Below are 72089 nucleotides of genomic sequence, written 5' to 3' on the forward strand. Positions count from 1 at the left end.
TATTGGAAAAATCAGAGCGATCAAAGAAATAACTACATATAATAATTTCAGAAGGGTTTCTGAAAGAATCTCAGTGGATTTTCAAAATGTCCTCTAGCACCACAACTAATTCTAATATATACAACTCAATACTTAATTATAAATTGCGTTGAGCTGAGTGTACGCCATCCAGTTTGGGAGCGGATTGACGGCAGGGTTGCCATTATGCCAGATTAATCTGGCATTGCAAGACTTTTAATCAGTGAAAAGACAAAAAGACAAACTGCTCAATTTGCCAGACTTTTTCAAATCCAGCCAGATTTTATAGCAGTAAATAAAATATTTAGGGATATTCTGATAAACATAATTGTGATGCTTAAAAGCACATACAACAGTGTAGAAACCAACTAATAGAAATACTCGTACTGCAGACACAACATATTATTTTTTTCTTCACTTTTTTCATTTATGATATCTCGGCATGGAAATCTCTTATTTTTTGTTAACACTCTCGCTCATTTACAAATTGACGATAACTAGTTTAAATTATGCCCAGAACAACTCCAGTTGAGCGAGGTTCTCATTAAAAAATCAAATTAAGATTCAAGACAAACGTATGGCGAAACTTCCTCTCGAGTTCTTCCAATCATAAGAATCTGAGTGCCAGAATCTGAATCAAATATAAAGAACTTATTTCATAAATACTAGAATTTTTGCCAATGCAGTAAGACGCATTTAAAAAAGGTTAAGCAAAAATTCCAGTGATGTTAATACTAAATTGCTGATTGAAGTGAATTTAAATCAATCATTAATTCACTTTTTTATATTCTATTAATCATTTGCTACCGTCAAAATTTGGATCAACTAGCATTTCTGCACGATTGTGGCTGCCAGATTTTGCAAGACTTTTCATTTTGAATTTGCCAGACATTTTCCAAAATGTAGTGGCAACCCTGGTGCTGTGCGTTCACGAATTCTCTCTGCTCTTGGAAGTTTTCTTAAGGTGAAACAGTTTGGAATCAATTTTTAAGATTGCACTGGAACTTCAAAGGCACAAATCTCGCGAAGAAAGCATCCAACAACAGTAAAGCTTTGTGCACTAGCAGAAAGCTTAAAATAAGAAGATCAGAAACGTTTGCCAACTATTTCGTCAGTTTAGTGCCTTTGAAAACGTGAGTAGGGGCACAAGTCGGCCATTGTGACGGCCATCTTTGGATTCCGAGATGTTTCACCTTAAAAACTACCTAAAGCAATAAAACAGTACTTTTCAGTGCTACACAAACAGTACTTTTCAGTGCTAAAATTAAGAACGGTACTTTTCAGTGCTACTAAAACAGTACTTTTCAGTACTATTTTTTCTACTATTGATCCCTTTACGATCCTTGTTTGGACCCGTGCCTTCGATTTTTCGTTGGACCCGTTGGCGAAAGCTAGCGGTGGTAATCCTTCTTGGACACCATCTAGGGAAAAAACCTCTCGAAGGTCACGTCTTTCTCGTTTATTAACTAAACATGGTATCAACAACTAACAAAAGGAAGGGTGAATCTCTGAATTCACTTCTTCTTTCCAAAAAAGTGGGTTTTAAAACTGTCACTACACGTGGCAAGAATGGAAGAAAGGACGCTTCCCCGGAATGCGAAGTTTCTTCCAAGGTGAAATGAATAATTGTATCTAAATGAGCAATCAGTTCGATGCTCTAGACAAATTTTCCGAACACCAAATCGAAGCAGCCTCTAGCCCAGGCTCTTTGATTCAAGTGAGGAAGCAAAGAGTGCCGCCTATCGTGGCCAGTTGTTCCGAATTTGGAGGATTTAGGCAGGAGATCTTGAACTCCATTAGGGGAATCAAGGTTTCCTTCCAAATCGCAAAGAAAGGAGACTGTCGCGTTTTGCCGGAAACTCTTAAAGATCGCGAACTTCTTCTCAGACATCTTGAAGAAAAGAAGCACAAATTTTTTACTTATGACGACAAAACTGAACGTTTGTTCAAAGTCGTCTTGAAAGGTCTCTCAAGTGACTATAAGTCACCTGAAGAGATCAAAAATGGAATAAATGATTTACTTGGATTTTCCCCAGTCCAAGTAATCATTATGGAAAAGAGAACCCAATCTGGCATTATTCGGAAAGGGCTTTCTCAAGAATATTATTTAGTTCACTTTAACAAAAAAGAACTAAATAATATTAAAGCTTTAGAAAAAGCAAAACTTATGTTCGATGTCCGTGTGACGTGGGAACATTTCCAGAAACCTGGAGGAAATTACCAGAACCCCACTCAGTACCATCGGTGCCAAAAGTGGGGTCATGGTACAAAAAATTGTCGCATGGATGCTAAATGCATGATTTGCGGAGGTTCTTCTCACGCTAAGGACGACTGTCCTGTGAAAGAAGATACCAGAAAGTTTGAATGCGCCAATTGCAAGGGCCCTCACAAAGCTAACTTTTGGGAATGCATTTCACGCAAAAGAGTCGTTGAGGCTCGTGCCAGGCAGATGAAAGATAATATCCGTTACGATAACGGTCGTTTCCGAAATTTGCCTGGTAGAGTATCGAACAATGCTCATTTTTCAGTTAACGATCGCTTGATTAGGAATCATACCCACCAGGAAGATCATAATCATGCTCATTCACAAACAAATTTTAATCCGTCGGGTAGCCGTTCGAATCTTTCATTTTCGAATGTATCTACCCATGGTAAATCCTTTGCCGATATCGTAGCAGGTAATTTGAACTCTTCCCCTATTCGTTCCATGAGTACCCATTCTACTTGTTTCAAATCAAATGGAAAAAACCCTACCGCCACAGGTAACTCCTAGAGTGCCTGTAAACAAGAGTGACGTCATGTTCCAGTTTTGACAGGTCTCCTGCTCGATTGGAACGTGAATTTGTATGGAAATGACAGTTCGCCGCTGTTCCAATTTTGACATTGACGCCACTCTTATCTAGATCCACTCTGGTAACTCCTACCCCGCTTCTTCGTCTACCGAAAATTCCAATGGGATATCATCAGATGATACAGGGGATAGGCAAAATGATTGAGATAGGCAAAATTTTGCCCAAATTCAAATGCTTATAACTTTATGAAAAATGGATGAAATTGGGTGCATCTGGAAGCAGTCGATGGCAAATTTGGTCCAGTTTTAGGAACTTCCTTGGCCATGCATATTGGCCACTGAACACCGGAGATGTTCCGGATTTTCTGAGGTCATGTCCAAATGTCATTTTTTCTGTCGCTTGTATTTTTGTGTGGTGTAAAGTTAGATAGATGTTTGCAATTTTCCTAGAAACTAGAACTAATAGGAAGTTGAATGCCACCGGACGCATTAAGATTGGTTGGAAATCTTCAGAAATATGACCATTTCTGTAAAACTGGTTCCGGAAACCATGGTCAGTCATGTTTGTATTTCCAATCATGTAAATATTATCCGGAGCTATATCCAAGCGGACACCAACCTTAAAAATGATGTTTCCTGCAGCGTATTCAGAACCATTAGATGCACAGACCACTCTATAGAACGTTCCAGGTGCCCTGGGGGAAGTGGTCAATTAGGAACATATCCGGAACCATATCAATATGGGCATCAAACTTCATTATTTTCAAAGGTTATGCTTTCCGAAGCATTTCCAGCATCACCGGCTGCCATAACCACTTTATAGTAGGTTTCAGGTGCCCCGGGGGATGTGGCCAATTCGGAACATGTCCGTTCATCTGTTTAGAATCACATTCTACCATAAACAGTAAGATCCATGTGCCTTGGAAAATGGCGAGCATTTTCAGAACCACAAGATATAATAATCACTCAATAGTATATTCCAGGGGCTCCTAGAGATGTGGCCAACTCGAAACATGACCTCATCCCCCAGGGCCCATGGAACCTACTATACAGTGGTCATATAAATAAGTTGCGCTATAAATACTTCTATTAGCATCACCTTCAAAAATCTTGATGTTTTTACCCATATTGATGTGTTTTCGGGCATGTTTTGAATTGGCCACATCCCCGAGGCACCTGGAATCTACTATAAAGTGGTCATGGCAGCCGGTAGTGCTGGAAATGCTTCGGAAAGCATAACCTTTGAAAATCATGAAGTTTGATGCCCATATTGATATGGTTCCGGATATGTTCCTAATTGACCACTTCCCCCAGGGCACCTGGGACCTTCTATAGAGTGGTCTGTGCATCTAATGGTTCTGAATACGCTGCAGGAAACATCATTTTTAAGGTTGATGTCCACTTGGATATAGCTCCGGACCATGGTTTCCGGAACCAGTTTTATGGAAATGGTCATATTTCTGAAGATTTCCAACCAATCTTAATGCGTCCGGCATTCAATTTCCTATTAGTTCTAGTTTCTAGGAAAATTGCAAACATCTATCTAACTTTACACCGCACAAAAATACAAGCGACAGAAAAAATGACATTTGGACATGACCTCAGAAAATCCGGAACATCTCCGGTGTCCAGTGGCCAATATGCATGGCCAAGGAAGTTCCTAAAACTGGACCAAATTTGCCGTCGACTGCTTCCAGATGCATCCAATTTCATTCATTTTTCATATAGTTATAAGCATTTGAATTTGGGCAAAATTTTGTCTATCTCAATCATTTTGCCTATCCCCTGTATGTCTGCCTCTGATTTTAATTTTCTAACTGAACAATTGAATCTAATGATTGATGCAATGTTCAAAGCCACCACTATGACTGAAGCAGTCCAAGTAAGTGTAAAATTTACAAATCAAATTGTTATTGGATTACGTTTTTCTAATGGATCCAAATAATAATTTAAATATTTTAAATTGGAATGCTCGTTCTCTGAATGGTAAAGAGGACGAGCTGTTTAATTTTCTTACAGCTAATAACGTGCATATAGCAGTTATTACCGAAACTTATTTAAAACCTGGATCCAAACTAAAAGAAGATCCTAACTTTTTTGTTTATCGTAATGATCGACTTGATGGGGCATGTGGGGGAATTGCAATCATCATTCATAGGCGTATAAAACATCAACTGTTTTCGTCATTTGAAACTAAAGTTTTTGAAACTTTAGGTGTTTCTGTTGAAACACAGTTTGGTAAATATACTTTCATAGCTGCCTATTTGCCTTTTCAATGCTCTGGACAGCAAGTTAATTTACTCCAAACTGACTTGCGAAAATTGACTCGCAATAAGTCAAAATTTTTTGTCATTGGTGACTTTAATGCCAAACATCGGTCATGGAATAATTCTCAAAGTAATTCCAACGGCAGAATTTTATTTGATGAGTGCTCTTCAGGATATTTCTCAATTCAATACCCTGATAGCCCTACATGTTTTTCCTCTTCTAGAAATCCATCTACGATTGACTTAGTCTTAACCGACTCTAGTCATCTATGTAGCCAATTAGTAACTCATGCTGATTTTGATTCTGATCATGTCCCTGTTACATTTCAAATATCGCATGAAGCGATTCTCAATCCTATCAGCTCCACTTTCAATTATTTACGAGCCGACTGGAATATATATAAAACGTATGTTGACTCTAATCTTGATGTTAACATTTCTTTAGAAACTAAAATTGATATTGACAATGCTCTTGAAACTTTAACAAATTCCATTGTTGAAGCCAGGAACATTGCAATTCCAAAATGTGATGTAAAATTTGAATCCGTGATTATAGACGATGATCTTAAACTCTTGATCCGTCTTAAAAACGTGAGGAGAAGGCAATTTCAACGCACTAGTGATCCTGCTATGAAAATTATATGGCAGGATTTGCAGAAACAAATCAAGAAACGTTTTGCAGATTTAAGAAACAAAAATTTTGAAAATAAGATTTCTCAATTGGACCCCGGCTCTAAGCCCTTTTGGAAATTATTTAAAATCTTGAAAAAACCTCAGAAGCCAATACCGGCATTGAAAGAGGAAAACAAATTATTACTAACTAATTGCGAAAAAGCTCAAAAACTTGCTATGCAGTTTGAAAGTGCGCACAATTTTAATTTAGAACTTACTAGTCCAATTGAAAATCAAGTTACTCAGGAGTTCGAAAATATTCTCAATCAAGAGAACGTTTTCGAAAATGCCTGGGAGACTGATTTGGAAGAAGTGAGAACTATAATTAAAAAATTCAAAAATATGAAAGCTCCTGGCGATGATGGAATTTTCTACATTCTCATCAAGAAACTTCCAGAAAGTAGCTTATCATTTTTAGTTGATATATTTAACAAATGTTTTCAATTAGAATATTTTCCTGACAAATGGAAAAATGCTAAGGTTGTTCCAATTTTAAAACCAGACAAAAATCCTGCAGAAGCTTCTAGCTATCGTCCAATCAGTTTGCTTTCCTCCATCAGTAAACTTTTTGAAAAGGTTATTTTGAACAGAATGATGGCCCACATCAACGAAAATTCAATTTTTGCCAATGAACAGTTCGGATTCCGCCATGGACATTCGACCACTCATCAACTGTTACGTGTAACAAATTTGATCCGTTCCAACAAATCTGAATCTGGTCTTGCTCTTCTAGACATAGAAAAAGCATTCGACAGTGTTTGGCATGAAGGTCTGATTGTAAAATTGAAAAACTTTAATTTTCCAACATACATTGTTAGAATAATTCAAAGTTATCTGTCAAATCGTACACTTCAGGTTAATTATCAGAACTCCAGATCTGAAAGACTTCTTGTAAGAGCTGGTGTTCCCCAAGGCAGCATTTTGGGACCAATATTATACAATATTTTCACATCTGACTTACCTGAGTTACCTCAGGGATGTCAAAAATCTTTGTTTGCGGATGACACAGGCCTCTCCTCCAAAGGACGAAGCCTGCGTGTCATCTGTAGTCGATTGCAAAAAAGTTTGAATATTTTTTCTTCATACTTGCAAAAATGGAAGATTTCTCCCAATGCTTCCAAAACTCAACTAATAATATTCCCACATAAACCAAAAGCTCTTTATTTGAAACCTTCAAGTAGACATGTTGTCACGATGAGAGAGGTTCCAATAAATTGGTCAGATGAAGTTAAGTATCTAGGGCTCATGCTAGATAAGAATTTAACTTTCAAAAATCACATTGAGGGCATTCAAGCCAAATGTAACAAATATGTAAAATGTCTCTATCCCCTCATTGATAGAAAATCAAAACTTTGTCTTAAGAACAAGCTTTTGATATTCAAACAAATTTTCAGGCCAGCCATGTTGTATGCTGTACCAATATGCAGTGATGCCACATACACAGATTTATCTGTAATTACACAGATTTTTTCCTGCTCTTGCCTACACATATCTGTGACCACAGATCACAGATTTTTGAGATAGAAAAGATTTTTAAGTCCCCAACTAGGGTTGTCATGTCTATTACGGCTTAAACCAGCCGACGGTGTTTCGAAAATACCTGAAGGTCGTACACACAAAAGTCAATTTGGACAAATAAGGATGTAAAATTGTGAAAAATAATAGAATCGTTTGTTGGGCTTCGATCCCACGACTCCCAATACACTAGACTGGGCGCGTTAACCAACTACGCCACAGAACGGGTAACGATTCTGCAGCGCAATCGGCTAACATGAAATCAAAGTCCGATTTTTAAGATTTTAGGATATTTCACGCACAGCAAAAAAATCTCAAATTTACATGGCACGTAATTCTTTATGATAATCATGTAAAACGAGTTGCAACTGAACATTCAACGATAATTAATGTAAACTGTCTCATTGCATTCGATAATGCTTGCAAACTTGAGTGAAACTGAAACATTTCATGATCTTCCATCCAACATTCGCCAATGTTGCATGCTTTCTTGCATCTTGAAAAAGAAATTGCAAACGAGAATTCTCGGTTTACATGATTCTACGATGAATATTCTGTCAAAAATAATGCACATGGATGGATCGACAACTTGTCATTCCATGTGCATTATTTATGATTGAATTTTCAGCGAGAAAATCATGTAAACCGAGCCGTTTTGCATGCAACATTCTTCGAGAGAAGACGTTTCGCGTTCAATATTAAGGATTTTGGTAACAATGTTGTATATAATAGATGTGTTTATAGGTTTTATCATTGAATAATACATGAGAAATGGCTTTGCATGATTGAGGCTAATATTACGTTACGTGTAAATCTAAGATTTTTTTGGTGTGCGTGTTTAGAACGTAGTGTTGGAATAGATAAAGCAGAAATGCCATTACTCAGCTTAGTTTTTCTCAAAAACTTAAGTGTTTGAACTAGACCAACGAAATGACCTCAATCGGATGGGGAACATCCATGCGATAAAGGAAGTGTTCGATGTGGTGATAAAGCATACGGAGTCACCTACGAGGAGATCGATCTGATGGGAAAACCTCCTTTCAACTAGTGTTTGTACCGTTCTACATCCCGGAGTAGTTCCGGTGCCATCTTCTTCTTTTTCTTGGCATGACGTCCTTACTAGGACTAAGCCTGCTTCTCAGCTTAGTGTTCAATGAGCACTTCCACAGTTATTAACTGAGCGCTTTCTTTGCCAAAGTTGCCATTTTTGCATTTGTATATCGTGTGGCAGGTACGATGATACTCCGCTCAGAGAAGTCAAGGAAATTTCCATTACCAAAAGATCCTGGACCGAGCGGGAATCGAACCCAGGCACCTTCGCATGGCTTTGCTTTGTTGCCGAGGATTCTAACCACTCGGCTAAGGAAGTTCCGGTGCCATGCCGGAATCAAAAAGGTGATCGATTATTGAGAAGATCTGAGTCTACGAGTTTTGATGGATATTTCTCGCGTTCAGTATCATAAGGGCGTAACTGCAGTGATCGATTTCTCTTCATCGATTTTCTCTATCTAATTTCTTAGCCGGGCGACTGTTTTCGACAGCTATTTTTGGCTCAGTAGAAAATACTCATCATCTTCCATCGTACTGCACCGTAAAATGTTTCGAAAATCGATTGAATTTCGTGTAATAAGGCAAAGAGAAAATCGACGAAGAGAAATCGATCACTGCAGATACGCCTGTATGATACTCAACGCGAGATTTGTCTTCAGGTTTGTACGCGTCAATCTCAGTTAGGGGTTGATATTGCAAGTTGAGTCGTTCAAAATTACGGCTTATTCTACTAGTGAATTGAGGAGAGAGATCTCTGTCTTGTATACTGCCCATATTCGCATAACAGTCTCATGTATATAGGAAATCCTATAGAACATGGGACTGTTATGCGAATATGGGTAGCATAGCGAGGTGACAATATTCGACTCGAATGAAGTGACTCTCCATTTGGCTTGCACAGCGAGTCAGTTCTTTCGATTTGAGTATATATTATCACCTCACTATAAATGTGTTCGAAATAATGGCAGTTTTTCATTTTGATTTATTTCATCTATATTTCAAAAAAAAATATGTATTACACATATTTTAAACATTTTTAGTTTAGGCATACGTTTGTAAGAAAAAAAAAACTACTAATTGAACTTTAACTCTTCACTTTTGCAAAAGAAAAAATAAAATACCTAAAATCAAGTGTAGTGATAGCCTAAGGTTTGTAAATAAAATGGACATCAAAGATTCATTATCAAAGTGGATCTCGTTCAAATAGTATGTGATATACAATTGGAAATCTCAATGGGCAGATTTTTTATGCTGCTTTTATTTCGAACAAATTTGTTTAGTATCTCACTTCCCGGAGCTCAGAAAAATAAAAAAAAAAATTGAACATATTTTGAGTTCGGTGCAGAAAATTTAAACCCGAACAAAACTCTAGCATGCCAATGTTGAGCATTTTCAGGGTGTCTACTGCCTGGAAAAATCTGGAATTATCAGGAAATTTCATTCAACCTGGAATTTTCATGAAATTTTGGCTACACTCAGGTAAATTATTTTAAAGCAGTTGTAAATATATGGTAGAATATGGTAGAAAATGTCGTTTTTGTGGTACAAAATCTTGTCAATCAAAAAGTTTTCAGCTGCGCCGTTATCAAAACGTTAGATGACATGTTTGATCCTTTTAACGATTTGTATTTATTCAATATAAAACATGTTTAGACAAGGAATCAGAATTTAAGATTGCCATGTTGGTAAAGGCCTAGATAGCCGTAGCGGTAAACGCGCAGCTATTCAGCATGACCAAGCTGAGGGTCGTGGGTTCGAATCCCACCGGTCGAGGATCTTTTCGGGTTGGAAATTTTCTCGACTTCCCACACTGAAACAAGCATTGCAGTAATGAAAACCATGAACAAGTTTTTAAATTTACTATTCCAACCAAGATTGAGCTATGATGGACGCTTTTTATTTGCGTTTTGTTCCATCTCAATCCAACCGCATCGCTAGCCGAGCGGTAAGCGTTCGCGCTTGACAATCGCCAGATCCTCGGTTCGATTCTGGCCTGCTGCAAGTTTTTAACCATGATATAGTCATTTTTACTATCGGAATGGTGCCATGGTAAAATTGAAAACACAAACCGTTCGAAATAAATGCGAATTTAGTCTGCACAAATCAAGTGACGTTGTGTATTTAATTTAACCCTCTGATATAGTATTTTCAACCGCAACGCTGTTCTCAGTGCAGGGCATAGAGTATCTTCGTAACTGCCACACGATATACACATGCAAAAATGGTCATTGGCATAGTAAGCTCTCAGTTAATAACTGTGGAAGTGCTCATAAGAACACTAAGCTGAGAAGCAGGCTCTGTCCCAGTGGGGACGTAACGCCAGAAAGAAGAAGAAGAAGATGTTGGTAAAGGCAAGTAAAGTTCCAATTGGGTGTCGTTCATGAGCATATGAAACATGGTGGTAAACATTCCAAATTTTCTTCTTAATTCTTCTGGAATACTTCCAGGAATTCTACCAGATATATTTCAATGGATGCTTAGAAAAATTTCTTCAGAATTTGGTGATTTTTTTCACAGATATCTCCTGTTGTTATTTCCAGAAGAATCCCCACAGATCCTTTAGGTTCTCTTTTTATTCCAGAGTTTTGTAAAAAATCGTGTCGACATTATTCCAAGAAACCCTTCACGAATACCTACGCCGATTTTCCGTTTGTTCTAGGCATTTTCATTGGGATTACTTTTTAAAATTCATCTATGATTACTCTAAGGAATTGCTCCAAAACTCATTCAGGCATTGTTCGATGATTTTTTTTAAACTTTTCCAAGCATTCTTCGATAAATTTGACCAGGGATTCGTCATTATTTTCCTCCAGAACTTTCTCATGCCATTTCTCCAGCATTTCATCAAAATATTATTACTGCGGTTCAATAATTTCCCAAAACAAAAAAAAATCAATTAAAATTTCCAAATTTCCATGGATTTTTCAAAACTTTATTCAAAATTCTTCTCAAGTTAATACTACAGCAATTATTCAGTTATTGCTCTGAATATTCATAAATAGTTTTTTCAGGGATTTAGTCCAAATTTCATCAAAGAATTTCTTCAAAATGTCTTGTAGAACATGCCTTTTCATGTGACAGATCCGTCTATGCATTTGTTTACATCGGTGGAGGACCGGTGCTAACACGGGCCTGTCATTTTCACAGAAGAACTGTCAAAGTGCTTCCCGATCAGCTGATTTGAGACGTCATGTGAATAGGCCTATAGGATGGATCGGAATCCATTCATACTTAGAATTAACTGCGCCGCGGTAACACTTCCTTCACCTCTACACTGAGAACAGCGTTGCGGTTGAAAATACTATATCATAGGGTTAAATTAAATACACAACGCCACTTGATTTGTGCAGACTAAATTCGCATTTATTTAGAATATTTTGTTCATTCAATTTTACCATGGCACCATTTGTATAGTAAAAATTACTATATCATGGTTAAAAACTTGCAGCAGACCAGAATCGAACCGAGGATCTGGCGATTGTCAAGCGCGAACGCTAGCCGCTCGGCTATCGACGCAGTTGGATTGAGAGGGAACGAAACGCAAATAAAAAGCGTTCATGATAGCTCAATCGTGGTTGGAATAGTAAATTTAAAAACACGTTCATGGTTCTCATTACTGCAACGCTTGTTTCAGTGTAGACACGAAAAACACATGCGACCGAAATAGGCCTATTCACATGACGTCTCAAATCAGCTGATCGGGAAGCACTTTGACAGTTCTTCTATGAAAATGACATTCGCGTGTTAGCACCGGTCCTCCACCGATGTAAACAAATGCATAGACGGATCTGTCACATGAAAAGGCCTATAATCCTGTTTTCGTTTCCGGTGATGGAGAGCTGGAACCGCTGGAACTTTGACGAATTTGACCAATCTGACGAAAAAACTTTCGTAGGAGTGCTAGGCAATGAAAACATCAGAGTGGATCTAGATAAGAGTGGCGTCAATGTCAAAATTGGAACAGCGGCGAACTGTCATTTCCATACAAATTCACGTTCCAATCGAGCAGGAGACCTGTCAAAACTGGAACATGACGTCACTCTTGTTTACAGGCACTCTAGAAAACATATTATGTTTATAAACAAAACCATATCTGTCATTTCAGTCAGCTGCACGCTAACATAAAAGTACCCTTTAAATGGGTACCATGTACCCATTATTATAATCTCTATGGAAATGTCAGAAAAAGGGTATCTTACAATGACATTAAAAAGGGTATTTTAGCCTCATTATAGAGTATCTGCTCTCATAGAAATAATGGGTAAATAGTATACATGGTAGCTTGGTACCATCAACATCACCATTTTTATATTTTGTTTCGCTTGCCGTTTAGAATTAATGAAAACACGTTGTGCATAGTGGAAGACACACTGTTTTACTGTACAAATACGTAAGTAATATCGGTGCGTCTTTCAGAAATGATGATTTTTACAAATCGCTTCTATTTTGCAGACATTCTAGCTTCTCCTCTGTCGTACTGCCCGCTACAGGCATTACCATGGACAAAGTTGTCATCTTCCGGCCGGTTCCAAGGAGGATGTTTTGGAGTGTTTCAACATCTTCAATTGGCTTTTGATTAATCCCGCAGTGGGAAACAAATTTTGTAATTCGTGATTGAGATATGGATAATAAATGTGTTATATGTTATTTACAAAGTCTTCTTATAGTGTTGTTACATATTTCCTTTTTTTTTCTCTCTGAATCCCTAACCTAAATCTGTGGAAAAATTCATTAAAAAGTGAGGTTTTAATACCCATTTTCATCGAGAAGACCAAGAGTGAAAAATACCCATTATTTGAAGTTCGAAGCGAATACCCTTTAATAGAGCTTAGTGACATTTGAACACACGTAGACTAGCATACGCTCGTCATACACAGTTTGTTTTTGTTTTCCTCAAAGAAACTTGCACACGCTTTCCAGACTCATCAAAATGCATATGGAAATATTACCCAATTTGAAAATGTTATACCCGGTTTCTGGGTGTTTTTCGAGACTGAGTGCATATTGTTATTGATAACCACTATGAGTAAGTCGACTTTACTCTTTTAATGAGTTAAGCCACTATTCTCGAAAATGGGTACTTTTTTACTCATTAATGGGTACTTTGATGTTAGCGTGTGTTAAGCGAAGCCAGCTGATCATAAATTCACCACAACGTGGTGGTAAAATCATGGGGAACAGGGGGTCGAGAGGGATAACAGCATGAAATACTTTTCTGGAGACCGTGGGGTAAAACGGCGTGCCGCCAGTTTTTCATTGTTTTTCAATAGTTAGAGGCTTCAAAATGTATGGATTACTTGGAAAAGTTTGTTCAGTAAATTGAAAGAAAGCCTATGAGCCAATAATTTTTTTTCACGGAAATGATCTATTGTTATTTCTTTCCGTGCACGCGCTCGGGAAATGAATCTGGCCATGGTGCAACAACCGCGCTACATTCGATGAATCCTATGCGACAAAAATTGTCGGCGCTATCCGTCAAAATCATTCACCAAAGCGATTTTGGTGAATTTACCATCACAGCTAATGACTATTTTCTATCTGTCTCTCTTTCGTTATGCTGTGGATTTTCACACCAACTGTCATTTTTACTGGGTTGAAGCTTAGCGATGCTTCAACCCAGGTGAATTGACAAATAGGAATAAAATTCCCTACAGGATGAAAGAGAGGCAGATAGAAAATAGTCATAAATTACTAAAATTTAGTCATTCTGTGACTACCCGTTGCTGTGATGTTAAAGTCACCAAAATAGCTTTGGTGAGCGAATTTGACGGATAGCGCCGACAATTTTTGTCGCATAGGATTCATCGAATGTAGCGCGGTTGTTGCACCATGGCCAGATTCATTTCCCGAGCGCGTGCACGGAAAGAAATAACAATTGTGATTTAAAAAAAAACAGTAGCGGAAAATCAACTGATGATCATTGTCGTTCTACTATTATCAAACATTTTAATAAAAATAAAATGCTTTTAGAAGTGCGCAGCAATGCTAAATCGGTCTGATGTATTCTGCGCAGTTCATATGTATTTTCCACACGTTCTCCTATAATTGTTTTTAATCCACTTCGATACCGTCAATCCGCCCCCAAACTGGATGGCGTACACTCAGCTTAAGGTGATTATAAAACGAAGCCAAACAAGGGCACAAGACTGGAGAATCTGACAACAGTTTGCGTTGAAAACCAATCAATCTGCTTGCTTGCTGGTGGTGACTAATGGGATAAATTTTCAACGGTGAGAGCTGTTTGGTTCTCAAGTCTTGTGCTTTTTAAAATTTGAGGTGTGGCTTTGTTCTATAATCACCTTAACGCAATTTATAATTAAGTATTGAGTTGTAAATATTAGTATATATGAGTTGTGTTGCTAGAGGACATCTTGAAAATTCACTGAGATTCTTTCAGATACCCTTCTGAAATTATCATATGTAGTTATTTCTTTGATCGCTCTGATTTTTCCAATAACCTCCTTGGGACTTCCTATTGGACTATCCCAGAAACCCATCTTGGGTTATTATGAAAATCCTTTCAGGATTCTGCTGTAAAATTCTGGAATTCTGCCGTAAAATTCTGGAATTCTGCCGAATATGATTTAATGATTGCTTTCCAGTGTAATGGAATCTATTTTAAAAATCTGGGTTCGGGGATTCTCACAAAATTTCTCGGGATTTCTTCTGGAAATCCAATCGAAATTATTATTTAAATTCTGATATTTTCCTCGTAATTCTTCAGTATTTCTTCCGTGAAACTCTTTGAAAGTTCTTCAAAATCCCTTTGAGATTCTTTCCGAAAAATGTCTTAGATTATACCTATTATTCTAGAATACTCTCGGAAAGACGCCTGAGACTATAATCAAATAAATCTACTATTTCACTTCACTGTCTTCCGTGCAAATTCTTGGGATTCTTTCGGAAATTACTCTGGAATTCTTTTGTAAATCCCAATAGAATTCTCCCAGAAATCCCTGTGGAATACTTCCGAAAATCCTGCTAAGAATCTTCTAGATGATTTATGGAAATCATCCGAAAATTCCTATGTAATTGTTTGTAAATCCTCCTTATATTCTTACAGAAATCCTTCTTATATTCTTACAGATTTATTGCTATTGATTATATTGTTTCTGCCTGAGATAATTTTGTATATCCAGAATTATTCCGAAAATTCCTTCGTGATTCTTTAGAATTTTTTTCTAAGATTTTTTGAGAAAAAAAAAACTCTGTGATTCTTCTGGAAATTCATAAGGAAGTGTTTTTGATTTTTTTCGTGATTTATCACTGATTTTCCTTGAAAATTTTCTTAAATCCTTGGCAGATTTTTCTGAAAATCCCTCTTGATTTCAAATGGAAATCCTCCAAGAAAACTACCGGACAGTCACTGGGAATTTTAAAAGATACCTATGAGATTCTTTGATTACTGATTTCTTTTTCTGAGCATCTTTTGAAAGTGACTTTTAAATGGTTCTGGAAATTCCATTTGAAATTATTCCGTAAATCTTTCTGGAGCTCTTCTGGACATCGTAATTATTCTGGAAAATATTCATGAAATCGTCTGGATGTATGTGACTTTTCATTGAATCTTCAGGGGTTCTTGCGAAATAACTTCTGGGATTCTTTTGGATATCACTGTAAAAAAAAACATTCAAAATCCATTCGAGATTCTCCTGAGATTGTTTCAGGAATTTACGAGAATCCTTAAAATAATTCCTTTAGAAATCTCACTGATAATATTTTAGTGATTTCTCTGTGGTTCTTCTGTAAATCGACCTGGGATTCTTCCGGAAATCCTCCTTTAATTCTAAAGCAATTTCCAGAAGAATTTTCAGAAGGATATTTTTAAGAATCCTGTATATTTTTCCCTAACAATCTCAATGTATTTAAACAAAATACCAGGACAATTTCGGTTGAATCCCACAAAAACTTCCGGTGGAATTCTTGAATGCTTATCATTCAAGCAGAATTCCAGTCGTATTTCCGGATGAATTTCGGCAGATTTTACGGAAGAATCCCAGCAGAATTTCTTGAAAAATTCCAGTAAAATTTCTGGAAGAATCTTTGAAAGATGTTTTGAAGTCCTCCAGCAGGATAACAGAAAGAAATCTGGGGATATTGTAGAAGAATTTCCGAAAGAATCCTAGAGAGATAGTCGAAATAATAACAGTTTTCTTGAAAAATTCAGGAAACTCCCAGAGTCTAGAGGTAATTCGGGAAGAATTTCTGCAAGAATCCTTAACAGAAGGATTTGAAGGATCCTCAGAAAGATTTTCGAAAGTATCCCAGAAGGCATCCCGAAAGAATGCTAGAAAGATATCTGGAAGATTTCCTACAGGATTTTTGGAAGAGTCCCAGACAAATTTCAAGAATATGGACGTAAAAATCTCAGTGGCATTTCTAGAATAATTTCAGAAAGATTTTCAGAAGCATCCTCGAAAGTATTCTAAAGGGATTCCGAAAGCATCTCAGGTGATTTCCGGAAGAATACCAGAGGTATTCTCATAATAATCCCAGAAGTATTTCCGGAAAAAGGCCAGAGTTATTTTCGGAGGATTTCTCGACGAATTTGTAGTAGAGTCGTAGTACATTTTTTGGCAAAATCCTCTAAAAATATCCAGAAGAATTGCATCAGGATTTTTGTTAGAATATTCCATTGAATTCCCGAAAGAATCTTCGAGAATTTCGATTCGAATTTGATTTCCAGGATTTCAAAAGTAATCCTTAAGGAGATAAACGCAAACTCACATACAGATTTATGCAAATATTCCAATAAGATGTCCAGAAGAATCACAAAGGATATCCGAAAGAATCTCAGATATAGTACCGGAATGCTAACGATGTTTTTAAGATGAGTTCAAAAACAATATCTGTAAGTATTCTGTGATTTCCAGAAGAACTTAGAGAAGAATCATAAATAATCTTTAGATTTCCAGAACAATCCCAGAGAGGTTTTGAAGGATTCATAAGTGATTTAAGGAAGAATCCCAGGAGGGAAATTCCATAGAATTCTGGAGTAATTTCTGGACCAATGTCTTTTTATATGCTGTATCAATATTTACAAGTAATTATAATAAACAAGTATTTATGGAACAATAACAATTTTAATTTATCGCCATAATTGAACGACAATTTTAATTAGAATGTGCATCCACCACATCATCCCTCTCAGAAGGATTGTGATTCTAAATATTTTTTGCGGTGATTCAGAATTGTAATCACATACTAGTTCAATTGTATGTGGTGTCATTCAATATTTAAAATAAGATTCGTTAAGCCGAACATGTTGATCCTTCGACATGAACCAACGAGCATTGCTTGAAATAATGAGATTTTTTCGATTACTTTGATTACTGATTTCTTTTTCTGAGGATCTTCTAAAAGTTACTTTCAAATGATTCCGAAAATATTGGAGTTGAGGTTACAGCGGAATGAAATGCCGAGTTTAATTAATTTACGAAATAAACGGAACTTTATTCAACAACGATGTTAACTCTACGAATTCACTTTCACTTTTGCTTTTGGCGCGTGATGCGCAATGATGCTGCTGTTGCTAAAGACCTACAACAGAGAGAGGCGCAACATAAAGATGTCACCTTAAAGAGGTGCAGAGTGGCATGCTCGTTGTCTATATCAACACTCCTCCTCAACGAGCATTGCCAGCCTATGACAAACCCATCATGCTTGCAAACTTCTGCATCTTTACTGCACCCACCGGTTTAGTGAGTACATCAGCCACCATATCCTCCGTTGGACAGTACTGCAGCTTCATGGTTCCTTCCTCACACAGTTGTCTCACAAAATGCTGCTTCACTTCAATGTGCTTTGACCGACGACTTCTGCGATCCGAGCTTACGAATTGGATGCAGCTTTGATTGTCCTCCATTACCGTGACAGGACCTTCAAGCTTCTCGCCCATATCTGCCAACAGCTTCCGCAGCCAGATCAACTCCTGACTAGCTTCACTCAGCGCCACATATTCGGACTCCATCGAAGACAGAGTGACGCAACTTTGCCTCCGACTAACCCACGATACAGCTCCACCGGCATAGTGGAAGACAAAACCTGTTGTGGACTTTCTTGTACCTGCGTCGCCGGCCCAATCAGCATCCGAATAGCCGATCAGTTTTCCACCTTCGTCACCGTACACCAGTTTCCACTTTTTCGTTGCCTTCAGGTAACGGACAACACGTTTTGCCGCCACCCAATCCGCTTCAGTCGGCGAACACACTTTCCGGCCCAATATCGCTACGCTAGCTGCTACATCTGGCCTAGTACAGACAGAAATGTAGAGCAGCGCGCCGACGAGACTACGATATTCGTTCTCATCCGGCAGTTTTGCACTTTTGTCCTCAGAACTAGTGAAACCTTCGTCCATTGGCGTTTTAGCCCGCTTCGCATCACGGAGACCGAATCTATCCGCAACACGATCGATGTAACCTTCCACCGAAACACTGTATTTCCCGTCGATTCTCTCAATCTTCAGTCCAAGAAAGTCACTCGGTTCTCCGAGATTCGTCACTTCGAAATACCGCTTTAACACTTTGTACACCGAGTCAATTCGAGCCCCATCTTCACAGCCAATCATAATATCGTCCACATATACCAGTAGGTAAACACGCTTCCCGTCTACTACTTTCGTATAGAGACACGGATCGGTCGCACTTTGTTCGAAACCCATTTCCACGAGAACATTATGGAGTCGCTGATTCCAGCACCGCGCTGACTGTTTGAGTCCATAGATGCTCTTTTTCAAGCGACACACCATATTTTCCCGCCCCTTCACTGCGTATCCAGGAGGCTGCCTCATGAAGATTTCCTCGTTCAAATCACCGTACAAGTAGGCCGTTTTCACATCAAAATGTTTCAACGTCATTTTCCTCTTGCTTGCCACGGCTAACAGCACCCGCAGAGTAGTGTGGCTGGTTACCGGTGCGAAAACTTCGTCGTAATCGACACCGTATTTCTGGGAGTATCCCTGAGCCACCAGACGTGCCTTGTATTTGGTAATCTCGCCGGATGCATTCCTCTTCAGCTTGTACACCCAGCGGCAACCAACTGTTTTCCGTCCGACAGGTAAGTCAACGAGCTCCCACGTTCCGTTTTGCTGGTGGGATTTCAGCTCATCAACCATCGCCGCTTTCCACAATTCCTGTTTTTCACAGGTCACCGCTTCCTTCAAGGTCTTCGGTTCAACCTCGTCCGGATCCAGCGATTCCGCAGCGAAAATCTCCTCGATCAAGCGACGCGGCGCAACCCCTTTCGTAGCTCGATTCGAACGCCGTGCTATTTCGTCCGAAGAGAATCCATGGAATGATCCATCGCCTTCCGAAACACTTTCGTTGAACGTCTCGTTGAGTTCCTGAGCATCTTCAAATTGCTCTACTTCAGCCGGTTCCGGCTCACACCGCCGCTCATCCTCAGATGGCCACGTCAGCGGTACTTCCAGTACTCCTCCTGTTTCCTGATTCCGGCACCGAACAGTTTCTTCTGTGTCACACAATTCCAGAAATTTGGCATCCCTACTAATCTTAATCATATCCGTTTCAGGGTTCAAGAAACGATACGCTTTCCGACCTTCAGCGTAGCCCACGAACACCATCTTTTCTGCCTTGTGGTCCAACTTGCGTCGCTTTTCCTTGGGAATATGCACATACGCTTCCGAACCGAAGATCCGCAGATGTCCATACGAGGGCTTCTTCCCATGCCAGAGCTCGTACGGTGTCTTGGTCACGACAGACGACGGCAGACGATTCTGCAAATAGTTTGCAGTGCAAATCGCCTCGCCCCAAAACCTTTTAGGCAACTTCGACTCCACAAGCATACACCGAAGCATCTCAACAAGATAACGATTCTTCCGTTCCGCGACACCGTTCTGCTGTGGAGAATACGGCGCCGTCACTTCGTGCACAATACCACAACCCGCGAAATACTTCCGCAACGAATCGTTCATATATTCGCCACCACTGTCGGATCGAATCTTCTTAGGAAAATGCCCAAACTGATTCTTCACCAGATTGCAAAATTCCCGAATGCGTTCATCAGCGTCCGATTTACGCCGCAACAGGTACACTGCACTGTAACGCGAGTAATCGTCTACCAACACGATATAAAACCGATTTCCACTGGGCGTTTCCTCTTCCATCGGACCACCCAAGTCGGTGTGCACAAGATCTCCCACCGCGCAAGATTTACTGTCCGATACTTTTGGGAACGATTCACGAACCATTTTCCCCTCACAACACGGACCACAAACCGACCGCACTTCGCATGGATCAAGCTTCAACCCGTAACCCAGATTGTTCCGCACTATCTTGTCCACAGCTTGCATATCGCGATGCCCGAGACGCCGGTGCCACAGATGCTTACACGAATCGGAATGCTTCGGATTCGCTAGAAACGCCTTCTCCGGAGCTTGCTTCAAGTGGTACAACCCTCCTTTACGTTGTCCAACTAGCACTGATTTTTCTCCTTTCAGGATACGGCACTCTTTCTGCTCGAACAGAACCCGAAACCCCAAATCTGTGATTCTACTCACCGACAGCAGGTTACCAGCAAGAGACGGGACGTGCAAAACGTTGTCGAGCCGCACATTCATTTTTGCACCATCTCCGTTGTAAGAGACGAGCTTACCTGTACCGCTTCCCGATGATTCAATGGATTTTCCGTCCGCCAAGCAAACCGCCGTTGCCTTGGACTCATCCACATCCACCAACAACGATGCATCACTGGTCATGTGAGACGTTGCACCAGAATCCAGGTACCAGAAACCGGATCCGCCGACTCTACCCGCTGCTAAACACACCTCGAAACTGGAATCAGAATTGATTGCGACGTTTGCCTTCGGGCCATCGGACTTCTCCTTCCCACGCTTGTCCTGTGTCAGCTTCTGGCAATCACGCCGGAAATGGCCCGACTTCTTGCAATAATGGCACAACTCCCTATTCACTTTCGGCTTACTCATACTTTTCGTTTTAGCCGAACTTATCACCAGAGCCTTATTATCAACACTTGAGTCACTTTCGACACGACGTCGACCTTCGTCAAGCAGCTTACCCTTCACAAAGTCCACTGTAAGATCTGCATCCGGTCGACTCTCAAGTGCCACAATCAAACCGTCGTACGATCGCGGAAGACTGGACAGCATCAACGCGACGAACCAGTTGTCCTTCACTTCCTCACCCAGAGCAGACAAGCGGAGCCGTAACGCCGTCATCTGCTTGAGATGTTCCGCCATGTTACCATCTTCTGCCATCCGGATGGTAATCAACTGTCGCACTACGTGGATTATGCTGGACAGAGATGAGCGCTCGTGGTAATCCTTCAGCGCATCCCACATCTCCTTTGCCGTTTGCTTCGTCATCACATGGATTAGCTGAGTGTCCTCCAAAGCCAGACCGATCAGTGCTTGCGCCTTCTCGTCTTCCGAGGTCCAGGTCGCATCAGCAGCTTCCGGTTTCGGATCGATGACCACTCTCAGCAGCTTCTCCTTTGTTAGAAGCAAACGCATTTTGAACTTCCACACCGCGTAATTTCCGTCGTTCAACCTTTCGACCGTCGCTTTTGTGTCCGCCATCTTGTTTTTCACAAGCACACCGACGACACTTCCGATCCGAAAAGAACGATCCGAAAATCCACTACCACGCTACAAATGTCCTCAAAACTCAAGCACTTCCAACGCTAACTGGGCCAATAACCTATTGGAGTTGAGGTTACAGCGGAATGAAATGCCGAGTTTAATTAATTTACGAAATAAACGGAACTTTATTCAACAACGATGTTAACTCTACGAATTCACTTTCACTTTTGCTTTTGGCGCGTGATGCGCAATGATGCTGCTGTTGCTAAAGACCTACAACAGAGAGAGGCGCAACATAAAGATGTCACCTTAAAGAGGTGCAGAGTGGCATGCTCGTTGTCTATATCAACAGAAAATCCCGTTTGAAATTATTCCATGAATCTTTCTGCAGTTCATCTGGACATCGGAATTATTCTGGAAAATATTCATGAAATCTTCTGGATGTCTGTGAATATCCTTTAAATCTTTCAGGGATTCTGGCGAAATAACTTCTGGGATTCTTTTGAATATCACTGTAATTTGGATTTAGAATTCTCATGGGATTATTTCAGATATTAACGATAACCCTTCATACAGAAGTGATGTTTCTGTGAATCGCCTTGGAATTCTACTGGAAATCCTTCTATAATCCCAAAACAATTCTCAGAAAATTTTTCAGAAGGATATTTTTAAGAATCTCAATGGAATTTCTGAAAAATACCAGAACGATTTACGGTTGAATCTCACGAAAACTTCCGGTGGAATTCTTGAATGATATCCGGAAGAATGACAGTCGTATTTTTGGATGAATCTTAGCAGGTTTTACAGCACAATCTCAGCAAAATTTATTGAAAAATTTAGAATAGAAAGATATCCGAAAAAATAACTCCAACAGGATTTTTGTAAGAGTCCCAGGAGTATTTCAAAGATATTGGCGTAAAAATATCAGTGGAATTTCTTGAAGAATTTCAGAAAGATTTCCGAAAGCATCTCAAGTCATTTTTGGAAGAATACCAGAGGCGTTCTCATAAGAATACCAGAAGTATTTCCGGATAAAAATCTAGAGTTATTTTCGGAGGAATTCTCGAAGAATTTCTAGTAGAGTCGTACATTTTTTGATAAAATCCTCTTTAAATATCCAAATGGATTGCATCAGGATTTATGGTAAAATCTTCCATAGTATTTCGAAAACAATTTTCAAGAATTTCAAAGAATTTAATTTCCTGGATTTCAAAAGTAATCCTTAAGGAGATACACGCAAAATCACATACAGAGTTCTGCAAAAAAATCCAAAAAGATGTCCAGAATAATCGCAATGGGATATCCGAAAGAATCTCAGAAGTAATACCGGAATGGTAACGTTTTTTTTTTTTTTGATGAATCCCAAAGCGATATCTGGAAGAAAATTCAGAAATAAGCTCAAGATTTTCAGCAGAACAATCCCAGAGAGGATTTGAAGGATTCATGAATGATTTAAGGAAGAATCCCGAGAGACGCTCCCAAAGAATTCTAGAGTACTTTCTGGAACATTTTTTTTTTCATATGATTTACATATAAAAATACTTTGATTCAAATATATTTCTTGTGTAGCATTAAGTTTAACTACAGACATAGCTCGTAACATCAATAATAAATTAAATTTATAAATCTTTTAAACACATCCAAATTAAATAACAGCTCAAAGAGTAAAATACCATTCTCATGAGTTTTTGAGAATCATATGGTCGGTGTTTAGACAGACCAGACTAGATGAATTTTGGAGCTCTAATGATACGTAAAGAACTCCATCAATTTTAAATCTTCCATGTTATTTTGATACAAATGTATCATCAAATAGATAAGTTCCATTATTACAGTAAATATCTATAATATTTTGATGTTTCACATGTTTGGGGTACATTTTTCTTACTCGATTGAAAAAAAAAACACTTGGTTCAGTCTGTCTGAACACCGACCATATCTATGTTTGCTATTTGATATTTAAATACTTGAATTGTGCTGTATCAATATTTACAGGTAATTATAATAAATAAGTATGTATAGAACAATAACAATTTTAATTTATCCCCATAATTGAACGACAATATTAATTAGAATGAGCCTCCCCCACATCATCCCTCTCAGGAGAATTTTGATTCCCAATATTTTTTTTTGCGGTGGTTCAGAATTGAAAATATCAAAAGTCTATTGTAATCACATCCTTTTTGTTCAATTGCATGTGGTGTTATTCGATATTTAAAATAAGATTCGTTAAGCCGAACATGTTGATCCTTCCACAAGAACCAACAACAAGCATTGCTTATGTTAAGAGATTTTATCGTAATGCACAACCAGCCTAAACGTTCTTCCCCTTTTGTATATGTACTAATTATAATTTCAAATTATTTTAATTAAATTAGTTGTGTTGTCTACTATTGTACACGGCAATATGTTTCAAAATAAGTGGAGCTGCTTTTAAAACAAACTTTAACATCGATCAACCAAACCATAGACTATCCAATAGCGAAAAAATAATAATAATAACCGATCATTGCAAATCGAGCCGAACTGGCGCTCTTTCCGTGCGCACGCGCTTTCTGCAGAGCTGTCAAACAGACTTTTGTGCCTTCCTTCTTTCGCTCTCCTTCAACTCAACAACTCAGCACGATCCACCTCGCGGTGGATTGGTGAGCTGTCTGGTTGTTGCAGATGAACACTTATCGTGTAGCGTGACATCATCATTGACAGTAAGCTTGCAACTCACCAGACAAACGATAGGTGTAATTAACAACTGGACTCGTGTTTCTGAGTGTACACTGAGAACAGCGTTGCGGTTGAAAATACTATATCAGAGGGTTAAATTAAATACACAACGTCACTTGATTTGTGCAGACTAAATTCGCATTTATTTCGAACGGTTTGTGTTTTCAATTTTACCATGGCACCATTCCGATAGTAAAAATGACTATATCATGGTTAAAAACTTGCAGCAGGCCAGAATCGAACCGAGGATCTGGCGATTGTCAAGCGCGAACGCTTACCGCTCGGCTAGCGATGCGGTTGGATTGAGATGGAACAAAACGCAAATAAAAAGCGTCCATCATAGCTCAATCTTGGTTGGAATAGTAAATTTAAAAACTTGTTCATGGTTTTCATTACTGCAATGCTTGTTTCAGTGTAGACAGGATGTCCCGGGCCCGATCCATCTGACAAGCCAATCGAGCCTTCTGTCACCATAGAAGATGGTGTATCCATCGATGTCGATAGCCTGAAATCTACCTATCGAACTGGCAAACCGTCTACCTATCAGGCAGACCAGCAAAACAGATAGGGGCTATTTTCGAATACGAAGAAGAACAACCATTCAAAAAAGCCTCTTCGCGCAACTCTCCATTCATAGGGCCCATTCACAAATTTCATAACGCTGTAGGGGGTGGGTGGGTGTCATTGCGATGTTACAGCTCATACAAAATTTGAAAAGTATTCATACAAAAAGCGTTACGGAGGGGTGGGTGGGTGTCAAAAATGACCATTTTTAGCGTTATGAAATTTGTGAATAAAGCCATAGACTCTGGCTAAAGCAAAATATGCTGTTTCGCTCAAGAGAAGTAAAGAAATTTATTGACAGAATGAGTCAAGAAATTTCCTACAGAGAGCCTCCTTTTAAATTATATTTCTTCTCAACTGCGTACTGTGATCAGAAGAATGTGATTTTCTGGACCATTTCTTGGAAGAAATTTTCCACGCATCGAGATAGGCGATTCCTTTCTTGTCAGTAGCAAACCAGCCTTAAACCTTTTTTCTCGGACAGTCAAAATCATAAATTTGGGACGCAGCCAGTAGTTTTGTCGGTGTTATGTATTGTCGGTACATCGGACCAATCTCTGTTATTGCCGAAAAAGTTTCCCCGCATCAGATGGTGAGTGACATTTCCAATCGCGCATTCTGTCTGCGAACGAAACACATTTTCAAAACACGTTTAATGTGCGCTAAAAACGGAAGAAATCGCTAAAATGGTTGCAAATACGTTCACAAAATACGCGAAATATACGGTAGAAGAGCTAGAATCGTACGTGGCGGACCCCAATTCATGTGTGCAGAAGCTGGAGTGGACAAATCTGGTTTCCGTACTGCCAAAGTATCTCGGCGATATCTGCGAGGGAGTAAAGGCATGTCTGACGCAAAAGATCGGAAAGTATGACCGGATGGTTGATGGGATAATTCTGGCGTTCAAGAATACGAAGATCCTGAGTCCTTTGTCGGCTATTAGGCCCAACAGTGTCCGGATCCATGTCAAGGTGTCGTCGAATTTCTACGTGTTTCGTCCCATCAGTGGGGCCACAATTGAAGGAACCATCAAATATGTCTCGAAGAATTACCTCAGCGCAGTCATCTATCGGGTTTTCAACGTTACGATCCGGTTGCAGAAGCAAAAGTTGCAGGAACAGAAACAAGGACGGGTAATAAGCTTTATCGTCAAATCCTTCGACATGAAAAGCGACCTGCCGTATATTGAGGGAGAGCTTATTTCCACGCCGGATGATCTGGATGACCAACTGGAATTGGTAGAGCACAGGGTGAAGAAGGAGAAATCGCCGAGAAAATCAATAAAAGCGGAGCCAATGGATGTCCAGGAAGAAGTTACCAACGTTCAGAGTAAGTTTAAATTGTTTCTGTTGGATTGGATTGGCTCTTTTGGTAGTAATTTATTCTATACCCATTTAGCAAAATCAGAAGCCGACTCCACAGGAATGGCCACCGAAGACGGTGAATCGGACGATGAGGATGATGTTGAGAGATCAATGAAAGCTATTTTGGACAATCTTCAGAAGGAAATGAGCGATTCAGCTACAGAAAGTCTTTCGAAATCGAAGTCCGGGCCGAAAGCGCAGGATACGAATAAAAAGAACAAACGTAAGTACATCAGTTCTGTAATTCTTTGTAATAGTAGATAGCAATCGGCTATTCTGGTCAATTCAATGGTGATAGAGATTAGGGGCAGTATAGTCCATTTAAGGAAAATGTCTTAAAAGCATAATACAGCTCGAAGGTCGTAGACACAAAAGTCAGTTTGGACAAATTGAGATGTAAAATTGTGAAAAACAAAATAATCTTTCTGGTGGGCTTCAATTCCACGACTCCCATTTACGCTAGATGCCCAATTCGACTCTCCTCTCAGAGAGCCGAAGGGGTGTAGGCAGGCCTGGAAAGCGTCAATGTAAATAGGAAGTATCGCGCGACTTTCACATAGATGCTTCCCTTACTGTCATCGGACGGCGAGGCAAGGACAGAGATTTTCTCCAAATTCTCTTTTCATTTTCACGTCACTACGGCCTGTGAGGGAATCGCAAACTTTTTAGTTCATTATTGCAGGTTGCTTTGAAAAATGGATTTTCCGTGCACTTCGTTGATCACACTTATTTTCGTGCTCAGAGGTGGTTGCCGATAATCATTTAACAAATTAATTCAAAAACAAACTTTTTCAATGAAACTAATGAAAAAGATCGCATATCTGGCAACCTTGTTCGCCCTTTGGTAGTGGTGGTGGATTAAAAACCAAAACAAAACATTGAAGGACAATGATAAAATTGATAGCACGTGGCTTTTCATGACTTTTCTCTTTGTCAAAATGCTTTCAGATCGCAAGGTTGCACTTTGCCGTCACACTTCTAAGTGTTACACTTTCAAAATGTGCGGTTCGATTTGGTGTGAACAGCGCAATATCTGGTATAATTGTTATTTGTATCGCTGGAATCAAGGAAGGATATCCACTTAACGTTTCAAACACATTTCATTTTTTGGACGTTGGATATTTTTCGATTAAATTCATATTTATTTTCAGTTGCGTTTTTACAAAACATATTTTTACATAAGAACTTCGGTTTTTTGCACATCATTCGAATAATGGTGTACAATATTGTGATAATACAAAAAGCCACCAAAATAATAAAATTCTCCACGATGCCTTATGGCACGATTCCAACGTTTAGAACAGTCGTTTTTTGGAGGTTATCAAAATCTATGATTATTAGAAATTTTCTGGAAAATTCGACAATCTATATTTTTTATGTTCAAAAATCAGTGGGGGTTGTGTACAGGACACGACCGCATGACGTTAACTACGCCATGTGATATGCTGCATTTGAATTTAAGTTAATTGTCATATTTGCAACCTTCCTTTAGTTATAATTCAGAATGTAACGGTTTGTGAATTTAAGAACAGTGAGAAGCTCTCCGTTCGGAAAAGTGCTCCAGTCATCGATATCGTCATCGCCAAAGTAGTCGTATTGTCAATTCTTCTTCTTCTTTGCATAACGTCCCCACTGTGACAGAGCCTACTTCTCAGCTTAGTGTTCAATGAGCACTTCCACAGCTATTAACTGAGAGCTTTCTTTGCCAAAGTTGCCATTTTCGCATTTGTACATCGTGTGGCAGGTACGATGATACTTTATGCCCAGGGAAATTAAGGAAATTTCCATTACGAAATTACCGACCGGGAATCAAACCCAGACAGCATGACTTTGTTTTGTAGCTGCGGACTCTAACCACTCGGCTAAGAACGGCTCTTATTGGCAATTATTCATAACATATCAGATATTGTATGATGTTACGAGAAGAATTAAGTGATTATAGCAAGTATGTGGTATTAGGAAATATTACACAATTAACTCTTTAGTACACATTTGTTGGCCCTGGAAAGGGCCGATTGAATTTTTAGATTCGAGTAACACAGACACATTTTGCGGTGGTGATGACGATGAACGCTTCTACAGGCGGCTTTGGCTGATTTTCTTCAGTCATCTCGTACAAATCTTGCATTAGCGCACACTGATTCCTGCAGGTTCAATTTTCAAAGCGCGAGCCAATCTAGAAATCTTGTTCGATTTCACAAACCAGACGCTGGATTGGCTACTTGAAAATCTACATCTCAGCAGGCTTCTGGCAGCGAGGTACTCCTCGCTGAGCAGTTTCGGAGCTCTTACCAGCTCGAAAGCGAAAATGGAATGAAGCCGAATCCGACGTAGAAAGCATGTTTTATTACCTTAGAATAGCAAATGATGCTCCTCCCTTTCGTGTTCTTCTCTTTCTGATAGTCCAATCTGGGAAATGGGCATGTGCCAATGATGTGTTGAGCTGAGAATTACTTGAAAATCTCAGAAAATGCTAATGCGTAAGAAATGATTGATTTGTTGGAAGTTGACATTTACTAAATATTCAATAATTACCTATTGATAATCATTAGTTTTATTTATTATGAAGGTAAATTTCTGATCCATTATTACAATTGCCAAAATTATTACAATTGTGCAATTTGAAGTAGATTATAAAACTGAATTTAGTACAATACCATTAAATTCCACTAGAGTTTGTATCCTTTGACAGATACGCGTATTTCGACCTCAACTGTAAGGCCGTCTTCAGTGTCGTGTACTAGACTCGACTGTGCAATTTTGTTACATGTGATAATTTTCGTCATCGAAGTTGTCCCATAAAATATGGGAAAACAAAGACGCTGTTTGAAATGCCACTCTATTTTACAATCGTTGTGAAATGTTGAGCACTCATCCCAGCGGCACTGCAGCAGCGTCTTCGGAAGCATCCTCAAATTGCCGTATTGTCAATTATTCGTAATAAATCAGTTATTGAATGATGCTATGAGATGAATTAAGAGATGTGGTAAACACATTAGGGAATATTACACAAATAACTTTTTAAAACACATTTGTTGAAACCGAATTCAACGAAGGAGAGATGCTTTATATCCTTAGAATAACAGATGATGCTCCTCCTTTCAAATTCTTCGTTTTCTTATCTCGGAAATAAGCTATATATGAAACTGATGTCTTGGTAAGGGATGTACAAGATGAGCATTATGCTGTTTTTGCATCCCGACGGCACTGCAGCAGCGTCCTAGGAAACATCTTCAAATTGCCGTATTGTCATTTATTCGTAATAAATCAATTATTGTATGATGCTATGAGATGAATTAAGAGATTATGGCAAGTATGTGGTAAACACATTAGGGAATATTACACAATTAACTCTTTAAAACACATTTGTTGGCTCTGAAAAGGGCCGATTGTTGAATTTGCGTAACACGGACACATTTTGACGGCGCACTGCACTGGTTGCAATCCTCCTCGCCCGATGAGATTTGCGGTGCGGATGACGATGTGCGCTTCAACAAGCGGGTTTGGTTAATTTTCTTCAGCCATCTCGTACAAACTTTTCTTTGCGCCCCGATTCCTGCAGCGCCAATTCTGAAGCGCGAGTCCATTAGGAAATATTGAGCGATTTCACAATCCGGACGCTGGTGTTTTGCAGCCGCTTGATGATCAACAGCTTGCCTCTGGTAGCGAGGAGCTGACGGCGCACTGGTAGAAATCCTCCTCGCCTGATGAGATTTGCGGTGGCGATGACAATGGGCGCTTCAACAAGCGACTTCAATTGTGGCGACGTGTTGTTGTTCCATTCGCCTCCCATTGAAAACTGAGCTAAGAATGCGAAAAAGACTTGCTCGCCAACCATGTTCACAGTCTGACGGCAAAAAGAGAATGAGCGATGAAGCAGGAAGCGGTCTGCTTTTCTAGCGCGAATCGGAACGCAAATGAAGTGTGGAAAACTGCTTGCACGTGATTGGTTGCGTAAGAAAGGGGTCGACATTTTCCCAATTTTCAATAGTTAATTGTCGATAGTCAATAGTTTTCTCCATTCGAGGAAATTGTTGTATACATTTCCGACCGATTGGTGGGAAAATATTGAAAATCTATCAATAAATGACTGAGGGGGGAGGGGGTCAAAAAAGTTGAGATTTAGCGTGACATAATTTGTGTACCATCCCTTAGCGTTCAAAATCTTACATAATTTCGTGACGGTCGCAAAATTTTAGATTTTCAATTGACACCCAGTATATTGCCGTAAGACGTAGTTAACGTCAAAAAAATCGTGTTCTTCGAAAGCATCACTAATCAAAAGCCTGCTGCAAAATATCAAGTTATTTTTGGGGCAACAATTTACCAGATATCATAAAATCATTTTTCCTCCGATTAAAAAAAAAAACAAATTTTAAATTAAGAACTTACTGATATGAGTACACCCGATTCTGTTTTTGCACGGGTTTTTTTCTTACACAGCCGTGCAAAAAAAGTTTCCATACATTTTTTTTCGTCAAAACCTTCTTTTTGCATGGAACGTCGAGAACTGGTGTTACTTTTTTTGCACGGTTTTTGAAATTTTGAACTGAAAACTTTTTTTGCACGGTACCGCATCCTCCGTGCAAAAACAGAATCAGGTGTATAATTTTTAGGTTAAAAGTACGTCCTGATGGAAGTACAAATGTAGTAATAACATGGAAAATAGCCTATGTCTTCAAAGAGTTGCATATTAAGCCCTCTAATACCCAACCCCGCCTTTAGACGGGGTACACTTTAGAATTTTGTGTATTTTTTCGTAGCTCGGAAATAAAACCATTTAATGGTTTTATTTTTGCATGCAATGCGACTAGTTTTCAAGTTTGATGTTAGTACGACGTGCTTCATTCATTTGTAATGATAAAAATCATATAATATGTCAGAAAAGCGAGATAGAAAATTGGGTCGAAAACAAGGCTGGTAAAAAGGCATCGGGGCGAAATGAACACTTGAAATTTAATGATTACAATAATATATTAAATGACTGTCAATCGTTCCGATGTGTAGAAGGGCTCTCCCTCAATCAATAGCTAAAAAGAACCTCTCTAGGTTAAATGGCGTTTTCGTTTATTGCTGGGGCGAACCTAGGTTCGCCTACTTTGCTCAAAAATTAGATTTTCACACGCCCTTGCTTATGTGCCAATTTGAAACTGAGAAAAACTTTAAGTTGAATTTTGAAAGGCAATTGAAGCATACCTTTTATACCGTCAAACATTTCAAATGCATTACAAATTTCATGCAGTGTATGAACTTTTGATGAAGTATGCATATTCTCAGATATTGAGGGGGTGTCCATTTCGCCCCGTATGTTCATTATGCCCCTAATCCCCCTACACGGATATTAAAAATATTTCCAGAAATATATTAAAAATTTAATATTTTTAAAAGTACCGTAATCCGAGGTTTCATTGATCAGCGGGGTAACATTGATCGGAATGACTCATCTCGTGAAATATACGTATCATCATTTATTTAAGTAACATTTCCAAATCACGACAATTGCTTCTCTTTCTTATATTAATGAGCTAATAAATGTGAAGATTGTTGTGAAAATTGCATTTACCTTATGCGTAAATTTGTCAAGTTTGCGAAACAATGATTTCAATGGTTAAGGATGACACTACCGAAGATTCATGTCTCACATAAATTCTGCACACGATAGGAGCAAGAAAAATGCGGTTTACTAAAAAAGCTTCGCCGAAAACGATTCCGTTGTCAAAACTTTTATAAGTATGCTCAATTAGGCAACATTAACGATTTACTGTTAACAATGTAAAATTTCCTTAGAGAATTGCCTACCTTTAGGCGTATTCCGTGGTTCGAAGTGTTATTAATTTTTTTAATAACTCAAAAAATAAATGACTTGTAAGCGTTTGGTTTCCATATCCGGCCACGATTTAAGTAAGTAACGACATTTTCAATATTACCGAACGTTGTTTACATAAGTGATCAATGTTACCCCATGTCAACTAAATCAAAAAATCACTTAAACATTTTTTAAAACATCCTTAAATCTTTCAGAAAACAAAATAGTAAGCTAGCTAGATACATCGTTATCATATACGACGTAGGGAATATAACTCTGAGGAAAATGACTAGTAGATTCACTGAGTAGAAATAAGTGGCGACAATCTTATTTTAATATGGTTTTTACATTACCATAACAAGGAATACCTCTTTTGTAACAATGGTATAAACAATCTAATTCCAGCTTCATTTTCGCAAAATTTACAAGTAGAAAGTAGGCGTTGTGAAGCATTGCATTTGCCACCGAAAAGTGAATCTTGTAGGAGACTGTAATAGAAGCCTAAGGTAACTTTACTCTTAAATATTCACTATAATAATGACTATTAAAAGTAAGACGCTGAGATCGATCATTAGGGAACACATGCTAGTTTCGAGAAATTGTTGAACATACAAGGAAAGTGACCTTTTTCTTTAAGGATATAGGAACGTAATGACCAATAAATACTTTTAACAACAAAAAACGAAATTACCTAGAACTACTACTAAACAGCCAATTTTGTTAAGACATGATGACAATTGTCATTTAAGATTCTAATCTTACGTAAAAGACAGGAGTAATCGAAATAGCACTTAAATGACAAAGTATTCAAACCCATTTCGACTAAACACTATTAGTTATGACACTACTACACTACTATTTCAAAAATTCTGATGGAGCTGCTGATTTTTACAATGCTTCCTTTTCTCAGAAGCAAGGGAATATGGGTATTTAAAAAAAAAAAACTACCACGTCACAATACTAATAAAAAACAGTGTTCATGTGGGCACCATAACCTAATCCGTCTGAGTATTGGTCCAGGTAGAGGGGAAACTTGGTAAAAGCCAGACCGAGGGTTCAGCCTTGACAAGTTAAGCTGTCAGGCAGCTCCAACTGAATACCATACAAAAAAAAAAGATTTGCTGTGATTTTGTTACTATTCTATTGGAATTTCACCGATTTAATCTGTGTATTTTTCAAGAAGTTCTGTGAAAAAGGAAAAGCATTCTTTAGGATTTTCCATGACATGATATTATTCTAATCATTTCGAAGCGCTTACTTTATTCTAAATAGACGGTGACGGGTTAAATACTCCATCGAAATTGTTGGAATAAAATCACTTAACGGTGATTGCAAAACAATAGTTTTAATTCCCTTTTTTACACATCTTAATTTTATTGTAATTCTAAAACAAAGAATTCATTACAATTTTTACACAAATACCAATAAGCCTTACTTATGTTGGAAGTCCATTATCGATTTTATAATAAACACTTAGTTTTTATTCTGTTTAACTTTTTCGCTTGAAACAGCACCAATTTTGGTTCAAGACGCGTTTGGCATTATGGAAGACCCTCCCCTTGGTTATGCGACCTTGCCGCGATGGGAGGGCATAATCCATTAGCCCATATGATGGAAACCAAAGGCGTAACCTGTAGTGGTGGTATCACATTTTGGCATTTTTTGCTTAAAGCCGCGTCATAATTCATATGGCATAGACGCAATAATATCTCGGATGTGATCCAACGGACATTCTGCGTCATTGATAGAATTGATGCCCATTTCAAATAATTAATCTATTCGAAGTGGACATTAATACTATTGGTGACGTTCAGTTTGCCTTTTGCTAACCAGAATGATCCGTAGCCACTCTTACTATTAGCTAGCTAGATACATCGTTATCATATACGACGTAGGGAATATAACTCTGAGGAAAATGACTAGTAGATTCACTGAGTAGAAATAAGTGGCGACAATCTTATTTTAATATGTTTTTACATTACCATAACAAGGAAAACCTCTTTTGTAACAATGGTATAAACAATCTAATTCCAGCTTTATTTTCGCAAATTTTACAAGTAGAAAGTAGGCGTTGTGAAGCATTGCATTTGCCACCGAAAAGTGAATCTTGTAGGAGACTGTAATAGAAGCCTAAGGTAACTTTACTCTTCAATATTCACTATAAAAATGACTATGGAAAGTAAGACGCTGAGATCGATCATTAGGGTACACTTGCTAGTTTCGAAAAATTGTTGAACAGACAAGGAAAGCGACTTTTTTCTTTAAGGATATATGAACGTAATGACCAATAAATACTTAAACAACAAAAAAATGAAATTAACTAGAACTACTACTAAACAGCCTAATTTTGTTAAGACTTGACGACACTTGACATTTAAGACTCTAATCTTACGTAAAAGACAATAGTAATCAGAATAGCACTTGAATGACAAATTATTCAAAACCATTTCGACTAGACAGTATTAGTAATGCACTACTATTTCAAACAAAATCTACACTACTATTTCAAACAAATTCTAATGGAGCTGCTGATTTTCATAATGCTTCCTTTTCTCAGAAGCAAGGGAATATGGGTACTTTTCAAAAACTACCACGTCACAATACTAATAAAAAAAACAGTGTTCATGTGGGCGCCATTGCTTAGTCCGTCTGAGTATTGGTCCTGGTAGAGGGGAAACTTGGCAAAAGCCAGACCGAGGGTTCAGCCTTGACAAGTTAAGCTGTCAGGCAGCTCCAACTGAATACCACACAAAAAAAAAAGACGCGTTTGGCATTATGGAAGACAATGGACTAATGCACGAGTTCACTAATTTGACGTTTGAGCGGTGCCGAATTCACTCGTTACCATGGCCACATAAATAACACGGCACCGCTCAAACGTCAAATAGTGAACGCGTGCATTGGACCATTGATTTCACAGATTTTCGGTGCAAATTGTGAAATATATCATCTTCACCGAACAGAATGTAAAAATTTTACAGAATTTTGTACTGTCTTTACAGAACATTCGGAAAATATTTGACAGTTCTGTTAAAACCATTAGTGTTTCACCGAAAAATCCGTAAAAACGTATTTTACAGTTCATCACTTGTGGTTTATTTTACCGAATTCTGTGTTTTAGTCTAAGTGTGTAGCGTTAAACGCCTAGAGGTATGCAATGCCCTATAAATGTTCCGTAATTTATTCAATTTTGTTCGATTGATGCTCCATTATCAAAATTACCCCAAAACAGAAAACCGACTTTCGATTATATGAAAAATTATACATCCATTCAGATAAATCTTTTAGCAATCCCTCCCGGGGTCCTTAATAAGATTGTTTACAAATTTGACGTTGCGTATTATGGACCCTCCATTTGATTCCCATGTAATCCGGCTCGCTGCCGACGTGCCTATTATGGACCCACCTGGAAATGCGTATTATGGACCCTCTTGTGTGGTTTCATTTACAAAACTGTTCCAATATCTGTATTTATGCGCCTCAAACCAAATATTTTGCCTGAAACTGCTGACTAACAATGCAGTCGAAGTTCCCCCGGTGGATTTTCATAGGAATAAGGTTGCTTTGAGTGTTAATTTTATGTTTTTCTGTGAGGGGTCCATAATACGCAAAGGGTCCATAACTGGCATCGACTCCCTATATGATAGAGCCATTTCTAAATTGTGTCCGTAATTGGGTGGCACCTTCTAAGATTGTTCAATCTGGTACTAGAACCAGTGAATCAAATTGTCATCAAAGGAGACGAAAAACAAACAACAAAGCAAGCTTGCTCACAACCCGTTTATCCATACTTTTGCGGATAGGGATACAATCAAAAGCAAAATTGTCATGACAATCACAGCGCACAACATTGTTGCAACTTTTTCAACTTGCGAATAATCAGTTGTTTCAAACATAAAACCAAATTTGTTGTATACATGCTGTTCGATAATGTGCCAATGTTTACCAACACAGGAAAAGTTCTTGAAAATTGCAATGCGAAGTCCAGTAAATGGCTGCGCACGTGGTGATCGATCTTTGTCATATTCTGTTCAAGTGATGATAAACTGATGTTGCGGAATAAAATTGTTGCAACAAGAATAGGAAATGACAATGTCTTTGTTGCTGCGTTTTGGGTGACAATTTATTCACTGACTAGAACACATCATGTATATAATCTCAAAATTCATATTTATATTTTCAAATTTAGTTTTGTACACTACAATAATAATAACATATATCATAAATAGGTAACAAAATCACATAAAACCAATATTTTTAAATCTTGAATTTAGTGACTTAGGTGCCCGATACTGGGGGATCTCCCCCTACGGTCAAAATCAGTATCATTTAAGCAGCTTAGTGGCCGAACTTGAATAAGGCAGCGTCCATTTGCGGTCCATTTATTACGTAATGCTAAAATTGTAAATTTTCGACTCCATCCATCTCCTTACCGTTTTTTGTATGAAAAATTTAAAGTATTGTTTATGCCGTAACGCTTGATGACAAAGTGTTCTCTTCAAAAGGATCATTCGTGTTTATCGGTATCTTTTTCTAAAGAGGCTCTTGGCAAAATGGTAAATAATGAAAAATGTATCAAAAACGACTACTTCTAAAACTTCATTATACTAGGGGGGTCTGTACCCTTGAGGTTACGCTTTATAAGCGGAAGGTCATGGGTTCGATTCCCAGCCCCTCCACAAAAAAAAAACCCGTCCAGCCACCAGAAGACGCCTCACGGAGGACCGTGCTTTGGGGAGCAAATCCATCCTCCGACAGTATCAGATGGTGACTGAGACAAACTGACCCTCTTCGCAGGCAGCTAGCCTCACTAACAACAGAGCTCTCTCTCTCTTACCTGCTCGGTGTGAGAGTAAAAAAGAGTAGGAGAGCGAAAAAAAAAACTTCGTTATTCCTCAATAGCAATGGAGTAGAACGACATGCATTAAATGAAAGGCACGGGTATACCACGAAAGATAAAAAAAAAATGTTCGCAGTAGTACATCCCGAACAACAACCGAAAAAGTGGGAAAGAAAGAGTTAAATAATAGGATAATAATGATCAATGATTACCCACTAAACCGTAATTTGCTGTACACATTCTAATTCACAGGAAAGAAAAGTGGCGATTCAACAAAAATGAAGGAAAAAAGCAAGCCAAAACAGGCGAAACTCAATGGGCACGACGAAGATCCCAAGGACGACATCGAAGATTCCATAAAGGCCATTTTGAGTGGTATTGAAAAGGAAATGAGTGACGTCGCAGATTCAGATTATAGTTCCTCGCAGCCGAATAAACCTGAAATACCAACGCCGTCTGCCATAAAGACAGAAAGAATCGATAAAAAGCCTAACCGTAAGTTGCACAGAACCATTTTTATTTCAATCTCTTAATACTTAATAATCTGTATGCAGGAAAAAATACAATTGAATCTGGTTCACCCAAAAAAGGAAGCAAACGGAAACAACCCAAATTGAACGGACATTCTGTTGGTGAGGAAAACAACCAGCATGATGATATGGAAGACTCGATCCAAGCCCTATTAAGTGGTCTTGAGAAAGAAATGAGCGACGCTGTGGAATCAGACCACGGTGCCTCCAAATTAGAGGACACCAAATTGGAAGCACCATCTTCCGCAAAGAAATCTTCTGGGAAAAAGAAGAAAAAGAAACAAGAGTTCAACATTGATTCCCTGGAGCAAGAACTGTTACAAAAACTTGCAGCCGAATACAGCGAACCGGAAACAGCAGAGTCCGCGGTAACGCAATCTGCAAAGAATAAGAAAAACAAATCTAAGAAGGTGAAAGAGGACGACTTTGAGGCTTCGATTATGTCTTCCATTCTGAAGTGTGCTGCGTACGCTGAGGAGAGCGAATCCAAGAACAGTCCTGCCTCGTCGCCATCGAAGAAAATGGGTAAAACTGCGCGGAAGTCCGTACGGTTCGATAACACCATCACGGAAGCATCGTTCAATGCTTTTGACTCGTCCGAGCTTCTGGAAATATCGCAGCTCCAGTCACCATCGTTGTCCTCCACGTTGAAAGGCAACTCGTAGTAGACATTCAGTTGATAGTTCCCAACACAAGATAATGTGCTGTAATGAATGACAGAAGATTTTGCAGAGTATTGCAAAATGCTGTAAATGGATCGTTTGTTTGAGAACCTTACAAACCCCATATTGATTAAAATGTGTTTTATTAAAAGTCTAAAGCGAAACTCTAAGAAAGAAATCAATCATCGTTAAAAGGATAAAATCTGAAAACAAGCAGTTTCAGGCATTTTTTAATTTTGAATACACAGGATCATCGTTACTTTATTTCAACTGAAAATTTTCATCAATGCTTGTTCTTATATTACTCAAAGTGGACGTTTATGATTTGTCAGACAAACGGTTCTATTAGTAATACTTAATTTAATAAGTGTAATTTTCAATACAACGCTAACTAAGATGTTCATTGTCGTTCACCTAGCCAAAGGATGTAAGTAATATTACAATAAAACCGTTAAAAAAAATCCACACCACAAAACTCGATTCTCTGATGTCTTCCGCCAATTCGCGCCAATATTGGTCCAAATATACACGCATAACGTTATGTCCAAAAAACCTTTTTTACACTATTATGGGAAGTATGCGCTTCAACAGAAAAGTAATCGCCTATCTCTATGCGTGAAAAATTTCGTGCAAGAAATGGTCAAGAAAGCATTTTTCTTTGATCGCAGTACGCAGTTGAAAAGAAATGTCATTTCAAATGGAGCTCACTGTAGAAAGTTTCTTGAGCAGAAATTTTTACTTTTCTTGAGCGAAACAGCATACCTAGCTTTACCCAGAACCTCAAAATCCTCGATCCTATGTCCAGGGTAGCCACCCAATTTCCATTTGAAAGTTCTCGGTTTTCCAGATTATGGTCAAGGGTTGCACACAAATTATGTCACACTCCAAGAGGGGGGGTTAGACCGCGACAAGCCTTACAAAAATGCAAGAAGACTCATACAAAAAGCGTAACAAGGGGGGGGGGGCAATGAGAATAATAAGAAGCCGTGTAAATTAGAGTGCCTGTAAACAAGAGTGACGTCATGTTTCAGTTTTGACAAGTCTCATGCTCGATTGGAACGCGGATTTGTATGGAAATGATAGTGCCAGAAGAAGTGGTTCACCTAGAGTGAATTTACAGCAGAGAAAAAGTAGATTTTGTATGAATTTTGACAAAAAAATGAATGGCAAGTTCATCCACTCTCCTTGCCTATTATATCCACTCTGGTGTAAATTAGTTACGTAGTTATTTTTGTTTACACAGTCTTCCACACCTTGGTATATATTCTCATTGCAAGGAAGGGGTCGAAATTTAGCGTGACATAATTTGTGTACCATCTCTAATAGGGAAACGGATCCTTTTCTTGACACTATTTACTCACTTAGGCAGATTGTATATTTGAAAGCCACTGAAACCATAGTTTTCCAACAATATCTTTCTTATTTAAGTGTATCTTACTGCCAAGTTTCAGACAATTTGGCTATCTTAAACCCCACATGGCAAAGTAAATTATCGGGGTACCCTGGGAGGGAGAAACCGATACGAAATTTACAGTGACTCAAACTCATTTTCGTACGGGGCACTGTTTTTACATCAAAATTTGAACAAAATTTAATAGGTTTAAAACTAAGGTACCGCGGGGCAAGTGGGTAAATGGGGTAAGTGAAAATAATGTGTATATTTTACTGAATATGTGAATTAAAGTTTCAAAATCATGCGTAAACCGTTGAAGCCATTCAGAACATTACGGTAGGTAAGAGATTCCTGAGATTTTTCAACCATTATTGCATAATAGAGCAAAAGATTGTTAACCTGTTAACTGGTACTCCGTACACACTCAAACAGACTTTCAGAGTTCGGTAATGCAAATTACCGAAACAGACCGGTAATTTAAAAAATTACAGTTGTATCGGTAATAACCTGCTAGATCACCGTAATTTGTAAATCAATCTACGGTATATCGGTGATCTCATCCCATTTTAACGAGTACGGTAATTTTATTCACCGAAAATATCAGTAAAACAGATCAAATACCGAGTTCGGTAAAATATTACTGAACCTTCAGTAAATTTGAGCTGTCAACTCCAACTTCTACATGTTTTCGACAGAAATTCTCAAGTACGCAGTGCAATGCAATCCTCCTGCAAAGCGCAACGAAAGCGAGTCACAAAATTAGTGGATGCATTCATCAAAACCCACCAGAAACTGTTGGTAAGATCATCTGAGTTCGGTTCCGTGATTAGAAGACAGTAGTTTTTATCATTTCGGTGGTGTTTTCTTTTCAGATTCAAACGTTTTTTTTTCCTGCTCCTGTTTCGAACGCCATGGAGATCGGTTTCGAAGTTCTACCTATGAGGAATGCCAAAACCGTGCGGTGCTTCGAAAATACTACTGCATCAAATTAATATATGAATAAAAGATTATTTGATTTACATTTGAATCGCATCAAATGGTTAATGTTTTTCTGTTTTTTTTTTTTTTTTTTTTTTTTTTTTTTTTTTTTTTTTTTTTTTTTTTTTTTTTTTTTTTTTTTTTTTTTTTGTTGGATTGAATAGCTGGTGAATGAAGGGGGTAAATGCAAATTACCGTATAGATCGGTAAACGGACCTAAAATTTACCGAAGTGTTCAGCATTTTTTGACGTTTCATGGCAAATCACAGTTCACCCACCAGTCGGTACTTTTTTCGTTTACCGAACGCATTACCGACTGTTCAGCTGTTGAGATCTCGGTAAATAAATTACCGACGTCGGTGATTTATTCTAAGTGTGTAACAAGTTGGCGGCGTGCAATCTTATTTTAATATTTTCAGTAGAAAAAAGTTGCGGAAAATAATGTTCTGTACCACTTCTGAGTTGTCCCCTCTGACAGTCCCAAACTGCAATAAAAAAGTTTTAGAATTAATTCGACATAGACCTAAAAATAACTAAATTGAAACACCGTCAATTTTCCCATCACGTGGGGCTAGTGAAAAGTTTCTCATTAGAGATTGAATTTGTGTTTTCTCTCTAGGTAGCTATAAGTACACAAGGTTCGCAATTATCATAGAATAACAGAACGTGCTTATAATTCAAGAACCACTATACTAAAAGCGTTAAAAGCTATTATCATGGCCAAATCATGGAACTTCTCTAAAAATAAGGTTGCCAAATATTACGATGTTAATATGTTTACTTCGGACAGCCGATTTAAAGGAAGACGTTGATTGGAAAGTTCCAATATAAGACAACGCACGGAAATCTCGTGGAATGTCTATGTAAAGCTAGTTCAAAACATAAAAATGGGGTATAGGTGTATCCACATAAAAAAGTTTCTAAATACTTCATTGAAGGATTCCGTTTGATTTCTTTTGAAGAGTTATCCGACGTCATATCCGACTTTCTTAAAAACAAATAACGAGCGGTGGAAAATCTACAGAGCAGAAACCCAATTGCTGTCCCATGATGTAAAAACTAACATTGGGAATGTTGCAGTTATAATGTTGTCGAATCATTTCAACAAACATAACTGAACAGAAGAAAATTCAAGTAACAAGAATAATTTTTTTTTTTTGTATACATGTTACTTATGTTATTGTTCATTGAGACGCCTTAACAAATGTTAAGGCTCAAGAATCCATCATTCAATCATCAGCCATCATCAAAAATGAAAAACCAGTTTTTTCGTCCAAATTTAAAAAAATCGCCATGAAAATCTATCATCGCAATCCAGATAGCAAGTGTAATACAATGATAGATTTGATTTAACATCGCTTAAATTTTGAGCAAAAAAACTGGTTTTGAAAATTTGTAAAACGATGATGGTTATTTTCCTCTTAAAGGTAATAGAAATCGTGAATGTAACTGTTAGAATGTAACGTGTTTGTGGGAAGAAAAAGTTTAGGAAAGGCATCTGGATAATGAAGAAAACGGGAGAAAACGAATCTGTCATTTTCTACACGGGACTTGCATGGCGTTTTTCAACAGCCTACTTGATGGCAAGACGAAGTTTGCCGGGACCACTAGTTTTACATAAAAATCAATTTCAGTATACTGCTTATATTTGGTGGGAGTCAAGCTAAAAAATATACACGACCTCATATGTTTTAATTTAAGGTCTCTGAAGAATCCCAACTTTGCAAAATCCATTACCAACTTGCCCCACGGTACCTTACAGTGTTCTGTTACAATATATTTTATTGTTTTTGAATTGTATATTCAAACAAAAATAATGTTGTTTCGACATTCAATTACAATACGCTGTATTGTATCCAATACGTCTTTTTGTACATTGATGGTTTATTCCATTTACTGAATGGTACGTTTTTTTTTTTTACTGTTTCATTTATTTGAAGGCTCACACGCCGATATTCAGCATCACAGAGCCGATATTCAACTTCTATTATGAATAGAAAAATTTAAACCCTTAACATGTTTATTATTCGGTAAACCCTTTTCAACTTCCGATGAAACAGCGGTCGCAGTGTGATCAGTGTTTGGGGAACACTGATCAGAACAAGCCTTTTTTGTTTCATTCTTCTCGTTGACCGTCTCGATCGTCGTCGCTTATTTGTAGCCCCATTGTGTTCCGTGGATGAGTTTGACGCATTGTCATCAACCGTCCAGTCGTCGTTATTGTCGTTGTCGTTCTGTTGTTTCGCATCTGCTGGCTCATTTTCACGAACAGGAGATGGTGATTTTTGTCGGTTGTTGTTGATCGGAGGAAAGTCATCCTGATTGAACAACTCGTCCGGCGATTTGGATGTTGTTGCTGTTCGCGATGATTTATTAAGATGTGTGGGACTTGAATCTGGACACTTCACGCCGGGATGAGACGGTTGTCCGCATCGTTGACATGATTTGGGCTGGTTAATATACGAAACCATTGTAGGCTCGTTTTCGATAGTGATGAAGGAAGGAATTTGTCGAAACAAGTTCATCCTAAGAACTCGCACTCCGTTAGATATCCCGGGAAAGTAGTGCTTCCACTTCTCGTTTCTAATGGAGATTACCTCTCCATATTTCATCATGTGGTCAGCAACGGTAACGTGACTCATCGACGGTGGGAGGTCGTGGACGCGGACCGTCACTGCGTCACAATCGATGTAGACCGGAATCCGAAATTTAGTATTACCACAAAGCATTGTACGCTTCCAATTATGTTCGGATTGGTAGCGAGCAACAATTTCTTGCGAATTCATTTCTATTAGCACACAGTTGCGCGTGTGATGCAACTGTATGCTTTTAAGGTCCGTAAGCTGGAGCTTTATTTCATTCTCCAAAAAATCCTTCACTTTTGCCACATCAGGGCGAACGGGGAGGACACTAAAGTCTACCACTAGAGTATTTTTCCGCGTACCGGACATTTTCTACTAACTGCGAACGAAAGCAAGAGAGACAAAGAAGTACGTCCGACGCGAGCAGAGTTTGGGTTGCAACTGATGGTACGTTTTGATCCGGGTTAAGCGCTCGCACCGGCAATTTTCAGCAGACCAGAAATGCGCTTGATTTTACCATGTCTTCTTCTGTCTTCTGTCAAATGTACCAGTAATGTGGTGGGATGTACCATAAACATAGTAATTTGTTCTGAAATTCAATGATAGTTTCAAGAATGGGCGTAGTCAGCTACAATAGTAGTTTTTACCACAGAATTTTTTCCCGTGCAGTGTTTTTCTCTGTGTACGTTGTAGCTGTGGTACGCAGCCAGCGTAGTCGGCACAAAGCACTTCGAGTAAGTATGCTCAGCCCACTTTGGTTCGACTGTCGCTTTTTTGACATTTACAGTTTGGTGTTTACTCTCCGGTCCTGAGGATCAGGGATGCCAAGTCAATTTTTTAAAAATCTGGAAGATTTTGAAAATTTGTCTGGAAAAGTCTGGATTGCTTATCTCGTATATGGAGAACCTTACAAATTATTTACAAAACCTTACAAATTCGTTCAAATTTTATCTGGATCTTCCAGATTTTTGTAAAATGGTGCCTCAAAAATCTGGAATATTCCAGACAAATCTGGAAGGTTGGCAACGCTGCTGAGGATGTTTGTTGTGAATACGGCACAGGATCTTCGAAAATAATTTTTTAATAATTGAAACTTGGTTCAATCAAATTAGTTTTAATTTATAAAATCGCAGACACACTATGGAAGTACCGTTAAATGTAGATCGTATCTGCCGAACTTGTCTCAGTGAAACAGAGAGTCTTATTTGTATGTTCGACGATGACATCCAGCAAAGCGGCAGCATTTCGTCGATGATCTCTGCCTGTAGTAATATGAAGGTAGAACATTTGATTATTCAGTAAAACAAATAAATAAGGTGGTTCATTTGTAGATCAAACGAAACGATGGCCTTCCAGATAAAATTTGCCAGAAGTGTCTCCAGCTGGCACGGAATTCGTTCGCATTCAAGCAACAGTGCGATATTGCATACCGAACTCTTCGTTCACTTGCCGAGCAGTACAATCTTACGGTAGCGACGTCGGGAAACGATCCGGAAGACACCTCCAGAGGTACGCAGACGGACCCAGAGGTGGAATGTTGTGAGCACCTTTGTGCGGTCAACTCGAAAAGTAGTGAAAGCCTGGAAAGTGGCCCCAAGGAGCATCATGAGCGCAAAGACGAAGACTCGGAAATTCTCATTGAAGTGGAGTGCACGCCAGAAGTGGCCGATTCTGTCGAAAGGTACGTTCCTCTATGAACAAGTTTAGCAACATGGTTCATTTTTGCAAATTATGCCTTGACAAGAGTGGCCCTTTCCATTAAAATTTAAAACCAATATAACGTTAGAATAGTGACCAAATTTCTTAAAAAGAGACTATCAGCCCTAGATCTGCAAGGCTAACGAAGTTTTCTTTTCAGTAATTTTGATGCCATACATGATGATAGCTGCAAGTTGGAAGCGTTCGAAAGTGTAGAATACCTATCAGAGACCTTCGATGAAGCTGGGCACCAAATTAAAGATGAGCCAAATGTAGAAGAAGAAATGTCCAACTTGGAGGCAGATTTCAGCAACGATCAGGTCGACTTCTTAGAGCTTGAGTACGAAATCGAAGAGGAAAAACCCAAAACTAAAAAAATCGTAAGGACCAGAAAGCTTGTCAAAAGTTCGCCCGGAGTCCACAAATGTGAATATTGTGCCAAAGAATTTCGAAGGGGGACACACTTGCGGCGCCACATTCTGATCCACACGCAGGAGAAGCACTTCAAGTGCAAACTTTGCGGTAAAGCGTTTTCACGGAGCGATCATCTCACGATTCACGAGTCAACATTCCACTCCAAGGAGCGACCGTTCGGTTGTCAGCTTTGTGAGAAGGTTAGTAAGATTTTAGCTTTAACTGAATCTAATCCGTTTTAAGTGGACTTTTTCTTTTCAGTCCTTCAAACGTTCCGAACATCTCCGTAATCATATGGAAACCAAACACAGTGGAACGGTCAAAACTAAAAAGCAAGAGTTTTGTAAAATATGCAATAAAGGATTCACCTCGACAAAAAGTTTGGAATCTCATATTAAGGCCCATGCAGAACCGAAGACATTTAAATGCTGCTTTTGTGGGGAACAGTTTTCTAACAGAACTGATCATGGTTTGCACGTTCGGCAGCTGCACCAGGAGGGAAAATCGTTTCTGTGCTCCGAGTGTGGCCAGAGCTTCCTTAGGAATGATTACTTGTTGGTACACATGCGGCGGCACAAGGGAATTAAACCGTACAAATGTAAATTCTGTCCGAAAGCGTTTCCACGAGCGACGGATTTGAGGGTGAGACGCTAATAAAGTATTACATAATGTCGTAAATTGATTTTCCTTTCACAATACAGGTTCACGAGAAGTATCATACCAACGAAAAAACTCACCTTTGTACTATCTGCGGTAAAGGTTTCCATCGGGCTTACAATCTTGTAGTGCACAGTCGAACTCACAACGGCTTGAAGCCTTATCAATGTCCACACTGTCCAAAAAGTTTTGCTCAAGGAAATGACCTTAAAGCTCATGTCCGGCGTCATACCGGAGAGCGATACCGTTGCGATATTTGCAATGAGGGCTTCATCCAGTGTTACCAATTGACCAATCATAAGCGCACCGTTCATAACATTGATACAGCGGGAAATACTCGACGAGTTGTGAAGTATTTAACGCCATCTGCGCAGGAACAGCAAGTCTTTCTCCAGAAACAGCAGCAACAATTAGAACAATTGCTAGAAGAGCAAAAGGCGCTCGAACTTCAACAGCAACAAGCAGGTTGGGACATCGAACACGAGGAACATGATCCCAACTTGGATAAGAAGATTCTGGAAACCAAAGACCAAATTCAGCAAATCGAACGTCAGGTAAGGCATTGCAGTTGTAATACCGTACAATTTATGAGTTTTTATGTATTTCTTATAGTTGACGGACATCAATAATCGCCTACACGAAGAAGTGGAACGTTACAAGCAGAGCCAAGCTGAGGATTGCCACTCAACAGAACACAATAGATCAGCAAATTCTTCATTTGGGCAGGATTTTCTAAATGATTCCACCTCCGAAATGCAACATATAGCAACCGTGAAGGACGAAAAGTTGTCCTAATAATTTGAATTTTTGCTCTCAACGACGATATTGGCATCGTAAGAGAATTGCTGGCAATTGAGAATAACGTGAGACCTCCGAAAATATTTTAATCATCTAACCACTGTAATTCATGGATTCTTGAAAACTATCGGTAGAAAAACATCTATTGTCGTCAAGAAGCAATCATTTCATTCATTCAAATGACTCCAGAGGCAAACACAAATCCATATTATGTCATCCAGTGTACAATAAAACAGACTTACGTAATATCCAGTATCGCAATTGAACGTTTTATTTCACCAATTCACACATGTCCTTAACGCTACGAAGAAGATTACGTTGACTCCCATGAACGGAGCCAACGGGAGATTATATCCGATCCAGTGCTTCCACCATGATGATACTGTTGCCGCGGATGACCTGTTGAAAAGAAACATGGAAATTTGTGTTGAAACTTGCAGTTTAGCTGTACACGGGAATCTCTAGCGTTATAAATTGTATGACGAGTTAAACATTTTTGTTGCTGATACCGATTTACTGAAAAGTATCACATTTAATTTAGCTGTAGCAGTTAATTTTGATTCGATAATCTTAATTCTAGCTGTTCAAAAGGTACTCATGATGTTCGCGGTGCAAAGTAACGCCATACTGAACTGCCCATATTTGCATAACAGTCCCATATTACCTTCAGAAGGTAATCTAGGATTTTTTCGTAATGAACATTTCCTTGGCTTCCCTGTTTGCTATCTCACAGATAATAACTATGGAAGGGCTCTTTTCACCCCTATTCTTGATTACGTTCGAATGCGCTTTCGATCGAAAACCGTTTCGCATTCTCGTTTACGCCAGGAAAATCAAATGGGCCATGGATTCGAACGGATAGGATTCGATCGAAAGTTGGATCCGCCGTAAACAAGAATGAGGGCCGAAAATTCGAAAGGGTAGCAAGACCTGTACACTCACCTGAAACGCGAGCAGCAAAAGTTGGATTGCTGGTGGATGCGTCAAAGACAAAGGCCTTTACTCAAAGCGTTAAAAGCTATTAATATGGTTAACTCATTGAACTTCTCTAAAAAAAGGTTGCCAAATATGTTCACTTCGGACAATCGATTAAAAAGCAGACGTTGATTGAATAGTTCCAATAGAAGATAACGCATGGAAATCTCGTGGAATGTATATGAAAAGCTAATTAAAAACATAAAAAATGGGGTATAGGTGTATCCACATAAAAAAGTTTCTTAATACTTTATTGAAGGATTCCGTTTGATTTCTCCCGAGCAGTTCAAGCGTGTGCTAGAATAAGGGCGTAAGTCGCATGATCGATTTCTCTTCATCGATCCTCTCTTCTGTGAATAAAAGTGACAAGATGCGTGTCGGTTAGCATTTTTTCCCTTCAGACCGCTTGGCAGCGATGCCACTTTGCATCCTGAGTTGAAAAAATGCTAAAAAACCCGCATCTTGTCACTTTTATTCACAGAAGAGAGGATCGATGAAGAGAAATTGGTCATGCGACTTACGCCCTTATTCTAGCACACGCTTGAGTTATCCGACGTCATATTCGATTTTCTTAACAAATAACGAGCGGTGTAAATTCTACAGAGCAGAAATGCAATTGCTGTCCCATGATGTAAGAAAATAACATTGGGAATGATGCAGTTATAATGTTGTCGTATCATTTCAACAAACATAACTGAACAGTAGAAAATTCAAGTAACAATAATAAAATTTTCTTTGTTTACAAATTATTTATGTTATTGTTCATTGGGACGCCTTAACAAATGTTAAATGTAATAGAAATCGTGAATATAACTGTTGGTTTTTTGAATTTATTGTTCAAAACGATAAACTTTTCACTTGCCCCACTTGTGGGGCAAGTTGATAGTAAGGAGACGTTTCTCAAAAACTTGTTCTGTACTTTTTTCTTCAATTTTACATAAAAATAAATTTCAGCATACTGATTATATTTGGTGGGAGTCAAGCTAAAAACTATACACGACCTCATTTGTTTTAATTCAAAGTCGCTGGGATTTGAAGAATCCCAACTATGCGAAATCCATTACCCACTTGCCCCACGGTACCTTATAAAGTTTCTGTAATCATTCTTATTAATAATTGAAAGGTGAATCAGATTAACCTATTATTTAACTAATAATAAGTTTGTTCCACAGAACGATTTACAAAACACCACACAAAATCCCTTATTTCCCATATCCTTAGGCAAAACGCTTCACTACCGCTATATGTATGACAATGACTGATTCATGTTCTTTTGACCTTGCATCATTCATACGTGTAGGGGAAGTCTAGAGTAGAAGCAAAATTTAAAGAACTTTCTGGTCAAAGATGTTGCGCTGCCTACTTCCCAAACTCCAAAACTCCCGGTGTAAGGTACCGCGGGGCAAGTGGGTAAATGGGGTAAGTGAAAATAATTGGAATATTTTACTGAATATGTGAATTGATGTTTCAAACTCATGCGTAAATCTTTGAGGCCATTGAGAACATTACGATAGGCAAGAGATTTCTGAGGTTTTTCAGCCATTATTACATAATAGAGCGAAATATTGTTAACCTGTCAACTATAACTCCATAACAAGTTGGCGGCGTGCAATCTTATTTTAATATTTTCTGTAGAAAAAAGATGCGGAAAATAATTTTCTGTACCACTTCTAAGTTGTCCCCTCTGACAGTTTTGAACTGCAATAAAAAAAGTTTTAGAAATAATTTGACATAGACCTTAAAATAACTAAATTGAAACACTGTCAATTTTCTAATCACGTGGGGCAAGTGAAAAGTTTCTCATTAGAGATTGAATTTGTGTTTTCTCTATAGTTAGCTATAAGTATAAAAGGTTCGCAATTATCATAGAACAACAGAACGTGCTGATAATTCAAGAAACACTATACTCAAAGCGCATTTAACTATTATCATGGCCAAATCATGGAACTTATCTAAAAATAAGGTTGCCAAATAATACGATATTAATATGTTTACTTCGGAAAGCCGATTAAAAGGAAGATGTTGATTGAAAAGTTCCAATATAAGAGAATGCACGGAAATCTCGTGGAATGTCTATGTAAAGCTAGTTCAAAACATAAAAAATGGGGTATAGGTGTATCATAAAAAAGTTTCAAATACTTTATTGAAGGATTTCGTTTGATTTCTCTTGAAGAGTTATCCGACGTCATATCCGATTTTCTTAAAAACAAATAATGAGCGGTGGAAATTCTTTAGCTCAGAAATGCAATTGCTGTCCCATGATGTAAGAACTAACATTGTATATGTTGCAATTATAATGTTGTCGAATCATTTCAACAAACATAACTGAACAGAAGAAAATTCAAGTAACAAGAATAAAATTTTCTTTGTTTACATATTACTTATGTTATTGTTCATTGGGACGCCTTAACAAATGTTAAAGGTAATGGAAATTGTGAATGTAATTGTTAGTTTTTGAATTTATTTGTCAAAACGATAAACTTTTCACTTGCCCCACCTGTGGGGCAAGTGAAAAGTAAGGAGAGGTTTTTCAAAAAAAAATTCTGTACTTTTATCTTCAATTTTACAGAAAAATCAATTTCAGTATACTCCTTATATTTGGTGAGAGTCAAGCCAAAAAATATACACGACCTTATTTGTTTTAATTTAGGGTCTCTAGAATTTGAAGAATCCCAACTATGCGAAATCCATTACCCACTTGCCCCACGGTACCTTATTATGGAAGGTGTGAGTTTTCAAACTTATGCTGAAGACTTGGCTCCTGACCCCCTTGTACATCAATAAAATAAAATAAAAATTCTTCCAGATATGAAAATACCTCAGTGATTTTTCCGAAAACACCTTAGGGAATCTTATGAAAATATCATTGTGATTCTTACGATATTCCTCCTGAGAACCTTCCGAATTTCCGTCCAAAATACAAATGCCTACAAGATTTTACCGTAAATCCATTTGAGATTCATCAGGAAATATCCTGAGATTCTTCCAGACATCCCATTTACTTTCTTTCGGAAATTCTCCTGAAATTATTCAGTTAGATTCTTTGGAAAATCGCCCTGGGAATCTTTCGGAAATCTCCTGTGACGGGGTTGGTGGTCTGGCTACCGCTTCTGCTTCAAAAGCAGAAGGTCATGGGTTCAATCCCAGGCCCGTCCTTTTCCTCGTACTTTGTGGTTGTATATCTCTCACTTGCTTCTATCTTCCATTCTAAATCTATCACACTCAAACTATTCGTTCATAGCAAACGCTAAAACCAGAGACGGACAATAAACCGTTTCTCTAACGCTTCCATTCTTCCAACGCATGCAACAGATGAATTCTTATGAACTTTGAATTTAACTGAAACATAAAAATGAGGTATACCTGTACATAATTTTAGGTACACTTCTAAAAATTTAGGTAAAATTTACCTAAATGTTTCCGTGCACAGTTCGATGTACGAATATGAGTTTGAGTCACTGTATGCAAAAAATAACTCCATTCTACTCACCACCATCCCAATGTTGTTTCGCGTGCTGTCCTTGCATTCTTCGATGGATTCATCAAGCACAACGTTCATGAAGGGGTCAAATCCTCGTAGAATACCGGAAACCACTCGTCCGCCGTTCAACTTCAGGGACAAACGTTTGTCCATGTACCTAAAAGGATCGACGCCGATTCATAACATAACCTAAACCCTTCGCGATTCCTATACGATTGGCGAAACAATAACCAAATATACTTACTTTTTCAACTCTGGAGGATGAGCCTTGGACATTTTTACTTGTTAACAAAAAAAAAACCGGAGCGTTTGATAACGTTTAGAAGTTTTAACAGCCAAAAACTACCTAATTATAATCAATTTTGTGATCCCGCGGAGTCGAAACTTTCGCGAAGCCCGATCGTAAAACTGAATGACAAGTTAGATCTTAAAAAGGTGTCTGGCTAAAAAGTACGTAAAGCCATTATACCGACAAGAGGGTACTTTTGGCTTGCACAAATGATTTGCGCTGGCAACCTTTCAAAGTACGCATCCACACGCAGCGCTCATATGGCGGCGTCCACAAATTACGTAACGCTCTAGGGGGAGAGGGAAGTAGGCTCGAGCTGTGCGGCTCATACACACGCTAACTTGAAAGTACCCATTAAATGAGTATCTTGTACCCATTTTTTTTCACAAGTACTGAGCTGTCAAATAATGGGTATTTTTCTAGCTCCAAATAATGGGCCATTTTACCCCATTATGCAGTTCTGCTGATGAAGTGCATAATGGGTAAACAATACTCTTCGAGTTTAAAATCAACATCGCCATTTTTGTTTTTTATTTTTCAAGGAACTTTTCGTGATTAGCAAAAAGTCTTCATTTAAGTCAATTGCCTAGTGCCGTTGAGTTTTATCGTTGTCCAAATTGCTGCCGAAAGTGAAATGGATATAATCAGAGAAAATGTAGATGGTGAAACGTTCCGGAAGTTGGAAGGTAAGTTACCATAGTTCCAGTTTTCCACAATCCATCCGAACATTTCCATACTCTTACAGGATTCCGATGTGCTGTATCTGAGTGCGCAATGTTCATTCCAGCCTGTCTGGAAGAATTTAAAACTCACTTAAGAGGCCACATATTAAACAGGGAATAAACCGTCGTATTTGCAGTGCTATTGTGGTTCGATACAAAATTCGTTTAAAACTCTCAAGACACACGTAATTAAGCAACACCCTGGAGAACCCGAGGGAGCATTCTCTCCGATATGTGATGTCCCACCGGTATATGCGCCGATGGACGTGCATCAGGATGATGGAACGAATGATTCCGTTTCCGGAACAAGATTTACGAAGGAGGAGTTAAAGGAAACAGCGGCAAAGGCTACGTTCCGACTTGGCCCTAACAGAAGTCAAGGTGAAATTTTTCATGGACTTCTATAATGAACTAATTTGAAATAATTTGAAAATTGCACGAAATGTATTAAAATGCTGCACAATAAATGAAATAAACGTTTTCAGAACATTAAGAAATGTTTTTAAATTATTATTTTTTTATTTTCATATATCTGAATTTCAACCTAGCCTGGAAAATAAATAAAAATAAAAATGGGGTTTTTGTACCCATTTTTTGTTGACATCGCAAGGGTATAAAATACCCTTGTTTTGAAGTTCGGCTCCCATACCAATTAATGAGTAAACGGGATTTACTCTTATAATGGGTTAAGCCACTTTAGAGGAAAATGGGTACGAAAGTACCCATTAAAGGGTACTTTCAAGTTAGCGTGCACGCTAACTTGAAAGTACCCATTAAATGAGTATCTTGTACCCATTTTTTTTCACAAGTACTGAGCTGTCAAATAATGGGTATTTTTCTAGCTCCAAATAATGGGCCATTTTACCCCATTATGCAGTTCTGCTGATGAAGTGCATAATGGGTAAACAATACTCTTCGAGTTTAAAATCAACATCGCCATTTTTGTTTTTTATTTTTCAAGGAACTTTTCGTGATTAGCAAAAAGTCTTCATTTAAGTCAATTGCCTAGTGCCGTTGAGTTTTATCGTTGTCCAAATTGCTGCCGAAAGTGAAATGGATATAATCAGAGAAAATGTAGATGGTGAAACGTTCCGGAAGTTGGAAGGTAAGTTACCATAGTTCCAGTTTTCCACAATCCATCCGAACATTTCCATACTCTTACAGGATTCCGATGTGCTGTATCTGAGTGCGCAATGTTCATTCCAGCCTGTCTGGAAGAATTTAAAACTCACTTAAGAGGCCACATATTAAACAGGGAATAAACCGTCGTATTTGCAGTGCTATTGTGGTTCGATACAAAATTCGTTTAAAACTCTCAAGACACACGTAATTAAGCAACACCCTGGAGAACCCGAGGGAGCATTCTCTCCGATATGTGATGTCCCACCGGTATATGCGCCGATGGACGTGCATCAGGATGATGGAACGAATGATTCCGTTTCCGGAACAAGATTTACGAAGGAGGAGTTAAAGGAAACAGCGGCAAAGGCTACGTTCCGACTTGGCCCTAACAGAAGTCAAGGTGAAATTTTTCATGGACTTCTATAATGAACTAATTTGAAATAATTTGAAAATTGCACGAAATGTATTAAAATGCTGCACAATAAATGAAATAAACGTTTTCAGAACATTAAGAAATGTTTTTAAATTATTATTTTTTTATTTTCATATATCTGAATTTCAACCTAGCCTGGAAAATAAATAAAAATAAAAATGGGGTTTTTGTACCCATTTTTTGTTGACATCGCAAGGGTATAAAATACCCTTGTTTTGAAGTTCGGCTCCCATACCAATTAATGAGTAAACGGGATTTACTCTTATAATGGGTTAAGCCACTTTAGAGGAAAATGGGTACGAAAGTACCCATTAAAGGGTACTTTCAAGTTAGCGTGTACAACAATTTAAAAAATTTAATACAAAGAGCGTTGCGGATGAGGGAGCACGGTGTGCTGGAACACACATATTATCGAACTTGCATGAACCTCCGATCTTTTTTCACTAAAAGTTAGCCTTGATAGTCAAGAAAAGCTTGCGGAATATTAAAAAATCTTTCATCGGCAAAAAATTGAAAAAAGTCGATTTTTGTATTTTTACCCTTCTCCCATATATGAGTTCATAGGAGAATATTAGAGTTACACTAATTTTGATGCATTGCAGTAGCTCAAAGACTTATTTGATATATCTAGATCACGAATCGAATACAAGACGTTTCAAATTGAGCATAATTTCTACCTACATTCACACAATGTGACCAGCCATTTTTACATAAATTTATTAAGGTAAACATACTACAACTTATCAAGTTTCAATCAATGTTTCCTATTCTACTGAATAATTGAAATTATTGGAGTTCGTTATTGAACATGAAGCTTTTTTAAGATAACAGACAATTGTATAATTACATGCAACCATTAAAATAAACCGCCATACAATTCTCGCATACTCTGAGATAACGATCCTTTCATCCCCATACCGTTGTTAAGTAAAGGCCGGTTTGCTACTGACAAGAAAAGGAATCGCCTATCTCGATGCGTGGAAAATTTCTCCCAAGAAATGGTCAAGAAAATCACTTTTTTCTGATCGCAGTACGCAGTTGAGAAGAAATGTCACTTCAAAGGGGGCTCTCTGTAGGAAATTTCTTGACCCTTTCAGTCAAGGAATTTCTTTACTTTTCTTGAGCGAAACAGCATACTTAGCTTAACATGAAAATACATTCAAAAGCTCAGAAACAACGAGCTACACACATGGTTACAATGGCTTTTAGGGCGAGATCAGAAGTTATGCGAGAATTGGCTTGTTTAGTGAATAAAAATTCACAGTTTTTGTAGCTTGATCAAAAGAGCACATTTTTCTAAGTATAACACGATTTTATTGCACTCCAATATCTTAATGTTGATATTATAAATCGTTAAAAAAGATTTCAATCCGTCGACTCAATGACATTTCAATTTACATAATGACAGCTCGACACGAAGTAAAATTTGCCGAGGGGTGAATCAAAAGTGATTTCCATACTAATTTCAAACGTGTTTTAAAAATAGTTCCAGGTCACGCAAAATTGTGAAATTTTGGATTCTAGTTCAATTTTCAACATAGATTTAGAATATGTAAAAAACTGGATACCCTTAAACAAGCCAATTATATAGGGCAATGTACTGTTTCAATTTTGTATGGTATGTTCACTCTAGCTGATCTTGTTATTCACATTTGTTTTGATTGAAAGATATTCCTTGTATGAGTAACTTTTCAAATATTATATAATATATATTTGAAAAGTTGTCATGCCGATTTATATTGAAATCTTGCAGCCGCTGGTTGGGTGCGTTTGCTAAAACCTCACATCATTAACATATCCTTAGTTACCTGTAGGGAATAGATGTCGTAATGCCATTGTCGTAATTGTTGGCCGGGACGGGGCCACGGATTCGGACACACTTCCCAGATTACACAGCGGACTCCAAAGACCGAACACCGACGGACACTTCGGATTCGCGAAATAGTGGAAGTTAAAGAAACACTTTTCACGTCTTTATTGTTTGATAGCGTTACAGGAATGAGCAAAACGGAAATGGAATCATTCGTTCTTTTTTCTTCTCTACAATGTTGGCAACCGTCATTGGCTGTCAGTTCTGTGACGCAGGGAAAATATCGCACTTGATTACACGGAAAAACTAACACTCCTCCTCGATTATTTCACTGCGCATATCCCATCTCACTATTTTTACCAACTAGGCCCATCGCTGCTGAAAACTTCATCTGCTTAATGCTTCCAACGGGCTTTGTCAGTAAATCCGCTGTCATATTTTCCGATGCACAGTACTTCAGGATAGCTGTCCCGTTCTCCACAAGCTCCCGAGTGAAGTGCATTCGGGTATCAATGTGTTTCGACCTTCGTGATTGACGTTGCACTTCCACGAAGTTAATGCAGCTTACGTTGTCTTCAAACATCACCGTCGGTCCTTCTTGCTTGCAGTTCATATCCTCCAAGAGACGGCGAATCCAGATCAACTCCTTACACGCTTCCGAGAGGGCCGTGTACTCCGCCTCCATACTTGAAAGGGAGACACTCGTTTGCTTCCGGCTAGCCCATGATATTGTAGCCTCACCTAATCTGAAGAGGTATCCGGTGTTCGATTTCCGGTCGGTGACATCACTACTCCAGTCAGCATCGCTGAAACCACATAACTCCAACGGTGTCTTCCGGTCGGACTTCAAAACCAACTTATAATCACTCGTTTTCAGCAAGTATCTTACCACTCTCTTAAGCTCCATCCAGTCAACCTCGTTTGGCTCACTAACACTTCTGCTCAAAATTGAGACGCTCGCGGCCACGTCAGGACGCGTGTTCACTGCCACATATAAAAGTGCGCCAACCAAGCTGTGGTATTCCTGGTTATCCAATAACTTCTTGCTTCCCACACGAAACTTGTAGTACCCGGGATCCAAAGGCACCTTCGATCCTTTCGCGTTTGCAAGGCCGAATCTCCCTGCAATCTTCCGAATGAACGTTTCCTGATCCAGAGCAAAGTATCCATTTTTGTCCTTCATTACACGAATTCCCAAAAACTGGTTCACCGCTCCAAGCGACGAAAGCTTGATCTTCCTCTGCAGTTCCCGTTCAATCTTGATGATTTCCGCTTCGCTGGTGCTCGCAATGATCATATCATCCACGTATATTAGCAGAAAGATGTCCTCGCCTCGCGACGAAGACTTCGTGTACAGGCAAGGATCAGCCTGCGCCTGGATGAATCCCATATTCGTCAAAATCTTGTCGATCGTATCATGCCAAACTTTGGCCGCCTGCTTAAGGCCATACAAGCTGCGGTGTAACTTGCAGACTAACTTCTCACTACCGCGGACCACAAAACCTTTGGGTTGTTGCATAAATATCTCCTCTTCCAACTTTCCGTGCAGATACGCACACTTCACGTCGACGTGACGCACAGTCATCCGCTTCTGTCCAGCAATCGTTAAAAGAGTCCTCAATGTCGCCTGAGTAGCCACCGGTGCAAATACGGCATCGTAATCGACGCCATATCGTTGCGAGAACCCTTGGGCTACTAGACGGGCTTTGAACCGAGCTACGTTACCCTCGGCGTCTTCCTTCCGCTTATATACCCATTTGCATCCAACAGGCGATCGCCCCGCAGGCAACTCCACCAGCGACCAAGTTTTATTCTTCATCAACGACTCGTTTTCATCCTTCATGGCAACTTGCCACAACGACTGCTCCGCGCTTCCCATCGCCTCCTCGTAGCTAGTTGAATCGAGCTGTGCAAACATAGCAACGTCAACTTCATAATCCTTGAGCCGCCGCGGAAGAACGCCTCGCGTACTTCGCATCGGCCGCTGTTCCATGATGGGGCCGTTAGCTCCTTCTTCGTTGTCCTCACAGTCGAAAAGTTCATCTTCCGACTCACTAGACTCCTCCTGAATCTGCCGCTGTCGTTCACTCGCCGGCTTGCGCTGTGTCCTGCTACTCTGCGGCTTTCCAGCCGGCTGTTGCACCCCGGAAGACTCCTCCTGAACTTCAGCATCATTCTTCTTCGGCGCAGCATCAATCAACACCTCTTCCTCTCGCATCAGTGACCCGTTCTTCAGTTCTATGAATCGAGCATCTCTGCTCATTGTGATCCTGTCGGTTGATGGATCCAGGAACCTGTAACCTTTTCGATCGTCGCAGTAACCCACAAATACTAACTTTTGCGCCTTACTGTCAAGTTTCGCTCGCTTCACATCAGGTATGTGAACATAAGCGACACTACCGAAAACACGAAGGTGCTTCAGCGAAGGTTTCTCCCCAAACCACTTTTCGTAAGGTGTCGTATCAACTGAATGCGAGGGCAATCTATTCTGAAGGTACGAAGCAGTCATGATTGCTTCGCCCCAGTACTTTTTTGGAAGACCAGCGTCCAGGAGCATGCAGGTGGCCATCTCCTGCAGGGTGCGGTTTTTCCGCTCGGCCACGCCATTCTGCTGGGGTGAGTACGCAGTCGTGAACTGGGCTTGAATCCCTTCCTGCTCGTAAAACTCCTTCAACTCTTGGTTAGCGTATTCCCCACCCCCGTCAGAACGTATGACGCATGGCGCTCTGCCGAAACGATTCTTCACATGAGCTACATAGCGTTTGATGCAACGTGCTGCATCGGACTTCTGTCTCAACAGGCAGACTACCGTATACCGACTAAAATCGTCTATTAGGGTCATCAGATACCGGCAGCCCTCTGGAGTGACGTTCTCTACCGGCCCACATACGTCTGTGTGGACTAAGTCCAATACCCGTGTGGCTCTATTTCGTGTCGCTTTTGGAAAGGATTCTCTGTGCAGCTTACCTTGAAGGCAGTGTTCGCATACTAGCCTTAATCCGCAGTCCTGCACGACGAAATCTTTGCCGAGACTTTCGGCTTTGATGCGCTCCAGCACCATTGGGTCTCGGTGCCCAAAGCGCCGGTGCCAGATGTGCTGGCAGTTCTGCAGATGCATCTTTTCACTACTCACTTTTGCTTCTTCTGCCATCCGCAAGACGAACAGGTTGCCGCACAAATCTGCTACAGCTGCAACCTTGCCTTCACGATTCCGGACGGAGAGAAGACCGCTGTCCAGATCCGGGATATACAGGACTTCCGTGAACAAAATTCGTTGCATCTTACCGTCAACACCAAGGCATTTCACATAACCTTCACCGATGCCGGCGGATTTGGTGGTAGAGCCGTTCGCCAACACAACCTCGATTTTCACCGTATCGTTGAGCTTCTCAAAAAATGACCGGTCGTTGGTCATGTGGCTGGAACATCCACTGTCCACATACCAACGGCCCTTTCGACGAACACCACCAATGCCGAAACACATAGGGTTTTCCTTTTCAGCAATCTGCTTCGCTTTCATTCCGTCCTGCTTTCCACTGCTTGCTTCTCTGCTCTTCTTCTGCTGTCCTGTCCCGTCGGAAATGTCCGGGTTTGCGGCAATGGAAACAGACCTTATCCTTCTTCTCCGTGTTCCTCTTCTTACCTTGCAACTTCATAGCCTTCTCCCCGTGGTCACCAAAACGCTCGACACGACGTTGATGCTCGTCCAAAAGTTTCTGTTTCACCAACTCCATCGTTTGGTCGGCGTCCGGCCGACTCTCCATAGCTGTAACCAAACCACTATAGGATTCGGGGAGGCTTCTATACACCATGGCCACTTTCAGCGAGGAGCTAAGCTCCTGGCCCGCGCACGACAACCGGTCGATAAGTTCTTCCAAGTCGAAAATGTGCTTTTCCATATCAGCACTCTCGGCCATGTTCAGGCTACAAATTCTCCTCAAGAGGGATACTCGCGACGTCATTGTCGTCTTCTCATGGTAGTTCTTCAGCTGATTCCACGCATCACGAGACGTTTCCGCGTTTTTCACTAGGTTCAATTGTCCATCTTCAACAAATAGCACAATTGTTGCCAACGCTTTTTCATCAGACCTCTTCCAGGCTTCTTTCTGGGCAACCGTCGCCTCTTCTGCCGGCGGATCACTCGACACTACACTCCACAGTTCTTCGCGTTTGAGCAACATCTCCATCCGCGTTTTCCACGTGAGATAGTTGAGATTGTTGAGACGAGGGAATAAGCCATTTTATGAGACGTTTCGAATCATATGGTTTCCGTTTGTTTACCAGCTTTGAAAGTTTCTGGCGGGCCGATTTATTTACGTTTCTTCTAGCGCCACATTTGGAAGGAGCATATTCAACAATGGCGCTGGTGGCAATGCAACAAAGTTTTTAATGTTCGCATGTAAAATTTAAATCAGTAGGCGGGGAAGATATTTTTCATCTACGTTACCTGTAATACATGTAAACCGGGTAGAAACATGCGCTGAAAGAGACGGGGAAGTCATCGGCAACCAAAATGTGTCCAGCGCCATTCAGATATCATGCTAGCTTTTTGAACAACAACAATGAGCGGCCCGCCAGAAAACGTCATTCGAACGTCTCGTAAAATGGCTTATAGCAGTTTCTCAGCCATTCTGTTTTCCTTCACACTGTTCACTAAACAAAACAATCAACAATCTTTCGCAATCAACCAGCAACCAAAACTCGCACTGCCACTGAAACCCCCAAACAATCACACGCCAATCGAATGCACAGTAGTATCAATCCCTCTCACACCGATTCAATGCCAGCTGCCGCTCTCACACACCGAACGTTCCAACTGGACTCTCGATCGATAGGCGACCGCAAACTTGCCGCACACACTAGCAGGCAAAATTTCACTACTACACTCGCGCCGTGCAGCCACCGCTGCTTTCGCATCGACCACGCGCCAATCAGCCGAATGGGGGCCGAGAACGAAAAAACGAACCACGCTCTAAAAACAATGTTCCAGCGTTCACTTCCACAAACTGGGCCGATAACCTGTTGGCCGGGACGGGGCCACGGATTCGGACACACTTCCCAGATTACACAGCGGACTCCAAAGACCGAACACCGACGGACACTTCGGATTCGCGAAATAGTGGAAGTTAAAGAAACACTTTTCACGTCTTTATTGTTTGATAGCGTTACAGGAATGAGCAAAACGGAAATGGAATCATTCGTTCTTTTTTCTTCTCTACAATGTTGGCAACCGTCATTGGCTGTCAGTTCTGTGACGCAGGGAAAATATCGCACTTGATTACACGGAAAAACTAACAGTAATTTCACGTCCGATGTCGCATAAATCCGTTTCAAAACTGAATTATTTACGAAATTCGTTCGCATTCCAACCCTCTACGGGCCTTGCGCGCATTTAAACCCTTGCGATCCCAAAAGTCCTTTTTCTACACTCTGGTTTACAAACACCCAATATTTGAAATAAGTTACTTTTTTACACTTCACAATTTACTTTTTTTTTTCTTTTCATTCAAATAGAACCAATCTTATTTTTGTATACTATTACATCTATTCCCTACATTCACCTTCTCCTCTACTCTCATTGACAATATGATTGATAACACTCTACAAACATCTCACTCTGATTTAGTTATGTCAATCTGGGTTGAGCTTACCAGACTCAAAATATCCCTTTAGTTTCAAAATAAGAACATTTTGAATAATATCCTAAACTCATCTCATTTTACATGTCCTATCACACTTTCTAGAGCTCACTCTGATTTTATTTATGCTATTCTGGATGGAGCTTACCAGGCTCGAAGTATCCCTTTAGCAGCAAAATCAGAAAATGTTCAAATATATCCTAAAAATCATCTCATTATACATGTCCTATCACACTTTCTATAGCTCACTCTGATTTTATTCATGCTATTCTGCTATTGAGCTTACCAGGCTCGAAGTATCCCGTTAGCAGCAAAATCATAAAATGTTCAACAATCATCTCATTTTACGTGTTCTAACACACTTCCTATAGCTCACTCTGATTTTAGTTATGTTATTCTGGATTGAGCTTACCAGGCAGGAAGTATCCCTTTAGTAATATATCCTAAAAATCATCTCATTTTACATGTCCTATCACACTTTCTATAGCTCACTCTGATTTTATTCATGCTATTCTGGATTGAGCTTACCAGGCTCGAAGTATCCCTTTAGCAGCAAAATCAAAAAAATTTCAGCAATATCCTAAAATCATCTCATTTTACATATTCTATCACACTACAAACAGCTCACTCTGAGGGTGTCCTACGTTAGGCAGAAACACGAAAGGCGGAAACACATAAGGCGGAATTTCGAAAGGCAGAACTAACAAAAGGAGACTACGCACAAAAGGCGGAATCACGAAAGGCGGAATCACGAAAGGCGGAATCACATAAGGCTAATTTGAATTTGGCGGACTTTTTGAACCAGCAGAGCAAACGGCCGGCCGTTTGCTCTGCTGGTTCAAAAAGTCCGCCAAATTCAAATTAGCCTTATGTGATTCTGCGGTTTGCTTTTACAGTGAAACCTCCATGAGTCGATGTTCCATGACTTTATAACGACTCATGATATCATACTAAAACCAAAACTAAAATTTCATGGTTAATATGATGGTCCCCTCAAACAGGATTTTACGGTGTACAATAATAAAAAGGTGATATAGAGTAGGTGTACCAGTGATGGACGTAATGGTTCCCTATTTCGCTATATGTGTTAATTAAATTGTTTTCAAATTTTGAATTATTTTTTGTGTCTCGTAAGGTATTAAATATGTCGTTACGGTAAACCATTCAAAAAGATTCCAAATGTGAATGATTTCGAAATTTATCATATGGCCAAATAGGGAACCACTATGGCCATAACTGTTACATAACATAACATAACTGTTTCCCTAGGTCATTCCTATCCACCTCGAACAAATTTGTAAAAAATGATCTAGTTGTCCGGGTGGTAATGCTACGATAGGAATGATGTCACATGTTCACAAATCAAATTTTATTTTCACACTAGTAAAGAATAGACTTAATAGTTTCGTATTCTGTGCAACTCTCCAAAGCATTTCTGTTCCATGACTCGATGTTTCCATGAGCCAATGCGATGGTCCGAATTATGGCGTTTGTAGTAAATCTATTATAGCACCGTATTGGGAAAAATAACTACAAAGGCACTTCTATGAAGCATTTTGGAATGCGAGAATTCTATAACCACTGACAAACAGACGGAACATTCGAATTATGTGCATCGTACAGCAAAATTGCGCACAATTCTAATATTTTATGGTTGGTCGGTTGGCCAGTCGTAGCGCTCGTATCGCTTTTGCGCACTACTGCCACCTGATTCTCAGTTTGCTAAGCACAGCATTTTTAGCATTAGACAGTAACATTTGCGAGACAAAGTTTCAAATAGGTAATTGTTCTAGCTGTTACGTCTGTTTTTCTGTGCCATAACATTAACACGAATATGATCAGCTTGAATATCACTAGCAACAATATTAGGCGAAAAAACAGTATATGTTTCAAAGAAGAATCAATTTCAACTGGCTCTTAAGTGGCTTGTGGCGCCAAACATATTCAAGGTGATAAGTCCAGAAAGAATAGCCGATGATTAAAAGAAGGACAAATCACTGATGATGTATTAGATATTTCTTTTTCAAAGAATAGACCATGTCCATTACGGGCTAATGTTACTTTCGAGCAAGTTCCTTTCGGGCTAGTGACGTAGAATTACACGATATAAGAATGCGAAAATGACAACTTTGACAAAAAAGCTCTCAGTTAATAACGGTGGAGGTGCTCATTGAACTTTATGCTGAGAAGCAGACTGTGTCTCAGTGGGGGCGTAGTGCAACAGAAGAAAAAGCAACAATATTGACTAGATTTATCGAAAATTTAGCGCAAACCTAAGGCTGAAACAGGCGACAATAAATAAAAGAAATAGAAACAGGCGACGGTTATTTCACCTAACATCAACATGGTGCGAGATAATATTTCTCGGTTATAGTGGCACCGCAGCGTAATGGAGGGCATTGGATGGTATTTACCTATCATGAATTAATTGGCTAATACCTACATATAAATTGAAAAACAAAAAACACCGTTTTTGAAAAGAAATTCTAAGTCCGCTTAGTGATTTTGAAAACGCTGATATGAATGGGAACCTAAACAGCTCAGTCTAATTATTGTTTGGAAGCTAAAGTAAGCATTTTAAAATCGTTTTTGAATGATTCCGCCTTTTTAGATTATGCCTTATGTTATTTTCCGCCTTTTGTTACACGTCTAAGTTAGTCTGCCTTTTGAGTTTCCGCCTTTCGTGATTCCGCCTTTCGTGTTTCCGCCTTTCGTTAGGGTCCCCACTCTGATTTTGTTTATGCTTTTCTGGATTGAGCTTACCAGGCTCGAAGTATCCCTTAAGCAGCAAAATCAGAAAATGTTCAAATATATCCTGAAAATCATCTCATTTTACATGTCCTATCACACTTTCTATAGCTCACTCTGATTTTATTCATGCTATTCTGGATTGAGCTTACCAGGCTCGAAGTATCTCTTTAGCAGCAAAATCAAAAAAATCAACAATATCCTAAAATCATCTCATTTTACATGTTCTATCACACTTCCTATAGCTCACTCTGATTTTATTCATGCTATTCTGGATTGAGCTTACCAGGCTCGAAGTATCCCTTTAGCAGCAAAATCAGAAAATGTTCAAATATATCCTGAAAATCATCTCATTTTACATGTCCTATCACACTTTCTATAGCTCACTCTGATTTTATTCATGCTATTCTGGATTGAGCTTACCAGGCTCGAAGTATCTCTTTAGCAGCAAAATAAAAATAATAAACAATATCCTAAAATCATCTCATTTTACATGTTCTATCACACTTCCTATAGCTCACTCTGATTTTATTCATGCTATTCTGGATTTAGCTTACCAGGCTCGAAGTATCCCTTTAGCAGCAAAATCAGAAAATGTTCAAATATATCCTGAAAATCATCTCATTTTACATGTCCTGTAACACTTTCTATAGCTCACTCTGATTTTATTCATGCTATTCTGGATTGAGCTTACCAGGCTCGAAGTATCCCTTTAGCAGCAAAATCAAAAAAATTTCAGCAATATCCTAAAATCATCTCATTTTACATATTCTATCACACTACAAACAGCTCACTCTGATTTTGTTTATGCTTTTCTGGATTGAGCTTACCAGGCTCGAAGTATCCCTTAAGCAGCAAAATCAGAAAATGTTCAAATATATCCTGAAAATCATCTCATTTTACATGTCCTATCACACTTTCTATAGCTCACTCTGATTTTATTCATGCTATTCTGGATTGAGCTTACCAGGCTCGAAGTATCTCTTTAGCAGCAAAATAAAAAAAATCAACAATATCCTAAAATCATCTCATTTTACATGTTCTATCACACTTCCTATAGCTCACTCTGATTTTATTCATGCTATTCTGGATTGAGCTTACCAGGCTCGAAGTATCCCATTAGCAGCAAAATCAAAAAAAATTCAGCAATATCCTAAAATCATCACATTTTACATATTCTATCACACTACAAACAGCTCACTCTGATTTTGTTTATGCTATTCTGGATTGAGCTTACCAGGCTCGAAGTATCCCTTAAGCAGCAAAATCAGAAAATGTTCAAATATATCCTGAAAATCATCTCATTTTACATGTCCTATCACACTTTCTATAGCTCACTCTGATTTTATTCATGCTATTCTGGATTGAGCTTACCAGGCTCGAAGTATCTCTTTAGCAGCAAAATAAAAAAAATCAACAATATCCTAAAATCATCTCATTTTACATGTTCTATCACACTTCCTATAGCTCACTCTGATTTTATTCATGCTATTCTGGATTGAGCTTACCAGGCTCGAAGTATCCCATTAGCAGCAAAATCAAAAAAATTTCAGCAATATCCTAAAATCATCACATTTTACATATTCTATCACACTACAAACAGCTCACTCTGATTTTGTTTATGCTATTCTGGATTGAGCTTACCAGGCTCGAAGTATCCCTTAAGCAGCAAAATCAGAAAATTTTCAAATATATCCTAAAAATCATCTCATTTTACATGTCCTATCACACTTTCTATAGCTCACTCTCATTTTATTCATGCTATTCTGGATTGAGCTAACCAGGCTCGAAGTATCCCTTAAGCAGCAAAATCAGAAAATGTTAAATTAAATCCTAAAAATCATCTCGTTTCATACGTCCTTTCACACTTTCTATAGCTCACTCTGATTTTATTTATGCTATTCTGGATTGAGCTTACCAGGCTCGAAGTATCCCTTTAGCAGCAAAATCAGAAAATGTTCAAATATATCCTAAAAATCATCTCATTTTACATGTCCTATCACACTTTCTATAGCTCACTCTGATTTTATTTATGCTATTCTGGATTGAGCTTACCAGGCTCGAAGTATCCCTCAAGCAGCAACATCAAAATATATTCAAATATATCCTAAAAATCATCTGATATTACATGTCCTATCACACTTTCTATTGCTCACTCTGATTTTATTTATGCTATTCTGGATTGAGCTTACCAGGCTCAAAGTATCCCTTAAGCAGCAAAATCAGAAAATGTTCAAGTATATCCTATAAATCGTCTCATTTTACATATTCTATTACACTACAAGCAGCTCACTCTGATTTTGTTTATGCTATTCTGGATTGAGCTTACCAGGCTCGAAGTATCCCTCAAGCAGCAACATCAAAATATATTCAAATATATCCTAAAAATCATCTCATTTTACATGTCCTATCACACTTTCTATAGCTCATTCTGATTTTATTTATGCTATTCTGGATTGAGCTTACCAGGCTCGAAGTATCCCTTAAGCAGCAAAATCAGAAAATGTTCAAATATATCCTAAAAATCATCTCATTTTACATGTCCTATCACACTTTCTATAGCTCACTCTGATTTTATTTATGCTATTCTGGATTGAGCTTACCAGGCTCAAAGTATCCCTTAAGCAGCAAAATCAGAAAATGTTCAAGTATATCCTATAAATCATCTCATTTTACATATTCTATTACACTACAAGCAGCTCACTTTGATTTTGTTCATGCTATTCTGGATTAAGCTTACCAGGCTCGAAGTATCCCTCAAGCAGCAACATCAAAATATATTCAAATATATCCTAAAAATCATCTCATTTTACATGTCCTATTACACTTTCTATTGCTCACTCTGATTTTATTTATGCTATTCTGGATTGAGCTTACCAGGCTCGAAGTATCCCTTACGCAGCAAAATCAGAAAATGTTCAAATATATCCTATAAATCATCTCATTTTACATGTCCTATCACACTTTCTATAGCTCACTCTGATTTTATTTATGCTATTCTGGATTGAGCTTACCAGGCTCGAAGTATCCCTTAAGCAGCAAAATCAGAAAATGTTCAAATATATCCTAAAAATCATCTCATTTTACATGTCCTATCACACTTTCTATAGCTCACTCTGATTTTTTTCATGCTATTCTGGATTTAGCTTACCTGGCTCGAAGTATCACTTTAGCAGCAAAATCAGAAAATGTTAAAATAAATCCTAAAAATCATCTCATTTTACATGTCCTATCACACTTTCTATAGCTCACTCTGATTTTATTCATGCTATTCTGGATTGAGCTAACCAGGCTTGAAGTATTCCTTAAGCAGCAAAATCAGAAAATGTTAAAATAAATCCTAAAAATCATCTCGTTTTACATGTCCTATCACACTTTCTATAGCTCACTCTGATTTTATTTATGCTATTCTGGATTGAGCTTACCAGGCTCGAAGTATCCCTTAAGTAGCAAAATCAGAAAATGTTCAACAATATCCTAAAATCATCTCATTTTACATGTCCTATCACACTTTCTATAGCTCACTCTGATTTTATTCATGCTATTCTGGATTGAGCTTACCAGGCTCGAAGTATCCCTTTAGCAGCAAAATCAAAACATTTTCAACAATATCCTAAAATCATCTCATTTTAAATGTCCTATCACACTTTCTATAGCTCACTCTGATTTTATTTATGCTATTCTGGATTGAGCTAACCAGGCTCGAAGTATCCCTTAAGCAGCAAAATCAGAAAATGTTAAATTAAATCCTAAAAATCATCTCGTTTTATACGTCCTATCACACTTTCTATAGCTCACTCTGATTTTATTTATGCTATTCTGGATTGAGCTTACCAGGCTCGAAGTATCCCTTAAGCAGCCAAATCAGAAAATTTTCAAATATATCCTAAAAATCATCTCATTTTACATGTCCTATCACACTTTCTATAGCTCACTCTGATTTTATTTATGCTATTCTGGATTGAGCTAACCAGGCTCGAAGTATCCCTTAAGCAGCAAAATCAGAAAATGTTAAATTAAATCCTAAAAATCATCTCGTTTTATACGTCCTATCACACTTTCTATAGCTCACTCTGATTTTATTTATGCTATTCTGGATTGAGCTTACCTGGCTCGAAGTATCACTTTAGCAGCAAAATCAGAAAATGTTCAAGTATATCCTAAAAATCATCTCATTTTACATGTCCTATCACACTTTCTATAGCTCACTCTGATTTTATTCATGCTATTCTGGATTGAGCTTACCAGGCTCGAAGTATCCCTTTAGCAGCAAAATCAGAAATGTTCAAATATATCCTGAAAATCATCTCATTTTACATGTCCTATTCATATACTATAAATACTATAATATTCATATACTTAAAACTAAATACATACCATAAAACGGGGTAACTTTAATAGTTTTTTGAGAGAAAATCGATTTTTTTTATTTGTAAAACAAGCATTGGTTTGTTAGTTATCGATTATACATGAAAGATTGCATAACGGTTCGATCTTAATGAATCTATAGTTTTTCATATAATCGAAAGTCAGTTTTTTGGTAATGGGGTAACATTGATAATGAGTAGATAAGCACATGAAGATCCAAAACAAACTATCCTTTGACATCATCACAGTTTGAATTGGATTGGAGAATGTTAATAGAGAAACTGGATTAGATTTTATCAATTAAAGTACAGAATTTATTGAACAAAAAACATCTTTAAAAGGGTTTCCAGTCAAAACAAACATGATAAACACCATTTTAAGTTGATAATAATGGGTATAAAAAAATATCTCTGAATAGATATCTATCGATAATCATGTTTCGACATTGAATTCACCATAAATCAATCATTTTTGGAACATGAATGAGTATAAATCGACTGAATCCCGTAAAGTACATGAGGCGTTGCATACCTCTAGGTTTTTAATGTTATATGGGAATTTGTGACTTTGATTACAAAAATGATTCCGAATTGTAAACTGTTTTTCGCTATGAGGTTTGATACCGGATTCATGTTCTACTATAGCTAGGCCATCAAGCATACGTACCGAACTCATTATAGTTTCATGAAATAGTGATAGTAAAACAGATTGTTTGTGAGCGTTTTGAAAGTACCAAAATCTCATCATTTTTTAATATTCGAATATAAAGCCTCATATACTCTTGATTGGCACGAAAACAGCTCAGAGGTGAAGTGTCACACTGATACTCCTTAGTTTCGCATTTGTTTTGCTTAACTGAATAACATAATTTTGGTTATTTTGTTTAGTGTACGTTGCGGATCCCGCACTATCAAAGTTACCCGCATTTTCAAAGATACCTCGTTTTACGATAATAAAATTTATGTGTCCATGTTGGTTATTGAAATTGTTGTGTCTATTTCGCAAAATGTGCCCTCCATAAGTGCGAAGTCGTGAATAAAAGGGCTGGATTACGTTGGATCGATTTGTTACCGTCGCCACATTTATCCGAAGTAATCCAGCCCTTTTACTCAAAATCAGGCACCTAAGGGGTCAAAAATTTCCAATTTTAGCGGTACGTAATAAATGGACGCTGCCTATCAAGTGTGAGCTAGAATAAAGGCGTAAGTCACATGATCAATTTCTCTTCTGTGAATAAAGGTGACAAGATGCAAGTTTGCTAGCATTTTTTCGCTTTAGACCGCTTGGCAGCGATACAATCCTGCGTTTTTGGTTCACCTAGTGAGGGATGAACTTTTTTTTTTTTTTTTATTATTATTATTATTGTTTATTAACATAAAAATTTTGGAAGAGGGAAAAACCCCTTTGAGTGATTTCCATTTGAAATCTTTCTCAAAAAGGCACAAAACCTCTTCATCTTTTCAAAAATACGTTACAAAAAACAAAAATATATAATTAAAGGCTCTTCCGGAGTAGATCCATAACGGAGCCAATGTCTTCCAGGTGAGGTCATAATAATTGAGGAGCATCCAAATGTTTCACAGAGCCAATCAACGACACGAAAAAGTTCTGAACTTGTATAGCTGAAAAGAAAAAGAAAAAAGAAAACAAAACAGCAAGTATCAAACATGATAGGAAATTTCATATAAATATTTATATAAAATTTTCAATATGGGAAGATATTTATTTCCCAAAATATCACGAACAGACACAGGAATATCAAAACCTAATCTGATTATATTGTCAAAGAATTGTTCTCGTGGTCCTCTAAATCGAGAACATTTAAAAACAATATGATCAATGTCTTCATAAGATTCATTGCATTCACAAATATTTGAATCTATAATGTTCATGCGGTATAAATAACTATTACAAATATAATGGTTGGACATCAATCTAGAGAGGGAACAAATAAAATTACGCCCAACATACAAGTTTTTAAACCAAGGAACTAGCTTTACCTTCGGGTAAATAGAATAACAATAACGTCCTTGGATACTCGTGTTCCATGAAAGTTGCCAATTATTCAAAGAATACTTTTTCAATTTTGTAAAATATTCAAAATAATAAATATCGCGATTGTAAGTTATACCACAAAAACAACCCAATTTTGCCAATAAATCAGCCTGTTCATTACCATAAATATTACAATGAGCTGGTACCCAAACAAATTTAATAACATATCCCCGAGAATATAAACGATGTAATAAGCTTTTAATTTGCAAAACAGTACGATGTGTTTTGAAATGAAAATTACTACAACTTAAAGCATTAAGACTACTAAGGCTATCAGAACATACCATATATATGTTAGGAGCGGAATTTTCAATTAAATTACAAGTAAAATACAGAGCAGTTAATTCAGCTGTGAAAATCGAACACGGAGATTCCAATTTATAAAAGTGAGCTAAATTGATGTTGAAAACTCCAAATCCTGCCATATTACCCACCAAAGATCCATCTGTAAAAAATATTTGATTTTGTTCCACTCCAATAAATTTTCGATCAAATAAAAATTTAGCCATACGAAAATGAACATGACAAGGAATTTGTTTTAATTCTTCAAGTAAAGATAAATCAATACATGGGCGGAAGGTATGGACATCCATGCTATATTCATAAAAACCAGGCGTTGAAATTGGGATAATGGTTTCTCCAGAACAATATATGAATGATTGTAAAATTTTGTTAGTTGGATTAATTTCGAAAAGGGATTTTAACAGATCAATTATAGGATGATTATTTGAAAAACAATTTATTAAAAACTTACAATTTAGTTCGTGTAAGCGACTTCTTAGAGGAATAATGCCAGCAAGAACCTCAACAGATTTTGTATGGGTAGAATTCATTAATTTTAAACAAATTCGCAAACAACGAAACTGAATTTTTTCAAGCTTCGAAAAATATGTCTGAACAGCACTTCCAAAAGTAAAACAACCGTATTCCATAACTGAACGAATAGTTGTTTTATAAAGTGTAATCAAATCAGAGGGATGAGCACCCCACCATGTTCCAGTAATCGTACGAAGAAAATTGATTCTCTTTGAACAAATTTTTTGAATATATTGGATATGATTGTTCCATTTCAATTTATAATCAAACCATATACCAAGATATTTATAATCGAAAACTTGATCAATACAATGATTATTGAGAAATAATTCAATACTAACTGGAGAATGTTTCCGAGAAAATAAAATAAATTTTGTTTTTTGAGCTGAAAAGGTAAAACCATTATTATGTGCCCATGTATCAATATTATCCAAAGCAAGTTGCATAAAGTGACGAATAACTTCTCTATTCTTGCCAGTTATAGAAATGTTTTTATCATCAGCAAATTGAATGAAATAGCATCCATTTGGAATAATGGAAATTATGTCTCTGGTGAATAAATTGTATAGAAATGGGCTTAAACAAGAACCCTGTGGCAATCCAAAATAACTATAACGAATCATTCTAGAAAATCCGTTATGGTAAAAATGCATTATTTTGAAAGAAAACAAATTGCATAAGAAATTAGAAAGGATTATTGGAATTTTACAATCAATCATTTTATTAAAAAGCAAATCTATTAGAACAGAATCA

At 38.4% G+C, this 72089-nt stretch overlaps 3 protein-coding genes and 1 long non-coding RNA gene across 5 annotated transcripts; 3 read left to right on the forward strand and 1 right to left on the reverse strand.

Annotated features, from left to right (window-relative positions):
- The first annotated feature begins 25731 nt into the window (after positions 1-25731).
- Positions 25732-38825, forward strand: LOC5570990 (myosin-10). The gene is made up of 4 exons (XM_001659398.2): positions 25732-26485; positions 26555-26743; positions 37419-37661; positions 37721-38825. Exons 1-4 carry the CDS (start codon positions 25843-25845, stop codon positions 38359-38361), a joined length of 1716 nt encoding a protein of 571 aa, XP_001659448.2. The 5' UTR covers positions 25732-25842; the 3' UTR covers positions 38362-38825.
- Positions 38826-40093: 1268 nt separating this feature from the next.
- LOC110679372 lies at positions 40094-40783 on the forward strand. Its single transcript, XR_002502435.1, has 2 exons — positions 40094-40549; positions 40624-40783. It is a non-coding gene; the product is annotated as an uncharacterized LOC110679372 (long non-coding RNA).
- A 3532-nt stretch (positions 40784-44315) lies between these two features.
- Positions 44316-47139, forward strand: LOC5570988 (zinc finger protein 436). 2 transcript variants are annotated; one of them, XR_002501299.1, is made up of 7 exons: positions 44316-44589; positions 44643-44992; positions 45170-45623; positions 45685-46065; positions 46125-46634; positions 46693-46950; positions 46987-47139. XR_002501299.1 is itself a non-coding variant. In XM_001659399.2 (6 exons), the coding sequence occupies exons 1-6, from the start codon at positions 44452-44454 to the stop codon at positions 46873-46875; spliced, it is 2016 nt and encodes a 671-aa protein (XP_001659449.2). In that variant the 5' UTR covers positions 44316-44451; the 3' UTR covers positions 46876-47139. The 2 variants fall into 2 exon arrangements, 1 of the variants encoding a protein (XP_001659449.2); XM_001659399.2 differs by having other exon boundaries at positions 46693-47139.
- LOC5570989 (probable small nuclear ribonucleoprotein G) lies at positions 47122-51774 on the reverse strand. The gene is made up of 3 exons (XM_001659400.2): positions 51579-51774; positions 51344-51491; positions 47122-47277 (listed from the first exon to the last, which is right to left on the reverse strand). Exons 1-3 carry the CDS (start codon positions 51608-51610, stop codon positions 47227-47229), a joined length of 231 nt encoding a protein of 76 aa, XP_001659450.1. The 5' UTR covers positions 51611-51774; the 3' UTR covers positions 47122-47226.
- Positions 51775-72089: the final 20315 nt, after the last annotated feature.

This window comes from Aedes aegypti, chromosome 3, assembly GCF_002204515.2.
Source record: "Aedes aegypti strain LVP_AGWG chromosome 3, AaegL5.0 Primary Assembly, whole genome shotgun sequence".
Classification (NCBI taxonomy): Eukaryota; Metazoa; Arthropoda; class Insecta; order Diptera; family Culicidae; genus Aedes; species Aedes aegypti.

Excerpts from the sequence above, each read along its gene's own strand:
- LOC5570990 (XM_001659398.2), top strand. The coding sequence starts at position 25,843 with ATGGTTGCAAATACGTTCACAAAATACGCGAAATATACGGTAGAAGAG. Across the intron at positions 26,486-26,554 it reads AGAAGTTACCAACGTTCAGA|CAAAATCAGAAGCCGACTCC; the intron begins GTAAGTTTAAAT and ends ATACCCATTTAG. Across the intron at positions 37,662-37,720 it reads AATCGATAAAAAGCCTAACC|GAAAAAATACAATTGAATCT; the intron begins GTAAGTTGCACA and ends ATCTGTATGCAG.
- LOC5570988 (XM_001659399.2), top strand. The coding sequence starts at position 44,452 with ATGGAAGTACCGTTAAATGTAGATCGTATCTGCCGAACTTGTCTCAGT. Across the intron at positions 44,993-45,169 it reads GTGGCCGATTCTGTCGAAAG|TAATTTTGATGCCATACATG; the intron begins GTACGTTCCTCT and ends TTTTCTTTTCAG. Across the intron at positions 46,066-46,124 it reads CACGAGCGACGGATTTGAGG|GTTCACGAGAAGTATCATAC; the intron begins GTGAGACGCTAA and ends TTCACAATACAG.
- LOC5570989 (XM_001659400.2), bottom strand. The coding sequence starts at position 51,610 with ATGTCCAAGGCTCATCCTCCAGAGTTGAAAAA. Across the intron at positions 51,492-51,578 it reads CATCCTCCAGAGTTGAAAAA|GTACATGGACAAACGTTTGT; the intron begins GTAAGTATATTT and ends CGATCCTTTTAG. Across the intron at positions 47,278-51,343 it reads GAAACAACATTGGGATGGTG|GTCATCCGCGGCAACAGTAT; the intron begins GTGAGTAGAATG and ends TCTTTTCAACAG.